We start from the raw sequence: 63,816 nt of genomic DNA, 5'->3' as shown, positions 1-63,816 counted from the left end.
TAGCACACTTCCCAAGTAGAATTGTAAAATAAATTAAGTCAATAAAAATAAAAGACAGTACATTCTCGATGTTTCAAGGAGTTAATGTTTTGGTATTGTACTGAGTTCTGTTTTTGTAGTATTTTTCGAAAGTGTGATCGCGTCCACTCAGGTTCAAACTCGCCATAATTATGTAGGAATTCTGTTCATGCTAGGTATTTATGCAATACAACTTTTTTAGGAGTTAACAGTTGTTGTAAAGTAAATCTAAAGGGCACCTAATATGTGCTGTGACCCTGCAAAATCGTCTGTTGAGTTTGTCTCAGGCATCAGAAGCTCCATAGCCGTGCCCTGAGAATGTGATGCTGGAAAAAGAGTAAAAAACGGGGTTTCATGCCTGTATGTAACCCTCGTCCTGTTGATAGAAGAAACCAAACTAGTCATGAATAGTTGTCTATTTAGATCGTGGGACAGTACACAATGTTGCGAGAGATTACCTGTTCTAACACAAAAAGCTTTTCAACATCCAAAATAAGATAATAGGAAATATAATGATTAGGCAAGATAAGGAAGTAAATGAATTCTTGAGCTCTTTTGTTTTGAGATATACTTATTTGTTTGACGTCAATTCTTAACTAATCAACGTAAGTTGTTACAGAGGCACCGAAGCACTTGGATATAAACCCTAAACTATGCTTAGCAGTTTATTGGTTAGCGGACAAAGGTATTATAAATTGGCAGATGAAACTCATACTAGCTGTGTTGCTAGAGTGGAATGTGGTGAGAATCTTCAGATAATGGATCAAAGTAATAAAGGACAATGAGTTGAGTTGCGCTCATTTTTAGATAAATGTTATATTTCCGACGATGCTCTGTGTTTCACACTTCGTTGGAAAACATTATTTCCATTAATATCATTTTATAAGCCTATAAAATAGCTACAAATTTTAGACTGCTTTAAACAACTGTAGTATAAAGTGTAGGTTGCCAAACAAGGTATAAGCACTGGGAAGAGTGTTATGCAGGAAAAGTGTTAAAAGAAGGAGGCGGTAAAGTGCAGGGATATAATTATTATCGATAAGGTAGTGGGTGATTAAATTATACTGATGGTATTTCAACATAGTATACATAAGAGTTAAAAGCTGATGAAAAATGAACGAGAAGAATTTCACATTACCTGGTACCGATGGTCCTTTGTGCTGTCCTAACCGGTTGATGTGTTATAGGCCCTACAGATGCCAGATGGCTGGCAGTGAGGTCCTCTTTATGATTCTTTAGGGTAGTAGTGAACGTCCCTTAAGACCGACTATAGTTGAGCAGCACTGATAGGTCCGGTGAGTTACCGGCCTACTTCAAGCAAAAACTAAGAAGAGATGTATAGCATGGAAACATATCTAGTGCCTCTGCAAAGAAGAAACTTGAGGGAAACTAAACTAAGAGTCTGACATGGTAGAGAGCCTGCGATATCTGAGTACGGCGTAGATAAGTTCCCTTGTACTAGATCAATGCAAGAGAGGGCTTCATCAAGAAGTCTGACAAACGTATGTAGTTCATCTTTCATGAGTATTTTAGAGGGAAGACTGTTACATATTGACGCATACTTGATCATGAAGTTTCCACGATTCCTCGATCTGTATTTTTCAAATTCGACCGTAGATACTTTACCCCGAAATCGTATACATGTGAATGGGTTTTAGGCATTTTTGCGAGTGAAATCCCATTGCATTCCCTTCAACTTGAGTAAATTAGAGAAGCCGTAACGACCGAACTGACAGTATTCTGTTTGAACGCAGAACTAAAGAACCGAAATTTGTTTGATTAGACCAGACTACGTTTTCCAAGCAGACAGTCAAAGGTTAACTATCACACACTGAACAAGACCTAGTAAAAAGCACGGCCTACTTGTCAATAGTCCGTGAACATGAATTAGAAAAATGAGGCAACAAAGGGTCAGTCTTTAGTGAAAGCCACATAACAGAAGCTCAGACGAGGAAGACTGAAGAATACAGTGTGGTCAAAGGAGATCTGAATAAATGTTAAAACACACAACAGAGAGAAAAGACAAATAGATGACAGCACTGTCCAACAAAATGCTGTGTAGGTATTTCCAGCGTTTTTTCCGTTACATAAGCATTAGTTGGGAAAAAAGATAATGGTCAGACGATATGTGGTTTAGAGGTGATAAAGATAAATAGCTGATCAATAAATATGAAAGAACAGTTTAGTGCTGTCACACTTATGAATAAGAAAACATAATACACGAATACTAATCAGGAGTTTTTAAACCTGTAGAACATGAGCTACAAACAGCTCACAATAATTCAGATTATTATGAGCTTCCACTCGAGAACAACTATATTTTCTCCATGAGTGTCTTCGCCAGCATTTTCTACCAAATAAGTTGTCCCTCGGTATGTGAACATCTTGTTATTATTACTTCTCCGAGATGCAAGAAGAATAACTGTAGGCGTCAAGTTCAAATCTCTTTACGAGTAACTTCAGGATTATGACTATCTGCTTCTAAATGAAAAGCAGAACATATGAAATCCACCTGTTTTATCATTCAAGATTTTCCATCTACACTAATTCAATGAATTACTCAAGTTAACACTTTTCAAGTACATAAACATTAAATTTCGTAGTCTGTCTGAACAAATGTCACCTAGGCACCTACTAAAAGGAGTTGTATCGGTAAATGAGTCACTGAAATAGGTAGTTCCGTACGTCTTCGACACTGATCTCATTAGTCTTAATATTCACACCCTAGTTCAAGGAGCTCCGTCACGTATCCGCGCCAGATCACGAGTGGGTACACCGTACTATGCATCCCTTGCAACCGCTAGTCAGCTTAAACCGAACGCTTCTCAAAATATTGACAGCTTACCAAAAGTATCCTCGAACCCCTTCATTTTTGACCAGACGGTACACTTCGATTATAAAGGTGATAGGTGTAAACGCGGCTTCAAACTACGAACACTTGTGGCAGATTTAATCAGCCTGACGTGATCTGGTACACCAATCAATAAGAAAAATATGTTACTTATTGCAACATCATATATCACTTTAATTTTTGCAAGTGGAGATGTTTTTATATTTCCGCCCATTCGTATATCTTATCTTCACTATGACGGAACAGGCACCTTTCGCTTTTCAACTCATACCATTCTGACTCGATAATATAGAAACCTGGTTTTGCTACGCAGAAGCTGACTTCCACGAGCACGACGTGACAGACACACATGCACAATTACTCGCAGTAGTGAAAGCACTACCTCATAATTTTAACAGGTACATCACACCTAGTGTGCTTACTTGTGATGTTTCGGAATCTTATGAAGAAGGATGTTTTTAAACGTAGAGACCTAACTGATCAACAAAGGTTGGACCACATTTTCCACAACATCGAGGTGTAAAATGACTCAGCAATAGAAGCGTTGCTACATATGCGAGAGGTCATTGGTCAATAGACATTTAACGAAGGTCTGTGTAGACAGCTCTTGTTGTCTAAGCTTCTCTGAGTCTCCTCCACAAAATATCTAACATGACTGTACGAGAAAGACCATCCCTTACTTTATTATTTACCTTCAAATACATTACTTCAAAAAAGTTAAATATTATGATCATTCCCGATTCATAAAAAAGAACCCAGTAGTAGAAGCTATTATTGTGAATGATAATAATCACGAAGTCAAACAAAATTCAAAGAAAACAACATTATATACACCATTACAAATATTGTAAGTGTCGATAACTATCGTACGTAGAATAAGAAAACCATAAAACTGTGACAAAGAGCATCAAATGTAAAATCTTTCACGTGATGAAACAAAAGAAAAGGTTCTTTTAATAGTTGTTACACACAAGTGATCAGAAAGTATAAAAAATAAAAAGACGATAAAAATTTGCTGATATGATAAACAAGTCACAAACAGGCTATATGATGAAGGACATGTTTTGTTTAATTTATTTTATTAGAGCCACTATGTTGACGAGATCTTAATCCTCGAAACAATCGTGGACTAGGTACTGAATTAAACACATTTGCTTTATACATATCGGGAGTTTCGTTATGGTGATGAAGTGTTGCAGAATTGGTTTTCAATGAAGGTTGAGAAATGACAGAAATAGGTTTAGTGTTTAAATTATCAATATGATGCCGCGAAAACATACTTTTAGCACGGGTCACTGATGATGTTCTTGAATGTGCACTTGTTGCACGATATGAAGAAACAGTTTGTTGTCTCTGTCGGACACTAGGTGTTTGTGCAACATCATCAGTGTATTTTAGAGCATTATTATTATTAGTTATATCATTAGGAGCAAGATCAGAAGCTGAGTTTTGCGAATAACTATGGTAAGTTTCTTGTGTAGTGGGAGAAACAGAAGAAAATTTTACGCCGCCTGATTTATTGACTACACCTCGATTGAACGATAAATTTGATTGATTGCGGTGCACTGAAAAAGAGTGGAAACAAAGTGATTGACTTAATTGATAAGTTGGGAAAAAGTTAAACAATTTCAAACCATCAAAATTACACAGCTAAGCAAACAATACAAACAACAATAAAAATAACAAAGATGATGATGGCGACAACGACAGAGTACATGCAAAAAAACACAAACCAAGAAACAACACAAATTTACAGCAAAATGAAAGCAGAAATAATCACAAATATAGTAGCAATTATAACATAACAGTAAGAAAAAAGACTAAATTGCTTCTAAACACAAGTGCAAACTAACCAAACCCATGATAAATAAACAAAACAAGATGCAAGTATATGTGAAAAGTAGTTGGAAAAATAAACAGAATAACACTAAGCTAACAGAGACCACGATTACGGCTACATTACATAATGATGAATAAGTAGACCATTGACGAATACGAAATTGTGCACACTCACTAAATTTACTTAGAATAGAAGTAATTATGGTAGTAGGAGTTTAACGTTTTATTTCCTCATGCAGGCGAGTAATTACTTGTTCCAATGACATAATTGAGCCTACAGATCAATAAGAAGCAATTGAAATATGCAGAGAAATTCAATAGATTTACGCTTGAACAGACAAAAAATTGATAGTTACAACAATATTGATGGAAGGGAATAGATGATGATCATTAATACATGCACGCTATTGGCAAACAATCAACAGATATTTATTTAAATAAATGAAGCGACCTATTCAAGAATTTATGAAAAGTCTAAACATACACTAAAATAAAGGAAAAAAAACCTAGCTTGTACGAGTTGCATACATAAAGAATTTAATTCTTACATAGGATGAAGCTAAATGGTTTCAACTAATGGAGTAAACAGATGAAAAGAGGATGTTGTTGCATTAAAATTTATACCACTAAAAGGAAATGTATGAATTAAACAAAAGGGATTAATGTAAATATTATGATTAGATGAAATTAACAAGAAATACTGATTGTCATTGTAGAATTTTATTTATTTAAACACATAAACATTGATACAAGGAGGCACCAAATAAATATGCGCCACACAAATCATTTGATATATTTCATTTGATCAATTTGACTTAAAAAAATACAATTTTCTACTTCCACGGTAACTAATAGTTAAATACAAGTGGAATCAATATTATTTTTCATGGAGATCCTTACATATATTATATGATTTAATTCGGAATCAGGTTTACATGTACGCATTTATTCACGTGACTTATGATTTGATTTCAGCAAGTTGACACAGTTAAGAACGATGAATATAGCTTTCTTGATACGACCCTTTGAGTAAACGTGAATAAGTGACGACGAGAAGCCTCACTATGACTGTGTTAGAAAATATACTAATAAAAAACTTAATGCTTCATGTTACAAACAACCATGTTTATTGTTTTAATGTTAATACATCCAGCTGACGAGTCCCAAACAGGATGAAACGCGCGTCCTAGATTCCACCACTAGCCACATTCTATTTTAATAGAACGTTACATAAACCCAGTGATAATCACCTATCATAAACTCATCTTATACCGATTTTATCGTTTGGAAATAAGTTTTAGTATAATAGCTTAACTATACCTTCATGTTATTGTTTACAGTTGGAATAAGACCTGTGGAATCTCAATGCAAACTAATTTACAAGCAGTTCTACACAACAGTCCACAAGTATATCAAACTTAAAAAGGAAAATTATCTTTTCATAAGGGCGTTCAATATAAAATTTTAATTGATTTTTGTTAGCATATGTTTAATTTAACCTACCTGCCTCGATAGGGAATTTCATTATAAGTTTTAATGCATTAGCATTGAGATACAAATTTATCAGATGAATTAGTTTGTGATAGGATGAAACATGCATCGTATACTCTACTGCCATCCATTATATATATGGTGGAATACTGGGTTCAGTGGTATATTGTAAATTAGAACATATACAAGCAAGTAATGTCACGTTTAATAAGATCCTCATCACTTTGTACTATATTATACAGTAATGCAATCTATATCATTATTATCACTAACTCTATAAACTGCCTAGACTAGTTTAATATTTTCATATATCCATGTAAATATCATTGTATACTAGAATAAAGCCTGATGAAGATCTCTCTAAGAACAATATTGTTAGCTTATATATGAAGAAATGTTTATATGGATATCTATTAATATAGAAAGAGATAGGCTCATACACATAAAAACGTACATGTTTAGGAAACAATGGAAGTAAACACAATTCAACAATACATATACAGAAATATGGATTCCCATGGAAACATAGGACACGTAGGCAATGAAATAAAAGATAATTACAGTGTTTATTATAAAAGTACAAAAAAAGTTACCACTTTTTGAATTTGGCAAAAGTATCGATTCAGCGTATTCTTCAAAGCATGTTGACAATGTATACTTGGATATTATTTGTCGTAGACTTGAAGCACGATCCTCATATCTTCGTTTTTTTAAGAAATAAATTGAAAAATTACTGAGTTAAGATAGAAGCACTGTATTTATAAACAATCCTGATCAATACACATATGCGACGATTGTAAGTACTATTTGTCATTGAAAACTAAGATGGGCTAGTATAGGACTTCTTAGTAGTGCATAATAACGACATTAAATGACTGCCGCACCATATCGAAAATTATTTGAAATTGGATGATGAATGGTGGGTTGAGATATGAGTTATATGTGCACCTTTGATTGTGATAATTTATAACATCAATTTTTGGCCTAAATAGTTATATCTTAAACAAACGGTTTCGAGAAATCTCTAATAAAGAAGTTTATAGACTACTCGAGACTGGATCATTTGGTGGTATCAGATGCGATGAGGAAAAAAATGAAGGAGTCAATTAAACAGCTGAGATAATGGAACATTAACCAACTGGATCCCAGCAATAAAGTGTTTAAGATCAAAACTATTAAGTTTTTGATAAGTGACTAACAAAGGATAAAGAAAACAACAAAATATATACTTGGAGACAATACCCTTAACGTAATGATAAAAGGGACTTGAAAATTATATAATTAATTACGAAATCATCAAGAAAGGATACGGATGACGATATCCCGGTTTAGTAGCTTGAACAGCACGACTAGCATTAATAGCTGTAGCACGGACTAGACCTGGTAGAACATTTGCAGTTAAAATAGCATTTTCCACAATTGGTCCAAATAAACCAACCTTTATTAATTCGGAAAGGAACACATAGAAGGGTATTTAATAAACATATATATATATATATATATATATATATATATATATATATATATATATATATATATATATATATATATATATATATATATATATATCACAACAAAGAAAAGAAATGCAAACATGAAGAGAGGGCATTAGAGACCATAAATTAAAATCATTTGGAAATTATATTGAAGTCAATTTTACAAATGAACCAAATGAGAAAAAACGATGTAGACTATAAGTTTGATCCATACCTACTTCCTTTTACATAAATAAACTTTTGATAAGGCAACTGTTATGAAATGCACATGTACATGCTTATCCCATAGTTTATTCAATAAAAGATAAGGTTGTACGGGTAACAATGGTATTCAATGAAAGGAATATACTGATTTTTATTTGGAATATTGAAATAAGATATTGACACGAATTTTAAGTACGAACTTCCTATAATACTCAAGCTGAAAGTTTATATTCATCAAGAGTTCAGTCATCATTCAGATGATAAAATTACATATTATATAAAATTTTTAAAAAATGGTGTGTTGTGTTGCAAGATAAATAATTACATTAACAGTTGAATCCGAACTGTAGCAGAACGTCAGTATCGAGAATTTGTAAATCTCCCGTGAAATGTAGTTGATTTATGGAATACTGACATTCGCCCTTCAGCATAGAATAGTAGGCAATAAAACGTGTAAGATATTGAACGACTATTTATCATAACCAATTTATCGCAGTAATTTACACAAGAACTCCGCATGTAGTCCTCCTAGAGTTTCTATCAATCACATGCTCGAATAAAAGAGGTTTGGGAGTGGGGGTTAGCAACTACACCACGTAAAAAACACTGCCAAACAGAAACTATTAGAACTTTGAGTTTAGAGTCGAAGGGTTTTCTTACAGGAGAGTTGTGACGCCTCATAGTAAAACCCGAGATTCTACAGACGTTATGAGGTCGACGACTCCTCTTCTGACAACCAGAGTAAAAACTAATAGAGGTAGATAGAATGTCTGGCCAATGTGGGAGACTGAGAAAACTAATCAAATAGCGGAAGAAATGAAAAACAGAAAATCGAAAATAATCAACGGGAAATGCAAAATAATCTAGCCGATGTGACAAACCTGGGCTTCACGTCGTACTTCAACTTTAAACAATCCATTAAGTAAAGGTGAAATAATGATTAATACATCGCCGAATTGTGTACGTAATATACTTCGTCTAAAAGCACGTGAATTCTCATTCCATATAATCATAATTTCATCGTTTCCCAAATGTTTATACTGGTAGCATTAGAAAAAAAGAATTAATTTGGAAGGAAAAATAATTGTGAGTAAGTCATTCAACAATGAAAGTGATGTATGAATTTGTTTATTTAGTCTAGACTATGTGAAATGGTGTATCAGGAACTAGAAATTTTACAAAAAAAACTTTCTGCTATTTAAAATATTTAGTGTATTTCAGAAAACTAGTTGACAATTTTAATCGTATGATGTAACAAAAACTTAGTTGTATCACCAAATTAATTACGATGACTGTACTGAAGTGTAAAATCACATACAATAATTTGTATTTTACCTCCAAGAGATGTATTCGTAGATGGATGATAATCAACATAAAAAGTTACAAACCTGAAGTGTTTATGCGCTTCACCAAGAAAGGGGTATGAAAAGTTAATGTTCCAAATCGACCATGTACAGTGATACAATGGTAAAAAGGTACATATATCAAATCCACCATTGGATCAAACAATACAATAATAAGTCACTATGCATTCAAAAATAACAATTTTATCGCATTAAATGAGATAAGAAGTAAAAATGTACACTACACAATTATTACTAAATATCGTTGGATGGAGTGTAAATAACTAATCTTAGCAGGGATTATAGACGGAAGTTTTATTGCTGATGTAACTATGTGCAGTAAATTAGTTAAAAGAGTCAAATAGCTCATTTAAAGCAACCTTAGATACAGAACAGATGAGTTTGGGCTAGCCCTATAATTCAAGACGACTGTTTCGCGCTACGAGGGACTCATCAGGAAGGCGTACCTGCAGCTGAAAGTCGATATTTATGTGAAGACTGAAAATCAATACCAAGTACACAAATATAGGGTATAATATATCGGGAGTTTGTATTTTCAAGTATCGTCGAATATATGGTACTATTTTTAAATTGTCGTGGAAAGCACTAAAACGTACGAACAAATCAAATCCAGATGGAATATATGTATTTATTTAGAGCAAACATGGATTGTTTATGAAATGTATACACTTCCATTTGTATCTGTTATGTGTTCCGCAACCCAACTGGTTGTAGACTGTCTCCTATAGTTTCTCATCTGATCTCATAAGCATTGTGAACTCATCGTGCTTTTGGCTTCCTGATTATCCTGTATTTGGTTGTCGACTGCAGAAACTCCCATGCGGCGCTCTGCTACAAACTACTTATAAGCAATCTTTTGAGTAGCACCCACCACAGTACTTATGGTATTATTTTCTATGATTTATATATTTATTTTGCTCGTATGCAATAAACGCAGAAAGTTTGGAAGCTTAGTGCAGACTGGAGTTGGAAATAGTCATAAAAATAGTTGGTAATGAAGCACTTAGTTGTTAGTGGTGTGTCAATTTCATGTATATGTTTAAGTCTATTACTCTTCAGTAAACTGCACCAATTCTACAAGAAACCAGTATTTCGCTTTTCATTAAGCTGATAATTTATTGGCTATATCTACCAAGCTAATGTTTTATAAAAGTCATGAAGCAAACGATAGACAAGTTTGAGTGGATTGACCAGCAAATAAACTAAACAGATCGACAGAGTAAAAATATGAGCAAAAGAAAAAACAAACAAACTAACCTTAAAATCTTCTTGAGTAGATGAAGGCATTCTTGTTGAAACATGAAAAATAACTTCTAAAGTAGATGTTGCATAATATGGTGTGGATAAACCAGCACGTCCACTACATTCTAACCCACCACGAAATCCTTTATGTTTAAGTAAATCAACCTCCCAGCCAAGACCAGCTACAAAATTTTCAAATTCTAAACTAGCCGTTTGATTTGATAAAATAGACTGTTTGTCTTCTTGTCCTGCTCCAACATAGAATATAGCAAGTTTATGAGTTTCGCGCCTGAAATAATATATAAGAACATTAGCAATACAGTTATAGACACATATATGGTTACATACAGCTTTACGTGAATTCATGACCTATTAGCATAGATATTTAATAAGAAAAAAGAGTTTTTAAAATCAACATCTATTCAAATTAAAAATCACTATGAAGAATTCAAAAAGAATTCAGGATGCGTATTTTATTTAGGTGGCTTATTGACTAGAGTGATCTGCATCCAAGTTTTAGTGTTCAGACCGAGATATACTCCTGAGATACTGAGTATCTAGATTTGAATGCTAGCCACTACTAACCAACGATAATCAAAACTTGTGAATAAATAATATCATTGAAGCACTACACTCAGGATATCTATAAGTGAATCAAAGAATGATCAATTATAGCCCTCAGTACATCAACAAAGGGGAAGTACAAGCCCTCATATATTTGAAAACGGTGTTGTTAATATTTTTTGTGCTAAGTGATTATTTCTTTGTACATTATTCTGCGTTTAATTCGAAATTCAAATACAATCAATTCCAATTGTGCTCGACGAGCTCTGTTTGATAGTTCTAGGAATTCCTGGTTAGCATATCAATTTGACTAGTTTCAATTATCACAGCTTATCTATCAGTGATAAAATATTCTCGATTTCATGATTTACAGTGAACATCATACATCATACCATTATCAGTTGATGACAACTATCATATGGTCTGATGACAGCAAACTATAGATTCTGTGCTTATGAAACACCGGGAAATACACAATGATCCATTGTATTTAAAACTGAGATTCTACAAGAACTGAATAGTGACCAATTTCATTTTTGTCTAATGACTTGGCGCTGATCGAAATCGATCGATCAAATTTACACTATAACAATTAATCTAAGTGATTTCTAACATTGGCATTACTATTTTGAGATGTTAGTTTGGTTGGAGACAGCCGACACAAAGCCTTGGATCTAAGTTTCATATCATAGTTAGAACCGGTTAGCAAGCCGTACCTGTCATCTTAAGGGGGAACTGATAATCGGTTACAACCTTTATCATCAGAGTAAAAAAATTTTTTAAAAATTTAAAATGAACTAACGATCCAAGATGATCCAAATGTTTTAATTCACGTATAAGAGCTGGAGATATTTGTAATAATTCAACGGTAGGTCTGTGCTTCCAAGATAAATAACCTAGTTGATTTAATAAATGACGCGAATTATAAAATTGTAAAGTATTTTGTTTCATTGATTCTAATTCTTGAACATTTATTTTCTTATCATTGATCAATGAACGTATTGTATACTTCAAAGAATTTCTATAACCAGTTTTTGGTAAAGATATATGAGAGTTATATAGTGATAATCTAATGGAATAAATGTAAAGAAAAGAATTAAAAAAAAAAATCAAAACATGAAGAAATTAGCATTGTAAATAAAATAGCAAATGTTTATAATAAGCTTGAAGAGTTAGTTTCCAATGAAGATGGGATCGTCTACATAGATTTTTATTGAAAAAACCCCATGTAAACAGCGGTAATAAATGATTAATCTACTTGATTAAATGATCTGGTAATAGATGAATTTTTCGCATGGATATCGAAATAAACTGAAATTTTTTATTACCAATTGAAATAACTTATGATGGTATAATATATGCATATTCATCAAATAACAAGTATATTGTATAAAAGTATATTTTGCATAATTTTATGGAATGTAAACAAACAAAAAATAAGGTAGATTATGCATGTGTTTTAGAATTATTGTTAGGATCACGTGTAAGGTTGTAGACAGATGATGTAGTGAATTAGCTGCAAACTTTTATTGATTGAGGTGATTAAGAGATATTTTATTTGATGTCTGTAGTTATTGCCTACTTTGAGAATTGGCTAATAATGGATTAACTGTAGGTGAAGCAATTACATACATCAATTAGAGTAGTTTGGTGTATTAACCTTCATTTTATAAATAAGTTTTGATCTTTCTATGGTATTTAAATAAGATACATGTTAACTTTATTTGTTCCTTGTGAATCATATTTTTGTAGTGACTAATTTTTATTGTGAGCACTAGTATTTCGAAATATTTATTATTATTTGGTCAATTTATTGTCTGTATATTATAACATGAAGTATGACAAGCTGAATGAATCGACATTTTTTTTCAGTGTTTCTAAATATTTACTCCTACCACAATCCTTGCTTACTCAGTGGTCCCAAAATACACGACTAATACTTCAAAAATACATATAATCAAAAATCAGTAAACTATGAATACACCCTACTTTTAATGGTCATGTTTGACACCCATAAAGTAGAACGGAGCATACTGCTGTGCAGTAATTTCGTCCTTTACTTGATAGACAGATATCTCGCGTACGCCATAAGTGAGGAGAGTTGGCAAAAGTTAATCGAGCCTTTTAAATCCGTGCCGTGAGTTCATTGGACACCAGATCGTCAGGACTGATAAGACTCCCAAGATAAGTAAAGCAATCGATGCGTCCAACTACTTCACTTAATGTCATTTATTCATGAGCTGACGCAAGCCAGTCGTGAAGCAAGATTTTGAACTTGAAAGAAAGATAACTGCATTCCAAAAATGGTTGCATTATTATTTAAAGTGGTCAAAGAGTGAACTTCGTCAGCGTCTTCATCAAGCAAAACTTTTATCTGCAAACTTAGAGTCAACAAGTGAACGTCTTGGTAAAAGAACAACCCCTGAAAAGTCAGAAGATGAAAGTGTTATCATTAAAAGTATGAACTTTTTACTACTGCGGTATCTCTCGAGGATTGAAACCATGACATTGAGACCTTGTGACAGCGATTTAGCTTTGAGAACATCGAGCAGACGGTCTAGTGATTCACATGTCTAACTTCAATCAATTTACAATATTACACAACTAGCTTTCGATGATGTCATTAGTTGTATCGCATCAAAATGATTGAATATATGTGAAAAAAATCATAGCATAAGTTATTTTGCTGATATGATTGATCAAGTGTTAACTGGATGTGAAATAGAAAACTTGACAATCACATTAATTTGATACTAGTTCAGTGAAATTTGTAAAATTGATTAAGAAAAAAAACATTAGATACATAATTTCCATACGTACACATCTATATCTGGTAACTTTCGATGATTCACATTCTCATCTATTTGATATTGAGCAGTAATCTGATCACATGTCACTTTCTCCATATTCAAACAAGCGGTTTTTTCTTTGTCAGAAATATTTTTCGAATTTTCATATTCACATAGCTTTGATGTGCACCAGTTAATTGAACATTCTGGACTAGTTATTGCCAAATCTCTTAGAACCTAGTAAAAATAGCAATAAAAAGGATAGTGATAACAAGAACACTACACACTATATATTTACCATGACACTGCGTTTCTAGTTTTTTTTTTTTAAATCACATGATTATTTATGTAACTTGAACAACACTTAAAACTTTGAAAAAAGAAATAACAGCCGGATCAAACCATGAACTAATACCTTGACTAGAGAATCATTTTGTTTTGTATGATGGTTAGATAAAAACAGAAATTACTATATAATACTGACCAAGGTTTGAACGTATTATTTACGACAGTATAGGGTTGTGGAGATTGTTGGATTTCATTGATATCCCGAACCGATCTAAGTTGGACAACATTTAAAACTGGGAAGGACTGGACATCTATTCTATTTCAGTACGAGATAATTCGACAGTGAACATTTGTAACTTCGCAACCACGAATCGAGCCAAGGATTCTCAGTCTCGGGTGCGAACGTTTGACCTCTAGATCATTGAACTGGGGTCTATTAATGTACAAGTTGAACATCAATAAATCCACGATATTGAGTTTGTTTCCAGGTCGCAGATGAGCACTGATGAGGAGTTCTGTACTTGCACGTCTAATATTTACAGGTTTTCAATGGTTTTGCTTTGTGATTTCGATCTTCACGAGTCAAATATCTTATATAATAAAGTGATACATTAGTAGTAGTACTTGAAGAAAAAACAAGACTAAATTGGAAAGTGGTACTAATGTAAATGATAAAACGCTCCGTAAACACATTTTCTAGTGAAATTGAAAAACAGAGGTATATAGAAGAAACAAGTTACAATGAAATCATGAACCGATCCAAGTTAGACCAATATCGAGAACGTGAAAGCAGTGAACGGGCGTTTTATCCTGGTATGGGAATCCTCAGCACTGCATCCACGATTCCGGAGAAAAGACTGGTTTCGTGAGCGATCGCTTAGCCTCGAGATCAATGAGACAGCGTATAACAGTGTTAATGACTAACTTCAATCAATGCATGATATCGCGAGACCATCTTCTATTGTCTGTGGTGGGTGTAATGCCACACATCCAAATTCAATCAAATCCAACAATCTTCACAACCTCATACTAACAAGAAACAGTTTTGATAAGTATAACAAACTTACGTCACTTAGCCGATCGAGTTGATCAATTGTATTTGGTGTTAACCTGTTAGTTGTCAGTGGGGGCGGATTTACTCTTGGAGGAGGACATGGTGGTGGATCGCGTGTAATCAAGTGTGAATTCGAATTATCAGAATCAACCAGTCGTAAATTAGTATTTGTAAGTTCATTCAATTGTTGAGTTTCCTGTTTTTCTTTCATATCAACTAGACTAGCATATAAATAAGAAACATCCCAACTATATTTACCAGATAGATCACGTGTAATAATTCTTGTATAGAATTTATCTGAATGAAAAATAATATAAGAATATGATATAGTAAAATATTTGAGAACTATGTACATGTTGGCATACATATAAAGACATAAAACAATTCATAATAGTTTTCTATTAAAATTAAAATTTGTAGACTCAGTGAACCAACAAAATCACTAAAAAATGAAGCATCAACTGAAAAATCACTATCTGAAAGTGCAAGAAATGTAAAACGCATTTATGACAAATTGAGGAATGAAAGAGTAATCTTACACCTGAGCAATCGTTCTTCTCTAATAAATAAAAACCTATAATTGGTTGAGTTTAGAAGCGTTCTCAAAAAGTAGTTTACTGGGGATCGTAAAACCCTTATAGTTAAGACGACGAACAAATGTTAGCTAGACAATCTTTAAAAACCAGGAAGCACTACACAGTTGTTTTTTTTCTAGTACACTTATGATCCGACCCACAGTTGGACCTACGACCTTTGATCTTGCGTGCGGTTGAGTTGGCATCCAATGGTGTAAAACAATCGTCTGACGCAGGCAATGAGAAATCGCCGAGCGATTTCACGAACCGACTGAAGTCAGACAAGTACAACACTGGATCCTGGCTTAGTGGTCTAGATGTGAGGAGTTAGCAAGCAATAATGAAGGTCCTGAATTCAATCCCCTGTTGTGGGGTCGTGGATGTGGACCGTCGAGGAGTCACATAATAGGGCGAAACAACTACCAAACCTCCCTAGGTTATCAATAGCTATTACACATGAACTAAGTGAAATAAAACACAGTACTTAGCAAATACAATGAATTTTATGTATGTACTTAGTCGAAAGGGTACAATAACAATGAACTGAATGCATTTCATAATATCAACCGGAAACAAATTAGGTGTTTAAGTGATTGAAATTGGTTGGAAACCTTAGATTTAGATTCAATGCTTGCTGGAACTGATCAGCAAGGGATAATCATTTACATAGGATTCAAACTTGGATGATAGTTTCGCAGTCAAAGACACTGACTATGAGCTACTCAGGCCATAATATCATGTCATTTAGACTAGTTACAACAATCCTTAATCAATAGAAAGGATTTGACCAGCACTATGGATACAAATAATGATGATGATAATAATAAAGAATATACTAGTTTCTACTTTGTGATGAGACATTGTAAATGATTAACTGGTACCAAATAAGTCAACGAATACATCAAAACTCATAAAATTAATAACAAACAGTCGGATAAACACAAAATGCATACCTGTTACCAAACTAGACTTTGATGAATCCACTTCGACATCGTTAGAATTTAAATATGATAATGGTAGATAAGAATAGGTGGAATTGTTGAATTCGAGTACTTGTAGTTCAGTATTGTCCTTATCACTACTAACTGTAGTAGGTAATAAGTTATCATTGATATTTCTCAATTGGTCAGGCAGTTTCACAATGGGTAATGATAGGAATGTCAATATAATTGAACGATCTAACACAAATATTTGTAAATTATTTCGTCCAAAAATCTCCGCTGTTAATTCGGATAAATCATCCATGTTATTATGATTGTTAGTAGTGAATTGTTTTTGAGCAGATGATATACTATGGGATAACTGATCATGACGTTCTTGTATGGATGTATTCAGTTGTACACATTGTTTCGACTAAAAAAGTACACATGTATGTACATTTTTTCAAACATTTACATAATGACAAATGTTAGGGAATGTTAATAACTGATTCTGTAAACAATAAAATGTTTGAAATATGTAAATTCAAACAAGTCTCAATAAATTCCAATGAACTTTAGATGAGAATGAGAGTGACCCAGTGACTAATCTAATTCGTACAACACGTGCATTCATATTAATTTTGAAGATCAAAGTTTGTTGTTATACTAACATAGGACATCGCGTCACCGATTATTAAGATGACATCCGCTACCCATGTAGGTCTCAAATGTCGAAAGTTTCTCATGTATACTGGTAGCTCATTAGTTCATTGATGTTAAATGATCTTCGCCCTGGGTTTATAATCTTGTCCTAGAACTGTTAAGAGACCTGAAGATGATTTTGTTTCGTATGCAGCATTTGTTAATGAGCAATGCGAGAGTTCTAAGTTGCATTCACAATAGTTATTGGGACTGAGGGGCATGACCCCCCAAAGCTTATGCAAGTATTTAGCCATTAATGTTAATGATCGTATTATCACTTTGCTGTTGGAGACTGCATTCGATGTTACTTTGATTTCTCGCAAAACTTAGCACAGACTTGGTCGGCCAAGCATTGGTCCTACTACCGATTGCATAAAGAATGCATCAGGCATTCCAATCAAAATTTCTGGAATTATCGAATGTACAGTCGAATGTATTTATCTAATAATCAAATCTAAATGCTATGTTACTGATGAATCCTTGAACCTAGTAGGTCTTGAGTGGATCACAGAAATAAAAATGTTTGATTATCTATTTAATCTAATTTGTAATCCATATTAGAAAAATACTCGATCAGTCATCCAACTTGATTTGCAATCAATTATGTCCATAACCTCGTACGATTCACAAAGTGTTATGCCCCGATAAGCATAATGAATGGTAACTTTTGGGGCACATTTATGGACCAATACTATGCGTATATTTTTATCGTATAATTGTTAAATAACTAAACTGTTCATATTTATGCCCCTCTTAATATGAGCTCCATTTTAACCTATGAACTATTATTATACGAGTTATGCCCTGCCTATTATTAACTATCTCTCACACTCACAGCCACTTTTGGCTAAATCTTGTACAAATGTTGTTTCCTATTTTATGGTACGATGTGGTCTGTCTGGTATATAAGCCCAGTACGTTTTGAAATAAACGATTCATGTCGCAGAGACTGAGATTGGTGTTCTGGATTTAAGTGGCTGAACTAGACAGGAAGCAAGACCGATAAAACTCTAGACATCTCGCACGGGTTTTATGCGTCATTGGTCCGATCGATAATTCACTGCTTTAATTGGCGGTATCATTACGTTATACACTAACAGGACACACAAGCCAAAAGTTATAACACAAAGGGAGGTAGCAATTTTCTAGTAACTTTGAAGATAATCACGAGGCAAGGGCACGACTGGCGAAATCTTCACCTAAGGGTGTCTCCGCTGCTGAGTCAATGTTCGGAAGGAAAATTCGGACTTCATTTGATAACATGTATCCACAAAGAAGAAGATGAGATTATAAACCCAAGGCGAAGAGAATTGAACATCAGTTTACTAATGGATGACATATAAACCATACCCACCATAGACGATTAAATTAAGATAAAAAAAACCTCCTAGCTTGAACTTGCAGCTAGATTATTTAATTGATACAGTCAATTTTGAGCAACAGAATCAGAGCAGAAGTGATGGCCAGATCCTAAGGAATCATCAAGAAGACGACATTTTATTTAAATCCAAGAAGCATAACTTATTTTTCAGGAGGGAAATGTGATATTGGGAGTCAATCAGAAGTAGACTAATGAGAAGGCCAATCGATGGCAAACAGAAGTGACCTAAAGGACGGGTGCATTTCACTCGGTAAGAAATGGATCAAGTTCCTAAGGATTAGAGTGGTATATATAAGAATGAGTATTTGTGCATTTTATTACGTAGCCCAATACACTTTTTCGCCTAAGTAGTCAGTTGGGGAGGGGGGAGAATAGCACACCGTGTGTCAGTATTAGATTTTGGACACCGCCCATGACAACGGAACTATATGGACATTTCCCTTTACTAATTTATTTTAAAGTTTGAAACGTGTATTCAATCTACTAAGCATAATAGTGTGATCAGTGAAAAGAAGACAGGGTCATACCTGATTAGCACGAGATGAAAGCGACAAAAGAGATTGAAATAATGAAGTGTCAATAATAAACAGCAAGGTCAAACCGCAGGGATAAGGTTTCAAAAAAAACAAAGTAGAACGGTAATTATGAAACGATACTGGAACTCAAGATCGAGGGGAAGATAAAGAGTAAATGAATTTGCACCAATGTGAACAATTCTGGTAGGCAATGATTTCTGAGGTTGATGATAGTTAGGCATACGTTACATACGTCAAAACAACCTTAGTGCATGAAGATTCAGTACTTAATTAGCCGGTTTGCACCTTTGATAAGTACCCTAGGCCTAATTTCAACATTATTAATCCAGTCATTCCACGAAACACCAGTAATGTTTTGAAGACACCCATGATAAGAAATCTTCACCCTACGCATGTCTTATACTTTCATAGACCACGTTTCATAATCGTAAAGTAGATCAAAGCGAACTGTTGAGCAGTATACACGCAGTTAACACAAGAGTAGCAAGTTGACAAACTCCAACAAGGCTCTCTGTGTATGTGCGGAAAGTTCGCTGAACGCTACCCCAGACTTCTTAATGGAGATTAAACAAAAAATGAGAGCATTCGTGTAATACATATGACATTTTCCAAGGATTCTATCTGGAAATATACTAATTCGATCCCGATAAGAGCTATTAACTTGACGTGATGGTCAGACCTGAATATCGTGATGATATAATCGAGACATATTAGGTGGGACAGTTGTTCCTTTAGGCTATATCATGCACGACAGGTTGGTTAGAGAACGTTAAGACTAAAAGCAGTAAGCTCATCATCAGAGCCGAATATACAGGGGGTGAGAAGAGTAAGGTGTTTCTTCTAGACAATCAATATGTTTTTCGATGCAGCTTTCTCACATTCCACATTGTCTTTGTTTTACTAATTTGATCCAGTTCGTTAAATACAAAGAATAAATACGAAATAATTGTCCTCATTATTCATTTTAGTGACATGACTTTATTGCAGATTGACTTTTTCATATCTGTCTGGAAAGCATATGATTAAGCTTAGGTAATAATAAAACAAATAATCACACACAATCAGAGATTTAAATTCATAATTTACTGAGATCCCTCCTGTCACCAAAAAACACATTACAAAGTATCTGATTGATAAAAAACCTACCATTGGAAACTGGTCTATATGATTGAGTAAATGACTCATTGCCATTCGTGCTGCTAGTCGTACTGACTCCATTGCACTATTCATATCATCATTATAATGATATAGAATCATACTATTCTCTGCGTTAGCTACAATCCAAGACTTTGCTGTCATTGTGGATAGATCTAGGTCAGATTTTGGAGCCTATAAAAACCAATAAATATACATATATCAATGTCATTTAAAAGTTAAATATAATGAATAATTGAGGTACAAAATTTGAAAAATAAATGAAAAGTAGGACAATGAAATCTACGCAAAATACTTCGGATCCGTTGGCCCGACACTATCAGCAGCAACGTACTATGGAAGAGAACAAACCAGATCACAGCGGAGGAAGAAGCGCTGGAAGTGGATAGGACACATATTGAGGAAAGCACCCCACTGCGTCACAAGACAAGACCCCACTTGAAATCCTGAAGGCCAAAGGAGAAGAGGAAAACTAAACAACACATTACACCGAGAAATGGAGACAGAAATGAGTAGAATGAACAAAAATTGGATAGAACTAGAAAAGAAAGGCCCAGAACGGAGTGGGTTGGAGAATGCTGGTCGGTGGCCTATGCTTCATTGGGAGTAACAGGCATAAATAAGTACGTAAGGATATTGAAATATTTTAAAGATTAAGTCAACAATCCATTATAAAAACACCGAGGTTTATTATATCTCTCAAATAGAAAATAAAACATTTATTTAATATTACTATTATTATCAAATCAGATGACTTTTATTGAGTAAAAAAGAATGTTTTCAATAAGACAGAAATTTTTCACAATGTACAGATTAAACCATTATGATACACATAAAACTGTTGTATATTGATTTGTCAATAAATATGCCATAGAGAACATTTTAACTAAAAACAGAAAGAGTGAAAATCACATGACAATTAAAATTTAATTTATATAGCTTATAAAATGATTTCCATGGTATTAATCCGGCGAATTGAGTATATACATTTATTCTATATTAATAATAAACTCTACAATTTGTACAAAAATAAAATTAAACGGAAATAATTACAGAATGCATCCCAATATATATATATATATATATATATATATATATATATATATATATATATGATCAAGTTGATACAAAAAGCAACATGACATGTAAAAGACAGAGATATAAAGTTAAAATTGTTGAGAATGATGTATTTTATAAATTAATTCAAGAGGATATTAATGATATAAGGTAGAACTTGGGAATAATTAATACTATGAAGGAGAACTGGTATATTCCGATGATGAATGAATGGTGTATTGAAAATATAATTTTTAAAATCAATTGAACACTAAAGCAAATAGAATTATGGAAATATCAGTAAATTAGTACATATTACGATGTCAGATACTATGTTGCATACGACTGACTGACTAATTATAAAGCTTTCTTTAGGCACAAAATCTGTGGAATATCAGATTTAGAAACAATATCTATGATGTACAAACAACCAGTTACAACATTTTATTTTTAAATGTAACCATTTAAATGATACAAATTTTTGCTGTTTGGTACAAAATGTAACAATCTTCAATCCTATCAACGGTGTAGTGCAGTTCATATTCTTTTGTAGTTTTGATGAAGTTTCATTCATTGAGTTGGGAAGCTTTCATTCTTCTTACGAACAACATCATCAACATATCCTTCAGGTAGAAGTATTCAAATATTTTCATATCTGGCTGGCAGCTTGTCCTGTCGACTTTGACATTGATGAGTTATTGTTGTCCTGATCAAACCGAGAGGTAATCAAAATAAATTTGCAGACACAAACAAGTCAAAGATCAACAACAACCAACCCAGATAGAGGTCGATAAGACAATCTTTCAGTCATGTAGGGGAATTCGAAAACCTCACTTCTACCTTAAGTTTATGCTGATAATGTTTAGAAGAACAATGAGAGCTTGCCAATTAAACTATTCAGCTCAGTGAACCAAACTCTATTAAAATCATCCACTTGGGCAATAAATCTCTATCTTTCGCAATCATTATACGAAGTTGATAATCAACAAATCTATGCTGAATCCATCTTCAACAGTTATAATATGAACTTTTATTTTAAATTAAGCCATTACATACATAACGTGGAAGTATTTTAAAGTTCATTCGATGATGCACTATAGAGTTATCGAACTGTACTGGAAGCATATGACAACCTGTTAAACTTATACATGGATATATTTTACATCATAGAAATAAAAGTAAACATAATGGTTTGATCGGTTGTATAATATGTAAAATATATTTGAAAAAATAACAAAATATTATGATGAATAAACTGTCAAAGTATTATAACTTACATTGAATAAATTAATATCAATTGACTGTTTATATATATTAATGTATTCTCCTAAAGGATCTGTAAAGTTAATACTTGATAAGATTTTAGATTGAGGATAATTGGAATTTTGTACTGAATTCATTAAAGTTTGTGAATTTGTATTATTCGATATAATGAAGCATAACACTTCAATTATTGTATCTAATAAATTCGATGCTGGTAATAATTTTAATTCTGATTTATTTTCAAAATTCTTTATTAATTGATCATACGGTATACGGATAGACCATTCGATAATTGATTGAATAAGACTATGAAAGAACTGTGGAAAAGTCAAATCACGGAAGAAATAAGTGGAGATATGATCAGTATAAAAATCCAACGAGAGTAATGTTTAATGAGAGAAAACAACAGAACAAAACAATTGGGCTAAAAGAACAGTTAAACGTTCCAAGGAAAAAATGACACATTTATCGCACCAATCTTATATATCATGACAAAAACTGATCAAACTTTTAAATCTCCATTAAAAGTAGTAATAGAATGAATTCGAAGAAAATAACAAACAATATGCTATAGATTACTGATAGGTCTAATTCTAAAGGATATTCATTTAAGGCAAAGGTAGACGGCTAATACTGTTGTTCGACAAAATGAAACTATAACATTCTTAAATTAACTGTATTGTTGGTAAATACTGAAATTTGGTAAAAGCCAGGTCGCTATTTATCTAACTGTAAAAATATTTGAATATGAAGAATCTTTTCACTAAATTCTTTTTGTCTAGTCATTAGGCAGTCAGCATTTATAACGACCATTGCTTAACTCAAGTACGCATACTTTTTGTGACCTTGGAACCATCGGTTATAATATCCTATATTATTTTATTTAGCATTTCAATCTGATTAATCGATTTCCACCTCGTATACATTACAGGCTAGCATTATAAAGTCTTATGTTTGGAAGTGAATAATTTACAAGAAAATCCTTATTAATTACCAAGATTGATAAAGCCGCGTTAACTAAAAAAAATAATAATTTATAGTTTCACGTCACAAAATGATCTTAGTCAGACAACCATTGAAAACCATAAAGTACTGAACGGTTGTGACTAGCAAAGTTGAACAATGTCGGATGTAAGACAGATATGCACCAATGGAATCGACAAATGGTTACAAAATTCCACGAATTGAGTAAGGTTAGAAGACTAAATGGTTGCTTAGTGGTTTAATAGTTGATTGATCACCTCAAGACCTAAAAAAATATAGGTTTGACCCATAGTGGGATTAAAGATGAGTACTGCTGAAGAGTCGCATACTAGAACAAAACTGATTTCCAGTTCTTCCTGGTTTTTAAAAGTAATTTAACTAAGATCACTTCGTGATGTACACAACAGAATTAAATAATCTCTATAAACCATTATATGAGAAAGAAATATTGTTCAGTGGATTTATATATATATTTATATACTTGACTTACCTGTTTATCAGTTAATGACATACTGTCAAGATTTGTATTGTCCCATGTAGAATATAAAGTCCATGCAAGTGACTATGTGAAACAGAAAAAAAAGAAACAGGTGAGCATGTATAGTACTAACATTAGTAAATAAATACCACATTATTAAGGCTTAAAAACAATCTACATATTATAACACAAAAAAGTATAAAAAAACCATGTCACTTAATAATCATTAATTTGAATAATTGATGAAAAGTGATATAATGCAAACAAATAAACTATTTTATTAATATCAGAATGGGTTTTGTGGAGAGTTTTAGAAATTTCACAGGTTGAAATCATGAGTCAGTTGAAGCTAGACCACCATTGAAAACCTGGAAGCACTGGACGGCCGTTTCGTCCTGGTATGGGACTCCTCAGCAGTGCACATCCACGATCCCGCACCACGCGGGATATAAAGTGGTAACAATAATTAACCTATGAAATTCAATCACCTGATCAGTGTAGTACACTGTATGTGAACAATTTCGAGATTGATCACGATCAATATATATATATAGACACATTTACTCGTATGGAAATCAAGTCTCTTCATTTCCTACTTTAACACTTAAGAGACAAAAGAACTGAAAGCAAAAAATAACGTTATTTACTTGTTGAAATCATATAAAGCGTAGGAAAGTTAAGAGAATGAACTACTGTGTCAGATTTCAAGTTGTTACTACCAATGTATTCATCAAATATTAATCCAGATATATTATTAATACTTGTGAACAATGAAATTGTTTTATATTAAAATAAACAATAACAAAAGTGACATAAACTGTCTGAACAATAATAAATTGTGCAAAACTTACCAACAACATTAGGGAGGGTAATTTCGCATCACGATATAGCAGAAGATGACAATATTCAGCGAGCGTATTGATCATCTCAACTGCAACGATAGATACGGCCCTATTTTGAAACCGCATCATTCCCAATAAAATTATGATAGATTCGAAAAACAAATTGTCCATTGATGTAAAACTGACAGATGATACAGTTCCTGATTCCTTTGAAAATGAATTCACTAGTTCAATGACACAATAAATTGATAGACCAGTAATAGCCAGGCATCGAACCTCTCCAGATGGATCTGACAAGACAGCTTGTATTAAACTGCGAACCAATTTTGACTGGATTTAAAAAAGAGTCAATATGTAAAAGATTAATAGGAAGGTTCATTAGTTGTGGAGAACATGTTTGGCTCATCACAAAATGGGCAGTGCTGAGAACATTCATCCATAAGATTAGTTATACAGTCGGTAGAAATATAGTAGTTTTGTAACGGACACATAGAAACTCTTGGAGCAATTGTCTTAGTCAAAACCATAAACTAATAAGCACAAACATTTCCAGATCCTCCGATTACGGCAATAAATAAATGAAAATCAGAAGCACAATAAATGTATTATGTATGTGCAGATTACACATCCTAAATTCAGACAGTGAACTATTATTTTAAGCCCAAAAGATGAAAGGAGAAATGATAATGTTGAGTAAACCTTGGCTGGTTTACAGTTATTTTCCTCGGCAATCAACACATTCCAGCAAAATTTTATACTTTCATAAATTACTAGAAATACTTCCTGTCCATGAAACCATAAATAAAACATGAATTGTTACGAACAAGAGTAATTTGATCGTGTATCTCGGAACAATGCATACTACGTAAACTCTAAACAATCAGTTTATGAAATCAAGTTCAAAAATTAACAGAACTGAACATTCTACATAAGAAATTCGCAAGACACGCCGACTATATAAACCATGAATCGCATGAATCTTAGAAAACAAGTCATTTTGAACGATGCATGCAGGAATATTGTGTACCAGTTAAGCATCACAATCTATGGTCGATGCTCATGTGTAGTAGTGTAAAGCTCAGTTTTTAGCTGAACAAACTATCAGAAAAACGAGATTAGATAAGAATTTAAAAGCATTTATTTAGGCATAACACATATACTAGTACAGCTATAGAAGAACAGAAAGTGGTAACAATACATAACCTATGAAAATTTATCATTTGATCAGTGGTAACAGATGTAAAACATATGTATGTGTATCTCAATGATATGATAGTCTTCAACAGAATAATGATAATTGAAAATCTGACCGAAAACATCGACAAAATCGTTCGAAAACACAACTGAATATCAGATCTAGTTGGTAATAAGCAATGTAGAATCTAGCATATATGTACGTCGGTCAAAGTTATCACCCCAGATCACCACATCAATGACGATTTACAATCTTATCAACTAATTTATTATCTTTCTCAACTAGCCTTTCCAACTCTCAGACTACAGTTAATAAATCAATCAACCTAACCGATAAAATAGGATTGCAATCTTTAATAATCTCAAAAATTATTCTGTCAGGCTTCTCATTCTCTCTCCCCTTCTCGCTTAAGGTTAGCTATAAGCTCATAAATTTCGTTACGAGTCAGCAGGAGGTTTATGTCAACCTATTACGTAGATTATCATTTATAGAAATTTGTTCTAGTGACATTAAAAAACAGATCTAATGAGATCATTTAGTATTACTCATTTATAAGTAAGTAAGTGTTTATAAAAAGCGCTTTACGTATAAAAGTAAATGAAGAATTAAGAATAAATGGTAATTATTACGAGAAGAACGTATAGAAAGAACAATAACAGAAAGAAAGAAAAGTTGAATCACATGCATCAACCTCATTATCATCACCCCTAACTCATTTGCACCAATTTAAAATAGTGTTATCACAACTAACGCTACTACAACTATGTACATAAAATAATCTTTCTTGAAGTTGCGTACTGCTAAAGACTCTTATACTAGGACGAAACGGCTGTCCAGTGCTTCTAGGTTTTCAATGGTCATGAATTCAATTGTTAAAATTATAAGATATATATATATATATATATATATATATATATATATATATATATATATATATATATATAATAGTTTTTCTCTTGTCTGAATATGATAACAATATAAGTATAAGCAGTTAAAAAGTCGGAAACACATACTGTTAAATCTATACACAAAATAGTTTTAGCTTTCATTGACATCGGATCGATTGATTCAAGATGATTAAAATGATAAGGATAACATAGTAGGGATAATATAATGGATATCGCTTCAGAACGTGGAATCTAGGTTAAGAAAATAACAGAGAAACAAATCAAAATTATTGATATTATTAAACAAAAATAAACAATTGTAAAAAAAAACAACACAATTTACGTAATCATCATCAAAAACATAGTGAGTATCACATGGTTTTGTAAATTTATGGTGGTTCACTATTTATCAAGAAGTGAAATTTTCTTAAGAACTATATTCAATACCTGAAAATGAATTTACTCTCTATCCATATTATTGCCAGTATGCCATATATATATATATATATATATATATATATATAAATGTTTCATACTGAGTAGCAAGCAGATAAACAGGCATTCGCCATAAGCATTCATTCGTCCAAGATTGTAATGTAGTAAATAAGAACATGAGCCTGCTGTTAATAAGTGAGATATTATTGTGGCCTAGGTTACCACAGACATGTGCTGAAGTTAAAACCATTCCAGAATCTTATGTACGCACGATTTCTTAACAAATGAATCCAGACTCCAGATTCCCATCAGTTTTGATTTTCCTTTTTCATCTATCTTTATCTTTCTCTAATGATCGATTGCTGAATTATTTAAGAGTCGTGAGTAGAGCTGGGAAATAGCGATAGTTGATGAAATTACGAAGGTGATGAGATAGTAATGAGGGTATCTGGACGGAACAGCTCCTCAGCAGCAAACTTAAAGTTGAGAAAAACCATACTGAACCTTTTCCTAATATATATATATATATCCATCTCACTATGGATACCAGATGGTTTTAATTTTTTGCTAAAATTTGGAGAGCTTAATACCACACGGTATTGAGATCAATTTATGATAACAAAAAAACCATTGCACAAAGGTGAAATCAACATTCATAATTTGATAAAACGAATGAGAATTCGTGCATTCATAAAATTAGGTACTCACTTCCGTGCCACAGTTAGGATTTGATAAAACAATATTGACATCGCTTAAGAAATCTAGTATGAGTAAGTGTGTAGATGGAAGTGAAGACCCAAACAAACGCATATTACATGACCGGATAACTTCGAAGACATAGTTCTAAAAACAGGAAAGATAAAATATTTGTAGAACTTAAAGATGCCTTTAGATTCACAAACGGAGATAGTTTATAAACATACTAAGATACGACAATTTCGCCATTATCACCAGTAACGTATAGCTATAGTCTATATACTTGCTGATTTAATACCCGTACACTTTCATTGGTTCGATCCCCTGCTAGAAGAAAAGTGTCTACAGATATTAAGAAGCTCAAACGAATTTGTGAAGAACATGAACAAGCAAAATGATTCATTTAACAGATGGCAGTGTGGAAGATAGCTATTTATAGAGCTTAAAACTGAGATGTACAGGAAACAAGTGGTTGTACGAGTGATAAATTTCCTTCCAATTTCTGACAAATGTAAGAAAAACGGTAATCTTTTAACTCATTTTTTAAGTACCCATTCGCGTACATGGTAACAAACACATTATAAATATGAGATCTACCATCTCACGGAGGGTTCAGACTTTTATAACTGTAATTCAAAGACGAACTAAGCTACCGCTATGTGTTGCTAAGAACTAATTTTACAGTTTATCATTCATATGTCGTTCTGAATATAGTGAAAGAAGTCAAAAAAATGCCTAGTCATGAATTCATATACAGTTTAAGAGAGGTGAAACGTTTTATAGAACAATATCAGGTTTAGATCAAAATGAATAATAATACTGTCAAACTGAATTACCTCTCGTTTTGCGACGCTTATTTGATGAATAAGATGGTAAAAATGAGCAATTAATTCTGGGTCAGGACATCCATCATGAGAACGTATAACTATATCACATAGTGTACGTATAGCAATTCTTTTAGCTTCTATAAATTCTTCAGAAAGACTCATTGTCTAGGGAGAAAAAAGATCCGAAGATAAATCATACATAACGAATCACAGGAAAAAAACACTAATAATATATGAATTGAGAGTGAAATATATTCGTCTCTAATTATTAATGACAATTATTATTATTATTGTCATTGATTAAGTCAAAAATAATTTTTTACGAACGAATACTATTAGTAAGCGACTGTATAAAACACAACTACATATTAAAACGTTTTTGCCAATGAGTAATAAAAAGTACCTAATGGTCTAAATCTTCCTATGTTTTCCTACAACTTACATTTAACATCCAAAACTATTGCATTACCTTTAAAGTAACACTATATCATAATTCAACTAAGTTACACGGTTTAGCGATGTCTCAAATGCATTCACTTCTAGTCTTAGATGATGGGTTGGGAAATCGTCGCATACTTTTGTTCCCACAGATTTGTTCTTTCTTCTTAGTTCATACTGTTTATGCCTGGTTTTCTTTTGCTACCAATGACATTATTGCGACTTCTACTACCCTAGAATGAATTTTGATCATTTCATCTAGTCGTGCTGATATGAAGTAGGAACTTAGACCAATATACATATTAGCCAAGTTCTACGTTGTCTATAACAGATTAACTGAGAAGGAAACTGTAAGATATAACAGATAGGTTTTTTGACGTATCCAGTATAGGTAAATAGCTTAATATAAACTTTGACTGTTTAACATATCATGATAAGTCTTTTGTATTTAATGACTAAACCAACTGTGAAAAGAGAATATGTTAAATCAATAATATAAATATACCAAATGGAAACACAAACAATTCAACAGTTGACACTGGGAAATATTTCCTAATGCACTTACATTAAATAATATTGGTGCAATAAAATTCACAGGTGGTACAAATTGTGGAATTGGTTGTACACACGTCTCGGTTACAGAAGGAACAATTTGATATGCCCTAATTTTTAAAAGACATGAAGTCATTTCATTTAAATAGTTGAATGTATCATTCATTGTTGTTGGGTTAATAATTTTATGAAGACTGCCTAGAATACCTAAAAATCGACGCCAACAAATAACAACTGATTCATGAGTCCATCCAAGAGCTGAGCCACCAGCAAGAATACAGCGAGGTAGGTCTGCTGCGTCGAGTTGATCGTTTGATGCAGTTGAAGGTAATTTTGAAGTCTCATTAGTAGCTAATCAAAAGACACAACGTAAGAAGTGTGTAATTATGTTGGAATTCAAGACATTATTAAGAAAATCTTTTGTATAAATGTTGACAAAATTCTTAACTACGATTATATATATATATATTCTGAAAATAATAATTACAGAATATTATTAGTATAGGGTTGTGGAGATTGTTCAGTTTCATTTAAGTCATGAACCGATTAACGTTAGAATATCATCAAAGACCTGGAAGCACTGGAGGGTTGTTTCGTCCTGGTATTGGGCTCCTCAGCAGCGAGCATCTACAACCCTGAACGAGGAACTCAAACCCAGGACCTTAGGTGTTGCGCGCGAACGCTTAACATCTAAACCATTGAGCTGGCACCCAACGGTGTTAGTATGTAACTGCAACCAATGAACGATATTGCGCGACGAAACGCCCATCCAGATTTTCATTAGTAGTCAAAGATTGATTGGTTCATAATTTCAGTAAAACAGTATTATTCGACAGGATATAAGGAAGCACAATAAAGAATCATAACTTACTGGAAACTAATCGTGAAGGGGCAGTAGTCAATGTATCTTTGCGACTTGGTTCTAACGTGGAATGTTCATCACTTAGTATATCACATGATCTAGGAATATCTACAAAGTATTAAAACATGTATCAAAATATGCGATTCAAGATGTACCTGAATGATATTTTTTAAAGCTATGATCGATAACATAGAAAATCTTGGGAAACACTGGAATACAAACTTTTGTATCTTTTAATTGAAAATGCGATGACACTTAATGGAGAGGATATATCAGATGTTGATTTTACACATTTGGACTAATTCGTACATAAACACAGATTTACAATGTTTGTCTAACATTATCCTGTACACAAAATAACCAATGGACCACAACAGAACCTATGTATACTTGCAGACTTTCAAAAAGACCCATATAGGCTGATCGATAAAACACAATGCTTATCAGAATGCAAGAAAACAAAAGTTATTAAGCAGCTGAATGAAAAGTAATGGGTTGCATGGTGTATCTAAAAATCCATAGAACTAAAAAACTTCATATTCTAACACAGAAATGAACAAATAATTCAAAAGATCAGAAACTCATTTGATGGCTTGTTCAAATAATTGAGTCTATAAGGAAAACAGCTAGCTGAAGATAAATTTAAGGGTCACTGTTATAGTGATGAAGAACTTATGAGCAAAATATGTAGCCTCTTTGAAAACAAGGTCATTCTTTACAAATATTTTGTTATAAAAGACTATTACAGTCAAAATTAGTTATGTTCCCACTAAGATTGGTTATCTGTAGACCATTATTGAGCGACAACGAAACTCCAAGTTGGAAGTCAGCAATTCTCAAGTAATAAAAAAACGGCGATTTTAACAAAAAATCGATTCGGAAAAATTACTTAATGGTTTGTAAAAAACAAATGCTCATTTATGTAAATGATAGTTAACCAAACTATAAGTGGTAAATATTGAGGGCCCCTACAACACTGAGCAAGGATAGTTTAAAAAGGGTATTTATTATCATTAGATTCAAGAACACTGTAGTTTATTTTAAGCTAAGGAAAATCAATATAGTTACTACTGAAAATTGAAAATATTTAAGAGAAACTTCATTGTTTTGTTAACGCAAGTAAAAATTTACAATATTGAACTGAATTTAGATTTATCTAACTGTGGGTGCTGCCTAGTTGTGGTGTTCTAGCTTGCATATGGTGATGACCAGGTTGAGCAGCAAACTTATGATCTGCGGGTGAAGTCTTATTCCTAACTGTAAAAGGGTATGAAGGAATTACGGCATTTCCTTTGGACGACCAGTATCTTCACCAATGACGCTCCCACAACGAAAACAGGGAGAGGTGGGAAATGTTCGGTATAAAAACAGTACACTTCACCTAGCCACGCGTATCGCCATCGTTAAGGCGGTATAAATATGAACACAGTACAACTAAAAGTAATCACAAAAAGGATGTATGTGACCAGCCATAAGCAGTTGTTTCTGTGGGGTTTTAGTCATTGTTACTAAGTTGTCAAGACCACCTCGTAACTTGGTTTCCTCGAGAAGAATCCTCCTTCCATGAAGTGAGAAATGACAACCACACTCGACAATTTAGATGTAGGTGGATGATTAACATCTGCTAGATCATGCATGACAGACTAGAAAATTCATAACTAAGTAAATTTAATTGCAGGGACTTGATTGTAGCTATATTTTCGATGACAATATAATTTAAGTTGATGATGCTCATCATGAATGACAATTTTTGTAATTATTTCTAGTCAACTCAAGTAAACAGTTGAAATATGATGTATTCAAACGTGAAACTAGAATTTATAACACTTCGAAAATCTCAATTCTGAGCAAACGGTACAGTATATAAATAACTAACATAGCATCAATCTAACTCACCTCAATACCGTAATAATACTTAACGAACACACCTTAAATAATATTAAACATACAAATAAAAACAAACAACTATCTTTACTTACTTGAAGTACCTACATCAATACTTTCATCGAAATAAGTTGTCACTGGACTCTGAGGTGAATCGAGATCAAACTATGCAAGACATAAATGGAAAACAAAAATTTATGCAACAATGATGAATGAGTAGAATATTCTTTACGAATGACAATGTATTGATCACAAAAAGAAATGACAGAAGTAAGATTTATTTAAGCTGTTCATCAATCACAACACTACTTTACACATTTAACCATCACATTACACTATTTCTCATGAATATAAATTACACAAATATTAGTTGGCACATTGAAAAGTATATCAGTTGACTGAAAATGAAACAATAAACAATGCAAATCATTATACTAAGTTTTATATTACAACAATACATGTGTATTAAGCATAAGATGTTTAGTAAAAGAAAAAGAAAGAGAACACTTTAATCAAAATACCGACTACACAGTGAAGACTAATATTTGTTTTTGTTATAGATTTAAAAAATCATTGGATGAACAAGGCTCGTAATCATTTAAAATGCACAGAATATTAATCAATAGATTAAATATGAAACAATGCAACCGAGCAATTAGTGTGCAGGAGATCAAATTATAGACATAAACCCCAATAAAACGATACGAAGACTACCGTGTTTATACATAAAATTCTAACGAAAAAAGTAACACGACTCAATGTTAAAAACGACTGAAAAAATTGAGTTTTGGGGTGGCTTATTCTCCAATAAATAATGTCCTGATTTTTAAGCTTGAAGCATGAATAAATCAGTAGATACAGAACACGGACTATATATATAGTGGGGAATACTCTGACAAGATGTCAAATTTTAAAAAAAACTTTACTTTGCTATCTGTATTAATATTATTGTTATCATACGTACTGCTGGCCCCCAAATGCCCTGGTACGGTCGAGAGTGAGGAGAGTCAATTCTCCCTCTCGAAATGTTCTCACATGGCTACGTGCATACAACCACTGCCAGTGAAGTCTTACCGCCTTCTTGCGTCACGGGTGTTTATGAAATTTAGAGGACGAAAAGCGAATATTCGGCGCTTTAACCGGGTTGGTGGTGGGTACGGAGGGTCCATCTAAGGGAGTTGGAAAACCCTGATTCCAAACCAATGATGCACGTCGGCTCCAACATCCTGGAGAAACAAAAGGCATACGAACCTATTGTTGGTCACCGGCTACCATGGGACTGCATTTCCTGACGTTGCTCCACTGCCTTGTATATCAGACCTTTAGGTCAAAGGCTCCGAGTGTGGCCCCCTTAGAAAACCCTCTTCTTCGGTTTGGGCACTACCCGGGCTTTCACACAAATCGAATGATTTATGTGACGCATATCTATTTGGTGCCTTCTTGTACCAATGTTTAAATAAGTACTACTTAAGACATAAGCTAGTTATAATATGAGTGAGAATAAATCAAGATAATCTTAGGCTATGATCTGATTGTACTCCTTAAATATCGGCGAATTCCAATTTTTGTTGGTGATAATCAATGAAAAGCTTTCTAAATGAACTTAGATCATCAAATAAGTTAATGAGAAATGAAGAGTAGCCGAATTCAAAACTAAAAGTCTTTCTAAAGTTTCAGTTACGACCAAGTGACAACAAGTACTATTAAGAATAAAACTAAAGTATAAGCAATTCTGATGTAAAACTTTACTGTTTTAATTTAAAGCTAATCTCAAAGTGTAAATTTTGAAACCCATTAATTTCATGAAATATGACTGAAAATGTGTTAAACTTTTGAAATCTGGCAATTATATCTTAGTTTTGTAAACTTGTAAGGAACAATAATTTGGAAAATACTTAAGCAAGCGTATGCAAGCACTAACAGATCATCATTTTTACCTTTAAAGATTCATTAGGAATTTCTTCCCCTGAAGCACAACTGCCTGTATTGAGACCATTTTGACTCAATGAAAGGGAATCTTCTAAACAACTAATTGCAAATATCGTGGAACCCGAATGATGGACGACTGATGCTTTTTCGGAGTATGTTGGTTGTTTATCATCAGTAAAAGACATACTTACAGGATGAGAAAATCTGCCTAAAAGAGCTGCAGTAGATACGGTTGTGAGCAAATTAAGTGAGTCAGACAAACGGTGATGGCTAGACAACTCAGGATGTAACTGACAATCATGATCATCCCTAGTAAGACGGCTGAATCTCGGATTACATGAAGACTCCATAGCTTGTGGAGCAGAATGGTGATTCTGGGAGTAAAAAGTAGATGTATTAAAGTAAGCTTAAAAAATATATACAATATATCTATTCTACAATATATATATATATATATATATATATATATATATATATATATATATATATATATAATAACTGCTTTTCGACAACTGAAATAGAAAAAATAACTGAATTGTAGTGAGTATTAACTTGTACCAAGAAACATATATAATCTGCAAGCAAAGATGTAGTGAAATTTAAAAAAAATTTGTTATAGAGTTGCAAATGAATTAATTATCGTCTACGAAAGTATTAAAAGAGTATAATTAATTAACCTCAATTATAATTCTTTTTGGGGTATCTTTAATCAGTTAATAAACTTAAAGCATGAAAGTGGGCTGATTATTTAGCCTGTTAGTTAAATAAGGAATTAGATATGGGATTGTTTTCCATATTGATATTTTAGAAACAAAACAGACTTGTGTATAATGAAAGTATATAGACAAAACTGTAGCATTAAGATCAAGATCTCATTTACAGTGACTCTACGTATCAGCAGTTCCCAGAACAAACAATCTGTTCTTTTCATGATTGGCTAATTTCAATAAACAAACAAACAGATAGATAAATGGAGACGAAATGTAGAAAAAAGTGCTTCGGTTCAAATTTCGAAAATCCTCAAAAACACAGTAAAAGAAAATGAACTAAAATGAAGAAAATACAGAAATAGTGATGTAGGTCAAGAACTAAAGATAAATAAACGGTTATTTATTGCTCTAGGTTGTGAAACGTCAGAAATTCAATCTTCTAATCACTGGTGTTTTATATGTATATTACCATACATCGTTGTCTTTATTATAATCAAGAATGATTGAGATTTGTAAGATAAATTGTGACTACGAAAGAACCACTGTGATAGACTTTTGATTACCATCACATACTTAATTATATGGATGAATTCCATTCAAACCAATAACTGGAGAGTTTTAGAGTAGTTTCTTCTGATGAATAATGACTATTGCCCTAGAGAAATATAGGATATGAAAACTACTTATTCAGTTTCTATATCGAATGTACAAAATCCCGTAGAGAGCTGAGTAAAAATAAGTCATCAACACACAAGTATGATTCAAGTTATCATTTACAGAGATATAAATGTCTCTACAGAACCCAACGTGAACCGGTTTGGGATACTGAAATGATTAAGATTTGCAGCTTAGTTGGCTCCTTTCGGTAGTACTAAGTTCTTTGAGCTGGACAGTTCAAATGCGGAGCTTTTATTGTCATTCGGAGTCAAGTATTGACTTCGTACGGAATAACAGTCGGACATATCGCTCTAGGCTTTTGTCATAATCAGATTTCACCTGTCACACTACTACTCAGATACAAAAACTACTCGAATATATCGAACAGACTAGAACCAAGAAAACAGTTTCCTATCAAAATTATTATGTGAACTTATCGTAGAACACATTGGAACATACTTTTTGAAGTTAACAGTAAAAAATGGAAGAACTAGGCCATTATTTCAAAAAATGTTTGTATATGAATTATTATTATTACCAATAAAAGTGTACTTTCGAAAGTGAAATAGGAGAATGGTATTAATGGTGGGAAATCTAAATCTATTTTTAAAACAAAGTGAAATAAGAAAAAAATGGAGGTAATCATTACCTTAACAACTTCCAGCGTGATTTCACTTGTTGCACGTCTTACAGATGACATACGTCTACTTCCTGATATCGATATTTCACTTTTAACGGTTACATTAAATCGATTTGATTCATTTTGATTTGATAATTCATGAGAAATAGACCGTGAACTATGCAGAGCATGATTACCATATACCTCTGTTAAATCATTACTTAACACCTGTGAATTCGACTCATCATGAGTGCCATTAATTGAAGATACATTAGAAGAGATATAGCTATGCACTACATTACCATTACTATTATTATCCAATGCATAGTTTTCAGAGGATCCAGGGTCGAAAGTCCATTTTTCAATGCATGGCCTAGTATTATTATCATTTCTTGATGCTTTCAGTTCATTATACGTAGCAAATTGTTTTTGTGAATTCTCCTGTGATGATAAATGTAGTTCAATGGAGTCAGTATTTAACGCCAAATTATCATCGTCGAGTGAATTTTGATGAATACTTAAAACCGATAACGCACTAGCATAAGGCGCAGGAGGTGATGATAAAACGGTTGCTAAACTATTGCTATTATAAGCAGTAGTAGCAGTAGTAGTAGTAGCAGTAATATTAGTAGTAGTAGTAATAATAGTATTGTCATTATGATAATTCAACGCTGCTTCAGTCAATGATTTCGGTCGAGTTCTAGTAGCTGGATTAGTAGAACCTGTAAACAAATACAAAAAGAAAACAAACAGGTGAGTAAATACACTTCGCACATATGTAACATCAGACCAATCAATTACGTAACTAACACGTCATAGATTTGGTGAAAAAAAGGTGGAAAGTTTGTAAAAATTACACAAAACAAGAAGAATCTATATTGCAGAATACAATGAATTAATGTTGTATTGAGGTGGTTTCTCTTCAGCTACATGTATATGCTTAGTTACTTTTCATTTAATAAAAAAATGTGAAATTCAAAAAACGAATTGTCCATCAATAGGGAATAAGTTGTTTGAAAACTATACAAAATTAAAAATTAAAGATTTTAGGTGGTATTCAAGATTGCTTGAGGTAATAGTTCACCTGTTTATTTCTGAATCTTTCAGACTAGTTTGTTACATTGCACAAAATTATCTTAAAAATATTCTAGAAATATAGCCCAAAGCAAATATAAGAACCCTGATAAAACTAATCCTTAACTTCATTTCCATTCAAATAAAAACAGTATGTTAGATTGCTTATCCTTTCGTGATCTTAAACTTTCTTTTTGTCACTCGTAATCCATTGTTTTTTTCCAATTCCCAGTGATCTTGAGTGCTGTTAGAGGTATGAGGGCGGTTTATACTTCCCGGTTGCTCACACCGTAGAAGGGTTCTCCTAGAGGTACCTGAAAAGGAAATCGGGTTACAGGTGGTCTTAGTGACCTGAGAGCGTGACTACAGTGCCCAAGGCACAACTGCTTGAGGCCGGTCACACACTGTCTTGTTGTGAATAATTTTCGTATTAGTTCCGTACTTGTTGGAAGCTTACTGCCAGAAACGGATATCCGTGGGACAGGGCGAAATGTGCATTTTTAGGGTCGACCTTTTCCAACCCCACCCTTTCCTTGTGGGGAAAGCAGCATCGTTCTTATGCTGGTTGTCTGAAGGAAACACCTTACTGTTGTTACACTTTTGTACAGTCAGCAGTACGACTTCGCCCTCGGACCTTGGGTTTGCTGCTTTTAGTCCTACAGCTCTTCAACCGATTTGTCTGGCGTGGTAGGAACTTGAGGAACGATTGTTAAGGCCAGTATAGTTCGATTGGTTCATTACGATAGGCAAGCCAGATCACTACGTCAATACTAATCAGCCACTATTACAGAACTGTTCTCAACAGCTATCAAGTGGACAATTTATTTATTTATTTGAACACATAGATACAAGGGGGACACCAAATACATATGCGCCACACAAACCTCATTTGATTTGCGTGAGGGCTGGGATACTGCCCGGGTGCCCAAACCGAAGCAGGAAATGGACAATTATGTTCATCTTACCGCTTTCATTAGGCCACCATCATATAACTTCCTTTTAATATCTGATTTTCATAAACAATTCATGACAACAGACCACTTCAGGTTTTTTTTAACTTATCCAACACTATCCTTTTACTACATTACTATCATTAGCAAATAAAATTAACTATGAATATAAATGTACAGATTGAGTAGGTGAGATCATAGAAGAGAAAATTTTCTTCATTGAACGGTCTTTATTCTTTAACTTACACTCTGTTGATATACAAATTCCGCAATATTTTACTAACTGGAAATAACTAAAATTATTACGCTGAATGTATAACTTAAACAGGAGGAAACAAAATACAACTTGAATTCATCATATTTTGCAAATAATATTGTTGTTTTTTTCTACCTTTTGTTTTAAATTTTTGAAGAGAACCACTGACAGGAAATAACTATGCCATTGAATTTATGCATAATAAAAGCGGTAAGAGAATCGATATCATTACATTTTTCTTAGAAAAAACAAATAATTAAATAAAATTCAGCTCAACTACAACTGTAGTGGACGAATACTTAGGTGGAGATAATCAATTTGTTGTTTAATGAAAAATTACGGAGTGTCTTCGAGATTTATAAAAACCGTACATTATATGCATAATTTGCACATCTTCCATCAGTTGTCTTTTACATCCTTCATGATTTTTGCAATTCTCAGAACCTTTTTGTTTCTCTTTCTGTTTGTTTCAGTTCAATTTCCTTAACCTTCTTTTGATAGACACTCCACATCTGATCGGCGTCACATACTACTTATAACTATAAAAATCAGTAGCATACACCACACTACTACTAATAATAATAAATTCAATAGGCGACATGAATGCATTATTTATTCAGAATTAAAAAGGAACAACATAATTCATACAGGTAATATTTCGTGATGTTTCCACTTCAGATTCATTTGCTATTGTTTATTTTATTTGTTTTCTTTTTTTTGGGTAAATTTAGATTATTTTTTGCTCACCATCATTGAATTCTTTATCATGGTCATGAACATTAGCTTGTGTCCCATAAAAGTTGTGTAAATAATAATAATTATTATTATTATTCGGGCGAAATAGTAAATTAAATGGATAGAAAATTATGAGATGATGGTTGATTTGCCCATTTCCTATACCTACAACGTCTATGCATAATCAATTTATATAGACATATGTGTACATATAGAATAAAATTAAATTTGAAAAATAATTTATTCTTTGAGTTTAGCTAGAGAGGTAATGAGAAATTTAATAATAAAAATGTAAAACACTTTACTAAACCATACATATTTGTAATATGCATATGTGGAGTTAATTTACATGAACTCTCTACTTGGCTTGTACAATATCTATCTATTTGTCTATCTATTCATATTTTATTTCTAATGTGATAGTGCACTTGAACGATAACTAATAATAGCACAATGTAACACGAAATGTACGAACAATTTAATTTGTTAATGTTTTGTATAACTAGTTGTTATTTTGAAAGACAAATAAAATAGAGATGTATGGATTGCACAAATTGAAAATACCTGCTAAACGCTTAATTCGAGGTCCTTTCTTTTCTTGAGGTAAATCTGACAAATCTACACCATATACCAATTTAGACATTGTACATGTTAACATTCGCATAACTTTCTGTTGGATAATAATAACAAAGAGAGAAGAATAGAAAGGGAAAAAAGATATCGAAACCAAAATAACGAAGGTTTTAAACATAATATGACAATCTGTCAGCTTCGCTAATAATCTTTTTCTTTATATATTTCAGGAGGTCGATGATCAAGTATATTGTAATTCATATACGTGAACCTGATGTGGTTAACCTAAATGAATAATATTGTGATTTGTTGAAGTTGTTGCAGCTACTATTATTATTGTGAACTTTTCTGTCCTAGTGTTATGGTGCTACTTGCAATGTGACATTATTATCATTGTCAACCAAAGACACTATTATTGATTGTACTTTCATTTCTGTAGTGCTCAACTACATACACATGACTCTGTAAACTAACATACCGTAGATCACTAGTGTTCATGTCGTATTCCGTAATAGACATACATCTATTAGCAAAAACCTTTTTCCACAAAATATCATTACACATTTATTTTTGCCTTTCCTTTGTGTTTATTTTTGTAGGCATGTAATCTTATTTTCCCCGATTTGTTTGACATACCAGTGTTACCTCCGGACACTGTGGAGAGCTATGTGGAAATAGTTAAAATAGACATATTTTGTAATTAGTTTTTGCCACTATTTGCATTTCTTTCATTAATTCCCGGAATTTGTACAATTACATTTATTGACTGTAAAATTGTTCTTTGTACAAACATAACCTTTGATCTTCCGTTCCATTTTTGAGCACCTCATAGCATGATACATGGATTCATGTTCACAGATATACTGCTGCACACATACGCTCCTTGTTCTCAATTATCTGCTGTTACGATAGTAGAACTCTAATACATATGCTGTTCATGTTTACAGATCACAGTAATATCCTCATTACATGGTTTATGCGGATACACATCTCGAATTATACCTATTATAGTTGGAATTACTAACTAATAACTGTAGATTAAAAGACCAAACGAAACTCGAACACGCCTATCCTTGACAATTTATATGATAGTGTAAATCCGCTTCGATATGAGGTTTCTCCAAAAACAAATTCACTTAAGAGATCGACGACACTTCAGTTATAACAAAAGGAAAATAAAAATGTTTTGAAATATCTTAATCCAACATGAATATTTTATATTAGGAAAAAAGCTACTAAACGTCGCATTCCTTCTCTTTAATAAAATACTCAGGTTTTATATGAATACATTGAGTGAGCTAGTGCATAAACTTAGACACGTGGTGTTTTGTATGACGAATACTCAGCCTTCAACTTAGATATCAAATTCATAGGACAGTATACTAACATGAAAAGACGCAATGCCATGGTAACTGACTACTAAATCAGGTTTATGTGGTTTTCTTTCATTTAGGATCCTACAGCGCATGTTCATCATTAGTTCGTCTGAAACTAGTTTTCGAAATCAACCAGATAGATCCCTTCCTACCAACAAATTATACTCTCTCATGTCGATGGACACATCCCAGTCACGTGGAAGGACTGCGTAGGACAATTCTGTAAGAGGTAGGATCTCCTCCATTCTTGTTTGTCTTAGGACACCAAAGAATAATACGATAATTACAGATAACTGAGATCCTTTGCTTTAGACTGTTACCCCTCGTGGAGGAGCATAACCCTCCTACTAGGATTCTTCATCGAACTCTGTCCTAGGTACTCCTTCCCAGTTTTTTCCAATTGCTATTGAGGTACTTAATTGAATATGATAGAAACAGTAAATATAAATAGGGATTTCTACTACTATGTAACATACTTTCCATTCGATTATCAGTGATGGCCAGTGACTTAACTGAGAGTAAACATTTAAACACTGGTCCCATGACTCTGAAGATATTGTAGAAAATAGAGATGCACGTAATAAAGCACCATTTAAAGTCTACAAAGAAGGAAATAGATTTATGGGCTTTAATTCTACGATATATACCAAAATAAAAGATACAACCAAATATAAGTTGATGAAAGCTTATTAGAACTACTTCTACCAGAATGAAGACAATGGTAAAATATTTACGGAATCAATAAACGTAAAGATGATAGCAATTTTACAAAAACCCTGTTTTACATGTGGCTATCGATTTTACATAGTCCCTATATATCTATGAATAGTCACCTTCGAAAATGATACAGTTTGGTTAATAAACATGTAACAATCCATCGAATATTCTCCATAGATGAATGTATGAAAGAATAGTGTGGTAGATCTATAAAGAGGTATTCTGTGCATACTCTGCAAACCATACTTGCAAGAAATGGCAACGTAACGCGTGGTTCCAGTTAATTCTAATGTATCGGTACCCTTGATATAATAAGTAGCAGGGGAAGATTACGATACACTCTAATACCGAGATTTAATCCATTTGACGCTTTTCATTAAAAATCAATATCACGAAGAGAACCAGTATAGGGTTGTGGAGATTGCTCGGTTTCTGGGTTCGATTACCGCGAGCACTGCTGAGGAGTTCCATACCGACGAAACGGCCGTCCAGTCCTTACAGATTCTTAATCGTGGTCTAACATTGATCGATTCATGATTTCACAAACAGAATGTTAAATACTGAGATGTAAGTAGGCAGCTTGAGAGGCTAGATCTCAGGTCGCATACTAGTTGAAAGTGAATATGGAGCAAATAAAATTAACGGACCCTGTTATTTACTAATGACACATTGCAAATTCGATGTAGTAACAATCAAAACTAGTAATCTAGATAAAATAAAATGTTTGCGACAACCCAGTATTTATGCTCTAATAGAACTACAGTAAACAATTATTTGCTATATTTTCTTTTGAAAACTGAAAACAACGTTGCTGTACCTGTGTTTAGTGCTTCATAACTCATTTTGCTGCCCTTTTGTTAAGCAAAAATGTATTTCAACTTGAAGCACAGTTGAGAATGTGTTTATTAAATTACTTTCAATCGACCGACGTAGAGAAAAACTAACCGAGTAATAATATAAGTATCTCTGAGAATTATGCCAATAACTGTCATATAGAAATCAGTGAATATGAACAATTGGCACAATTTCCGATTAGTTGGATTACGAGTTTTATTTCCGTCTCATAAATTAATTAGTTTGGACTAATAGTTAAGATTGAACTGATATGCTTACATGCACTACATAGATTTCTAAGTGTTAACAGAGACATATGGGAAAAATGAGGTCAACAAATTAATCGTAAATTTAACATGTTGCAATAATATGAGACTTTAAGCTTCCCTAAAAAAGGAGCACAAATTTTATAGTACAATGTAAACAGCTATCAAGATATCCTACCTGAAAAAGATTCTGTGTAAGTTTATTGTTTGATAACCATTTGTAATTCTGAACATTATTTGGCGAAGTATTAATCATTGTTTTGCGCATTATATCCATTAGGATGGACAATAATTTAGACCTAAAATATGAAAAGGATGATTAGACTCATGAAGTATAATCGACTTTTAATACGTGGGCTATATAGATCATTGGAAAAACCAAGAATCTTAATTAAAGAAACTTAACTGGAAATCAAACACCAGGCTAATAAGATTTAAACTACTTGTTCCAAATACAGAAGTTTTGAAAATACCAATGATTTATAAACAGATTAATCCAATCGAAGAGATGTTTGGAGAATTCACAGTTAAGGATGTGAATGACACAAACAGATAAAACCTAACTATAAAATCCCATCGAAATTTCCTTAGGAAACGTAATGTACGATTTCACAGAATTTACTAACGGTACAGAAAATTCCTGTCTGTAGGCTTTAAGCTTCATATCAAAAGATAAGATGATTACTTGAAAATCACTTATATCAAATGGTAGTAGGGTCATCGTTGGATTGAAACAGTCTGTTTACATAACTGATACAATACACTTCAAGAAAGTGAAATGATCGTCTAGTGTTCAAACCATTACAGTTTGGTCAAGTACCAGCGTTGATTAGCACGAGTAGTTTACAACTAATCATATTGTTTAATGGTGTATGACATGAAACAAAAATTTTAATACGTTTGAGATGTTGGACACAAGGCAAAATATTCATATTTTTTCAGTATGTTACCGCTTTAATAGTTATCTGAACTGACCAACTACACAATTAGGCGTTTAAGTATACTTCTAAAGTTGTTAACTGAAGGACATATTTCTGTTTTGTTGCATAGTGTTTTCTAACATAACCAACATGTGATTAAACAACTGAGCCTGTTTACGACAAACGTACGAGAATAAGAAAAAAAGTAATAATTTGTTCCTTTTTTCACACGTAAAATGCAACCATAACAACTTTTTTAAAAGTTTATACTGTATACTTACCAGGTCTCTGAAGTTAACTCATTACTGTTACTAGCAAATTGAAAAATCTGTAACACTAAACGGCATAAATCAATTTGATATTTTGTATAATCTGTTCCAGTTGTACTGATTTTGTTTGTATTTTGTGATTCCGATAAGTTAAGATTTAAACTACTGGCATAAAATATATTGGCCATATTTTCCAGCATAATCTATAGGGTGTATGGGTGTGTTATACAACGACAAACAACAACAAAAAATAATTTAAACAAATAAATAAAATCAATAAAGATAAACAAAAATTCACTAATTGATGATTGAAGAAAAAGACTCAAAAAGGTTAGTAAAACACGTGTGTTTGTGTTTCCCAAATATTTTTCGAGATTACATAACGTAACAGACAAATGACATAACTTAGTTGAACATACAGTGTGAATACGTTCTAAGAATATATATCATTAAGAAGTTTAGTAAGTGGTTAATAACTGGACAAACGAATTTGGATAACGATGGCATTAGGGTAAAAAGGATAGTAAATGTGCTGATTAACTATTTCAATCCGATTTATTGGATGCATCGAAGAACAGTATATGGTGATTAGACAAGAAATGAAGTTCTTGCATATTATAAGATTTCAACTTATATATATATATATATATATATATATATATATATATATATATATATATATATGCCCCCAAATGCTCTTGTATGGCCGGGGGTGGGTTGAGTCAGCTCTCCCTCTCAAAATGCACTCACATGACCAGGCGTATACAACCACTACCAGCGAAGTCTTACACACTACCTTCTCGTAGTGGAGGTGTTGTTTACGAAATTGAGAGGACGAAAAGCGAATGTCCGGTGCCTTAACCGAGTTGGTGGATATGGAGGACCCACCTGGGGGAGTCGGAAAACCCTGATTACAAACCAATAGAGTACAGGATCCTGAGGGAACAAAAGGCATGTAAACGTATTGTTGGTCACTGGTTACCATGGGACTGCAACTTCTGACATTGCTCCACTTCATTGTGGATCAGATCTTTAGGTCGAGGGCTCGAGGTGTTGCCTCCTAAGAAAACCACCTGCTTCAATCTGGGCACCCGGGCAGTATAACAGACGTCACACAAACCAATGGTAACTGTTACTAGCCTCATTGTTATCGTGTGTCGCGTATGTATATCGTGCCCCCTTGTACCAGTGTTTATGTGTTCAAATTATATATAGAAGGAATACTTATGAAAATCTCGAGCTTTAGAAGTCGGCAGTGACTGTAGTGGCCACATTGAAATAAACTATGAATCAGTTCACTCTGTAATCTATCACCCTTAGATTACAACGACCTCAAATATAGATTATGATTATTAAGTAGTAATTCGTTATTAGTCACTACAGACATTGACTGGCGTACAAATATTAATGGTATATGTATGTAAGCATTCATCACAGAATACAGCACAAAACCTAATGAGAATGGACGAACGTTGCGTAGATCATTCAAAAAAACAGTTCACAGGACTAATAAACGATAGGAAAAACATCATACTCAGCTTCCGTGGTTTTGTATAAAAGCGTTCAAGGGCGTATACTTATGTTTATCGGGGTCCCGGAGATACAAAAATTCAAACCCCTTTCATGTGCTCAAGAACAATCTGTTCTCACGCTGAACCATCTCTGGTAAAACTGTTTATTATCCAGCGTGATGAATTTCATATTGCTATCCACATTATTTTCTTTATTATCTTTCTTTCTTTCTTTCTTTTTACCTTTCATTCGTCTAGTGGACCTTTTAACTTTTCATATATAAATAATCATAACAAGCATATGTGTGATCAGATTGTTAGAAAAGTATTGCGCTAATATATGATATAGTTTTGATAATCTCATTATACTATTCAAACTACACTTATCGTTTGAGACTGGTAATGAAGTGTCACAACACTACCTTGATTTCAAATTACCGACCATCATTTTGTGTAGTCCGATCTTACAGGGTAATCATATACAAAATAAGCCAGTAGTTAGAGTTTGTGTTTTCAGTGCTGAGCAAAATCAGCTAAGGATCTCCAGGAAAACAGAAGTTTTCACATTTTTGTGAAGCAAGTCTTCCCGAAGGCTACAATAAATACCAGATTTTGTACTAGATAAAAACTTATAAACTATTACTCGACAGATGAAATCTTGGAATATCCATTTAAAACTAATTTATATACAATAATGTCACTGGACTTAAAGAAGAAATATAATAATTTTACCATTTAAAGCAATCAATAATTTACAGAGAGGTCAACACATTCTATAAATTTAAGAAACTAATTATATATATATGTATGGTAAAATAACTTAAAAGGTTTTCCAAGCAAATAGAATTTAAGCATCATTACTTGAAAATGGATATGAATAAATTAACTGTGTGCAAAACTTGGTTGCATCCTTAGTACAGGTCGCAACAATAAGTAAATCAGTCGAACAAACATAGGAAATCAATAATCATTATTGATCACTGAGATCTGCATGTAGATGTAACTAGAAGTGGTAAGCAAGTAAGTAAGCAAAACAAAATAAACAATAAATAATATTATTCTAAGGTAACTAGTGAACAACCAAGTTTGTTAATTAATTATTCAAATGTTAATGATGCTACAGCTAACCTGAATTGTATTCTGTAAACAACCTTTTAATTCTTCTGGATCATTGACGCCAACATCATCCTTAGATATAGTCACATCAATAGGACAATCTTCAATTTGCGACTGTTGAATTTGTTTAGGATCATTCATACGGCCATTCGTTTTAAGCATTTGACTGTGTTCTGTTGAAGATGCGTTTACTTGTGGTTTCACTGGCTGAGGGTTTACGTAATAAGAAGAAAAATATTTTTTTACATTTACATGACTGGAAAAGTTTACTTTTTTTATGAACGGCACTTGACAACCATATAATTATTGTAATATTTGTATTCTTAGCGAAAGTAAAATTTAAAACAAGTATTTCTTACGTACAGTATTGCATAATATAAACTGTACAATAATAATGTAATATAAAGCCATATACAACTGAAAATTACGTAAAATACCAGTGTATATAAAGTTATCCTGGGGAGCAAACAATAAGAAAATAATTTAAAATATCAATTATCAATTATTCTGATGCAGTAAAAGATACCTTTTCCTTAGTTATTCAACTTGTTAGGGGACTAGAAACTGTGTCAGGAGGAAGCTAACACTGAGAAATGACTTCCAGTTTACGACGTTGTAATAATTGCAAGGTATTAGCTTAATAAAAAGCGAATTAAACAAACAAGACCAAAGCTTAGCACTTATTTAACCTAGTATTCTTAGGAATGAAAACTACAGTCAGTTTTTATAACAGAACATTTTTGAGTACTTTTTCAGTAGGTTAGTGTTCTTAAAAGCCAAAGCTAACAGTGTTTTTTTAATTCTCTTATGATGATTCTTTTAATGTCATGCTTAGAATGGACGAACAGTTGAACACTAATTGATATGTAAATATGTTTACGATAAAATCAACTGGTCTATTATACTTTTAAAAATGATAGAAAACAGATATCAAAATGTTTAGAAAGAGGGAGATCAACAAATTTGAAACTAACCGGATTAATACATTTCATTGGACTATCTAAAGCTTGCATAAAAATTGGGCGATTGTGTTTGTTCTAAATTTGAACGACAAAAAGCAATAACAGTAGTTAGATATTACAGGCAAAGATTATTATATTTGTTACTAGCTAAAATGGTACTACATACAACCAGCTTTAACAGTTTAAGACAAAATATCAATGAAATCAACAATTCACTGAACTACATATATGGAGAGAGGTGGAAATTCCTACACAGAATAAAAGTGATTGTCAAATTATCACTGGTATTATACATTATTAGGTCTCGGTAAATATCCAAGTTGTATTGACAACTTTCGAGATATTCAGTAGAATCGACGGAAGTGTATTTAAGAAATTGTAAACAGTAGTAAGAATTCATTTTTTATTTTTTGAAACAAACCAGGATAGCCAGTCCCATTCTCAAAGTAATGAAGAAGAAGGTGTAAATACTTGGTATGATTGATTAAATTTGGTACTCTGTACTACGACTATTCAGTAAACTTAGGACACTATGAAGTCCATATAGAGACCTGGATTATTCCAATATGGCACACTGTTTTGCATCTAAGTACACTGAAACAATTTATGGAATGGTGAATTTTATAATTCCAATACATGGCTTTTTGTCAGACAAGTTATAAGAACAGCATTTCTTTAATGGAAGTCTGGTATTATAAAAAGCACTGAGCTGAAGGATATCGCATAAAAATATGACTGAAGTTAAAATGAGAGCAAGAAATGAAAACTTAAAAATGAATAGTTAATACAAGTAATTGCAAGATAAATAATTACAAGTTCAAGATAAAAAATTGTACATAATTAAAATCCAGTTGCAGTGTTTTGCTATGGTTTCATCATATCATACTCTGTAACTTGCTTTAAATCGCTACAAGCCTTGTGAATCTTAGCATAGGGACGTTATTCTATCTGAATGACACAAATAGTTCAAAACTATTGACGTCAGTCTTGATTTACGATTCTTTGGTCAACATTCGTTTGGGTTCTTAGTTATATAAGTTAATCGGTAGTACATAATGAACAGATCACATAAAAGCCGATGTTAACTAGAAATGCATCATTTGTTACCACATATAAACTAAGTTTTAAAGTACTTGAAAATGCTCCCAGGAGTTCGAAAATGTGACAACAAAATATATAATCTTGGAAACTGAATAAACACTTACTTCCAACCACGAACCATAAACTGTAACGATAAAGAAAAGAGCTTTGTGACATTCCAAAGGAAGTAGCAATGCCTGATGTAAAATATCCTGTACCAAATCAATATTTTGTCTACATCCATATAACACTTCATGAACCATAGAAACCTGAAGAATAAAATTATTTGTAAATACGTTTAAATTGATGATCAAACAATCAGAAAAAATGTATATGACTTCCAATCATAATATTATGAATGATTTATTTCCTGGAGCTAAATAATTGCAAGAGCAGATTAATCTACAAGTTATATAAATCAAGCAATGGATCCAGTATTTAATTATGATTCAAAAACGTTGATACCTGTCCGTCCTCAAGGCAATCTTATAGAAAACCATTTGTAGAATATAAAATTATTTTCAGCTAGATAGCATCTATCGAAAATTGATTCAGGCTTTCTCGTAGTTTTAATAAAAAATGAATAATTTTATTCGGGACTTTTTCACAAAAACGGCCATTTAATACGACTGGAATTCCAAACACAAATCTTCACCAGCATTAAAGCATTACTATTACTCCAAGGACTGTTTAAAATTCATGGTGAAATATTACAAGAATCTAAATGATGTCAAAGTTTGGTTCATGAATAATTAAGAGTGATGATAACTGGGAGAAAGGTAGTGGTTACGAGGACGGTTGCATATACACAACAAAGTAATACTATGAAATAAAGCAATGCTAATAAGTGTAGCTGCTTGCTTTAATCAACGACTGATAGCATTGGTTGTGTACAACTACCATTACTTCAAATGATTAACCTATGAATTCTTCAGCTCCCCTACCCTAGTAAAAAGATTATATTCCCGATAAACAGTTGAGTTTCTACGACACATAAAACCTTAAGTAAGAAGCGTCTGAGACTGCCTATAATGAATCAGTAAACGAAATAGATATACGCGAGTAAGTGGTAACAGTCAAAGATAGTTCAATCACATCCTAAGTAAAAAACAAGATACCACTGAACTATTAGTCATCGGTAGGATAAAACCAGTGAGAGATTTACTAATTATGTAGCTTAGGACACCAAAACATTTGCAGTTGGACAGCAAAAAGACTCTGAATAAGGTAAATTCATCCAATCAAACTACTCACTCACCAACAAATGTTAAAACTTTCTAATTTAAATGTTTACTTACGACTTTTTCATCGTAATTGAAAAATAGTTCAGTGAAAATAAATTTTTGTGGAAGTGGAGATGTTTGAACAGTGGAAGGAATTACAACAGTATCTTTGAGTAGATAACTGTTTGGTTTAGGAGAGAGGTTTGGCGCAGCCTGGTTAGTTGGTTCCTGGACAAAGTTCTCGTTGCCATTTCGTAGATAAACTGATGCTTGAACGGGTGGGGAACTCGAAAGTTTGGAGTAACTGTTAACCTTTGAATATGATCCAGATTCGAATTCACCATGACCAGGACAACCTATGAATGAGCGGAAATGTCGAGAAAGAAGAAAGTCGTTTGGATCACCATGTGTATCCCATGGGAAACTGCCAGCCAGGTTAAAAGATGGGCCAGTAGTACCAACTACAGAACCATGGGTAGTAAAATTTGAATCGAAGCCACAGTCTGAAGAGCTGAAAGGAAAAACATCCTGTTTAATAAATCTTACAAACTACATAACGTATGCTTTGCATAATTGATGAGTGAAAGTGAGAATGTCCATAATCCGTTAACACGGCTTATTATTTAAATACCACTCGGCTTTATCCACCCGTTTTCAACTTAAAAAGGCGAACTATACATATGGCCCCAAAAAAGCAAAAACTCACATAGCATGACTTGATTCCCGTGGACCAGTATATACAAAAGTTGCCAACCAGCAGGCGAATTCTAACTGATAGTAGGAAAGACGTGATGGATGGATTGGGTAATCCTGTAAAATATTTGAAGTTAATGGGACTGTGTTGTTCGCTTGGGATGAGATCGAGGGCGAATATATTGAGTATGAAGGAGATAAACTGTATATTGAATGGGAATAAAGAAATTAACAAAAAGACATAACTCTAAAACTAAACAAAAATAATGAGTTTATAATATGCATACTTTGTAAAAAACATTCAATAGCCACACCGCTCATAATAAAAAATAGTTCCTGGATTGAAGCATCCATGCAATTAACCTGAAAACAAAGAACAAAGTATTTGGCTACACCAATCTACTTCAGCATTTACACTGGTATCTGTGGAGTCAGTTGAGACCCCAAGAATGAAATTTAGGGTTTTGAGTTTATCAAAAGTTTATATTTTCTTAGAGTCATGATTTACCAATTGGTTCTTCAAATTACAGTGGATAAAGTGGAGGTCGAAACAAAAAAATAAGTTAGACTTGCAATTCAATCAATCAGTTAGCTACAACGTAGGACCAGGCACATGTATACATCAACCCAAGTTGCCATACCTCATTAGCACAACAAGACGAACACAGGATTCATAGAAGTAGTTAATTCAGAGGTGGTAATATATAGAAGAAAGATTACATATAAGGATATAGTAAAGGAAGAAAGGTATGGAGCGATGTTAATCTCATAGTTTAAGGGAAGACAGTGTATACACCGATGCCATTGTGATCGATTCTGAGCCATGTCACCAAGAGTCTCCAACCACTGGCTACGATAGTCACGCGGACCCCAACCAAGTAGTCTGCATCTACCAACATGGCTCAGACTAGAAGTTAGTGACCTCAAGCACTGATGCCACGTTTTGGTTTGGCCGTCCCTAACTTTTTTCCAACCATCCTCTACACTAGTCATCACTGCGCGTCGTGGTAATTGGTGTTCAGGCATACGCAACACGTGGCCCAACCACCTCAGTCGATGAAGATTTACAACCCAATCAACTGATTTACCATCATTCCCTAATACCCTACATCCAACCTCACTATTACTTACCCGGTGATCCCAGCAGATGCGAGCAATCTTTATAAGACATATGTGGTCAAATATTAGTAGCTTACGAATATCTTCTACTCTTAACGGCCACGTTTCGCAACCGTAAAGTAAAACAGAACGAACTGCTGAGCAGTATACTTGTCGCTTAATTGATAGACGGATATCTCGCCTTCGCCATAGGTGACGTAAGTTGGCAAAAGGCAAAAGAGCTTTTCGAATTCGTGCTGAGATAGCTTGTAACTTGTCATCGATTACACTCTATCCAGATTTTTCAACTTGCGTAGACCTTATTCTACCAACAAAAAACATGCATTAAGTGAAATATTGCTCTCCTCCTACACAAAAAACAGTAACAGACAGAAAACAAAAGTCAAATTAAGCAACAGAACTTTTAAAGAATCTTTTCAGTAGTTTAGCCTATGAGGGACAGTGTATATACAGAACTATTGATTAGAGGGCAAGTCATGTAGTTTTATACATAAAGAAACTACGGAAATTACGATAAATTATAAACTTTCAAACACTGCTTTGAGTACACTATTGGTTTAAAAATCATGTTGAGATGGTGAAGATTTTTAGCTCAGTTGGGTGATCTTGATAGAATTCTATAGGTTGAATGGATTGATCGTTGAACTATAATTGTTCTTCTGAATAACATTATTAGCACGAGATTCGAGTGACTTCTGTCTAAAGTCAGAAGAAAAATGAAAGCTCTTCGACTAAACCATCCAGTTCAGAGAACGAAGCTTCATCGGGTTGGATTGAGATACAAATTAGTCGAAGTTAATTGATGGGAGAAGAAATACTAGACTGTAACTTTAGAGGTCAGATCAACCGAGGTTTCTGAGGCTAAATTGAGACATTAGAAAACAAGAGATGGTTTTTTTCATTAAGCCAAAAAGAACTCATTGATTACCACTCACTATATTTCCTTTTGTCACTGACAGAATTGGAAGAAATATGATAAATATACAAGTCTAATGTTTCGTGTAAGTCTACTGTAATGAAAATATAATCAAACAAACTACGATATCTCGTTTTTTTATAGTTTATTTTAGGATATCTGTCTTAGAAGATTGTTTCATGGCTATACAACGTGGTTCCTGATTAATAGGTATCATCTCTGAACCCTTTTACATTTACTTTAGCTCGTGCAGTCGGGAATTACTAATTTACAAACGAGACGTGACTCAAAGCCGAAAAATAACAGTAATGTATGTCACCTAGCGCATGAATAATAGATTAAGTGACAATTATAAGTAACCAAGCTGTAAAAATCGACAAGATTATTCAAACTCAAGAACAATGGAAAACCACATGAGAACAAAACCCGAAAAAACGTATAACTACAGCACTATAACATGCTTGAATTCTTCAGCATAATAAAGCGAATTGTCAGCAGGTAATTTCAGATGTAAAAGACTTATGGCTACTGGCTATATAATTTGCGAATAGTACTTCAAATACAGTGATCGACCAAGAACTAGGAGACTTCATTAAACGTATCCTTGATGTGAAGTCATTCGGATTCGTCGCTAGTTTAGATATCGTGTTTGCTCCACAAATAAGATATTAACCACCAACTTAGCAGCATTTCAAACACCGAATTATACTTAGTGAACCGATGCATGTATGTGAAAGGTTCTACTTCGCAACTGACTGGCTGATTGTAATGTCAGGCGGTTCTGCCTTGTCATTCAACCACAACGTAGGACCTAGTACGTTTGTACATCGATTCAAGTCGCCATAATCAATTAGTACGAAGATAAAAACGTCACGCCAAAATAGTAGAGGTAGTAACAGTATCAGTGGTAATAGGAAAGATTAGGCATTGAAGATACGATTCGAGAAAATTTAAATTAGTGAAATGAAAACGACAAAAAGTTGGAATCTCGGAATTTGGAGGAAGAAAAATAGCAGATGCACCTGGGCCATCCCAAACAATTTTCAGCTAATTTATTCAATTCTTTAACCATTGGTTATGATAATCACGCGGACCCTAACAAGGTAGTCTATACCTAGTAACACGGCTCAGTTCGATTGTCAGCAATTTTATGGACTGATGCCACGTCTTGGTTTGGTCATCACCAGCTTTCTCCTACAGTACAAAGCATCGACCACCAAAGTGGGAATTGGTCGAGCATATGCAACATGTTTCAACCAACTCAGTTGGTGAAGACTTGCAACCTCTTCAATCGATCCGCCATCCTTACCTACTACTCTACTCCTAGCACGATCATTGCTTACTCAGTAGTCCCAAAATACACGGCTAATACTTCAAAGATACCTATGATCGAAAACCCATAAACTAAGAATGTCATTTATTCGTAACGGCCTTGTAGGATAAAAATACTTCTCAGAGCATAGCACGATCTATTAAGTAGGAAGTTTTTAGATCAATAATCATAAACTGTTAGACGTGAGATTAGATTACTCACATTCTAAAACACTTACCATGGAAAAATAACGGGGAGGTACGAATGTTTTAACTTTTCGAACAGAAACCATAGCTGCATTAAATGCTGCTCATACCGAAGTTGCGACCACTCGACCTTGAAGGATTCTGAGACAAGGAAACGCAGAAGTGCCCGAAGCAGGACTAGGGATTTATCGTCAGACTACAAAATTATCAAATTTAGGAGAGATCAAAACATTTACCGATTCATCCTCTCCTAGAGCAGCGGCAGTTAGGAGTGCGACGCGTTCGCGCGGGGCAACAACATTCGAGGATCTTGACTCTTGCATCACTTGCCCACGTGTATCCGTCGAGAATTTTCTAGCCTGAAGATGATTGTGCTTGAGCTGATCACATTTTTCACGCTTTTGATATTCTGCAATAAGTGAGCCAAATTCAGGGACCAGATTGTAGAAAAGTCTGTGGCAGACAGATGTCGCATTTAAGCCAAGTATTTGATACCATATTAAAAATAGCCTGATTCCCCTTTTACGGATATTGAGCGCATTCTTTTCGTATAGGAGATCTTCAATTACTTCAACTAGATGAAGTGAGTTACTAAAAACACAGAAAACCTACTGATACAGTTATGCTGCCATCTTTGGTGGATATGTTCCGGCAACAATAACAGTACTTTCTGAAAATAAGATCACTCAGAAAAAGATACCACCTCAAATACTGTAAGCACTACCTCCAAATCTTTAATGCAATTACTGCTTCCTATGAATTTGAAATGCCAAAAAACAACAATATACCCTTTAATTTGACATCCCACTCTAAACTGAAGAAACAATCACTAAACACTAGGAATATTAGGGACGAATTTTCAACGAAAAATGGTTGAAGTTCATCATCTGGTAGGGTATCTGAAAGATACATAGGTTAAATAAAACAAGCTTATTCACTACCTATTAGAATCTTCAAGTGCTTTATTTTATGAGTACTTTCTTTTTCGCTTAGAAACTTTTTCCTAGACTTAACTGCGCTAGTATCACTAGGCCTGTGCCTTCGAAACATAACTCAAGCCAAACATTCATTGCCTTTGAAAAATGCTCATTCAATAGGCAAGTACATTTGATGCATATAAAAAGCACGCAGACGATAAGATTGTCTGACACATATGAGAGGTAAGAATGTAGGAGTTTGACATATTCAAATGGTTCAAATGGTTTTGGACGGAATAGAAGAAGCTTTCGCTTAACGGGCTTCCGTGTCTAGTAGCCGTGAATCACCAATACCTCCAGGCAGGAACCTAGATGTATTACCGATGAAAGAAGAAAAAGAAATTGGTAGATCATAGTAAGGTACTATCCTTAGTCCTTAAGAACAACTCCAGTTTCCTCTTAAAGGACTTTCAGGAAGTCTCTTGGACTAGCTCAGCCGACAGCTAATTCCAGCATTTGACTACTCTCAAGTAGTACAGGTTGTGTCTATAGTCCGTTATGCTGAGTTATGTCACCAGTTTCTGGTTGTTATCCTTAGATTTTTGTTGGAGCAAAGCTTAAATAAGTATTTAGGAGGATGTCAATAAGTGTTAAGGATACTGTACTCCAATGAGTAGAGTTTCGGTGATTAGATGCGCTGTTCATAAAGCTTGAATTTGAGTCCCCGAACTGATTTCGTGGCTTGCTTTTAGAGTGTCCTTATCCTTTTGGAATGAGAGAGGGAATACTATGTTTCCGTACTCTAAATGGGGACGAATAAAACTGTTGAAGATTATGTGAAAGTTCTTCCGTTAAACTGGTCAGTGCAAGGTTTGCTCGAAAGGCATTTTTGTCACACTTTGCGTATGGCTACAAATCGCGAGGCACCAGTACTCATAAGTCGTTCTCAACTTGGGATAATTCTAGAGAGGAGTTGCCTATATGGTAGCTGTAGTCTGCAACATGTCTCAAATGAACTGCTTTACACTTTGAAATGTTAAAGGTAAATCCGTTGTCGTTTTACCAACTTTGAAGCCGAGTGAGATCCTCCCGAAGTGCCAGTATATCCTCTTGGTTGATTATCTCTCTCCAAAATTTCACGTCTTCAGCGAAAAGTAATAAGTCAGACGATACCTATTATGGAAGATCGTCTATATAAATCAAGAAAATAAGAGGTTCCAGTACTGAATTATGAGGGACCCCACTAGGACATTCCATAGCGTGAGAGGAAGTGAAGTTAACCCTGACCTTAGAACGTCGATTTTTTAGATATGAAGTGAGTCAGTCAATTGGAGGTGATTTGAAACCTAATCGTTTTAGCTTACTGATAAGACATATATGGTTGACCCTATCAAAAGCTTTCGAGAAGTGGAGGTAAATTACATCAACCTTCCCCTTGCTATCAAGGATGGTTGTTCATATGTTCACAGCAGTCAGCAGGTTGGTTTTACAAGAATGACCAATCCTGAAAACGTGCTGTTGGGGTGAAAAGTTTAAGGATAATAAATAGTTGTGTATACCGTCGCATATCAGGGACTCCACAATTCTTGAGTGTATAGAGCTACCGGTCGGAAACTTGAAGGCTCGCTGTGTCAACCGTCTTCAAAAATTGATGTGATATGAGCCAGATTCCAAATTTCAGGCAATTTGTCTCGGCTTAGCGAGTGCAAGAATAGCACGCTAAGAGGTGTTGCCAAGATTGAAGCTTTCCTCAGTATAGCAGAATGAACCATATCCAGACCAAGAGAAGTGTCTTATTTAGGTGTTGCAGATTCCGGTGCACCGAGCAAGGGATCAGGTTCACTTTGGAAAGTCCTGTGCAGTTACAGATGAAGCATTCATCATATAGTTACTGTGGTTCGGTTGAAACGTCTGACAGTCCTGTTCGATCAGAAAGTTAGCGGCATCGCCGTCGTTGTTGGTCGGGCTAATAGGACCTAGCAGTTAGGAAGCTCCAGTTTTGATTTGTCGAAGAGAGGTTGCATGACAGAATAAGCTCTTCGGATTGGAGGCAAATTTATCGATAAGCTTCATCTAGTACTGAAGCCCGTCTTCTCTTATTGCATTTGTGCATAAGTTTCTTATATGGTGTATGCCGTATGTTGTATTGTCCTTGCCCTTGTTTCCAATTCGTCTGTACTCTGCCCAATAGTGCTTTTTGCGGTCTAGCAAAAGAAGATTAGGGTTCTTGATGACTACAGGTTGCTAGTAGATTTTGTGGACCATTTGAGGAGCAGACTACTTTGTAGCACATAAGATCATGTGCAGTAAGAAGTTTCAATAAGCATCCACATCAAGTTGAGGGTGAACATCGCAATCCACCTCCTGTAGATTGTCTTGTAAAGCTGACACATTCGACCATTTGAAATTCCAGCTCATGTTGGCGTGAAAGCTTTTCCTCAAGAGAGCCAGGACTGAGAGGTTGTAATTTAGGAATTCTCCGTTTGTAAATAACCATGACAATGTCCGACTGTTTCTCCAACGAGTTGCCGATTTCACGTTTTCAAATAATCTCAGATCTTCAGTGAGGTTGAGGAACAGAGCTTCAGTTAAGTTTTCACCGTCAATGTACGTATGTTCCACCAAAACGACTTTGAGAAGATTGAAGTCCCCTAGAGTCAGAATATTGGTGAATCCGAGACGATTAGAGCAGGATAATCCTTCCAGCACACAATTCTCGTACTCGATGTCGTCTATATGCTTCCAGTAGATGACTCCAGCTAGACATCTCGAGTTTGTAGATAATCTTACTGAGGACCATATGGAGCCATCGAGACTGATGAACTCTTGGTTGTGTACTAGATGTACCTCTAGGTAAGTTCGTAAGAATAAGACCACTCCACTCACAATTCCCGTTTTTCTTTTATTGCGAAACAAAGGCATCCCGGGTACTGCTAGCTCCTGGTCCGTAAATCGAGAAGATATCCATGTTTCAGATGAGCATTCTTAGCATTACTGAGTTCACATAGCTCATCCACTTTATTAGGTAAACTCGCGGCGCTGTTTGTGCCTTCAATTTGAAACGCGTGAGCTTCCCGGTCCTGTTCATCTGTATGAGCGTTATGTGAGTGGACGGGTAACCTACCAACACAAGACTTTCGCAGTTGGTAGATCCTATCCCTTCCACGCTTCTTCTGTGTTCTTGACAGTCCAAAAGTGGAATAGTCAGCTACAACTTGCCTTTGTGCTTGATCCTAGCATCCTGTGTCCTAGCTGGATGCATATGTATTCCACTTGGCAGCCGGCTTCTGTTGGCAAAAAATGCTTCGTGGGTTGCAGCCGCCATGTGGTGGGATCAAAAGATAATCTTCATCGGCCGGGGTCTAAAATCCCCTTCGTTCTTGGCTAGTCTCGTTGCTTGTTGAGCCAATATATTTTTTTAGCTTCAAAGACTGCTTGATGAACTTCCACTCCCAAATATTACAGTTTGCGTGGTCGGATTAAGTGTTTTCCGATACACCTTGCACAATGATATTTCTTCCGTGGAAATACCTCTCGTGCGATTCCTTAGGAATCTTCCGGATGAGATTGAGCTCAGAATACGGTATATCAGATAGCATTCTTATATTTTCATCTCATTTCAGTAAATAACTAGCCGGTGAGATGTCCTCTACGTCGGTAGCGTCACATGAAGTAGTCTTGGGTGAATTTGACGCTTGGATTTCTTTTCCTAAGTGGGTCGTGAGGCTATCAGAGGCTCTATTTTGGGAAGTTCAAGCATCTTGTTTAATTCTTCCAAGAGCGTCCTATCATTTTTGTCCTGCAAGCTGAGGGGAAGGTTAGGGCTGTCTTTAAGGTTCATGATAATGAGAGAATCACCACGAACCGTGATTGTTTTCCCAGGTTTTCGAGTACGTTCAGCTTGAGGACCTTGTTGTTTAAAAGGCCTTTTTGTTGCGAAATACAAATCACTTTATGGCTGAACTTCCTTTTCGGATATTTATTTTCTTTAGTAGGTGATTTTGCGCTGTATTGTGATAACATTTGGGAACACTACTCCCAACTAAACCACTAACCCACATTTTGTACTTTGGAGACAGAAGTCCCTCAAGATAAGTAATTTATGCTCATTTATCCTTATGTTATGTATCTGATGAATTTTAAAAGCAACATCTAAAAGTGTAGGCACTTTTCTGATGGTAGATTCAGTGAGATATTGGATTCAGAATTTTGTATTGGAAGCAGAAGACCTACATTCTGCCTTGGCCTTTTTCCGGTACGTTTCTGTGAGTGTCTAATTTCCTTTTCAATGTGTCAATTGAATGGATGGACACCAATTCTTCGGGCAACAGGTTCCAGGAACGGATAACTCGGTGTATTTTGTCCTTTCTTGTTGGTTTCCGAAATTTCGCTCTGTTTTATGGTTATCGTCTCAAGTATTTCGACCACGACACTGGTGGGGCTGACAAGTTCGTAGTTTAATGGAAGTTGTCTTGATGCTGTTTTATTTACTAAAGAGACAATTTCATCCTTCTAGTCCGTAGGTAACACACCTTGATCAAGTGACATACTGAATATTTCCGAGGTTATTCAAGTTTTGGGCCTTTTGAACTTGCCTGACGTGTTCTGAGTTGATCTGCCAATATGGCTCAGTCCACTTTGAATGTGACCAACTTAGTCTCGTGTGCTGTTACGGGTATGAGGGCTGATATCACTTGCCGGCTGCTCACACCGTGGAAGGGTATTTCTTGAGGAACCTGAAAAAGAAATCGGATTAGTGTTGTTTTTAACGACCTGGGAGCGTGACCGCAGGGCCCAAGGGACAACTGCTTGCAAATACTAACTTTAAACATAAGGAAAAACATCTTTTGACATGGAAACCCCCTAATTCGTCCCAACGTTGGACCCAAATAGGTCACATCGCTATCAGCCACCGATGGAGGGCTCGATAGAAGACTGTCACTCAATCTGGAGCACATGCTTAGACTCAGATCATGCTCTAGTGCGAGCGCGTATTTGACTGCGTTTTACTGGATGTAAGGGAGACTCTGCGAGGTAACCTCTTAGAGTCATGTTTAATGATAATCAAGCTAAGAGTATATTTCAGGAACAACTAAGAAAACAGTTAGGCAGCCATGTAGGTGATGCCCACCCCGAGGCAGCATGGAATGGTATCCGAAAATCTGTGGAAACAGCAGTGATATCTGCTAGTAAGGTTAACCATAAGGTTAGGGAGCAACACTGGATCTCAGCAGCATCTATCGCACTGATAGATACTCGGAAACTCATTCCATCTGGCTCTGAACATGATGAAGAGCGGAGTCAGCTTAAGCGCAAGCTGACAAGAAGCCTACGCAATGATCGTGAACAGTGGTGGGTAGCGAAAGCAAGAGAGATGGAAAAGGCAGCGGCAATAGGTAATAGCAGACAACTGTTCAGACTCGTTAAGGAAACCGGTATTAGGAATCCGACTGTTAGCGAAACAATCTCAGAGAAAGATGGATGCATTTTCAAGTCAGGAGATCGGATAGATGGGCAGAACACTTTAGGGATCAGTTCAACTGGCCTTCAGCCACACTTCGATGTCCCACGATCTCCAGTCAACCTGAATGGCAAGTTAATTTAGGCCCTCCGACTTTTTATGAAGTTGAAAAAACTATAGGAAATCTGAAGCGAGGGAGAGCAGCAGGCCTTGACAGGTTTACTCTTGAGATATTTTAAGGATGGTGGTTCAGTATTAGCAGTGAGATTAACTGATGTGTTAGGTGGAATTCGGGAACTGGACGCAATTCCATCTGACTGATCTCAATCACTGATTGTGCCAGTCTATAAGAAAGGACAAAAAGCCTCTTGTGGCAATCACAGAGGAATCAGTTTGACTAATATAGTGTCTAAAATATTAGCTTCAATAATACTTCGACGCCCAACTAAAGCTCGTGAAGATCAGACTGGAGAAAAACAGGCTGGTTTTCGACCTGGGCGTGGTTGTATAGACCAGACATTCACACTACATCAGGTTCTAGAGCACAGACACACGTCCTCCACGCAACACGTGTTACGTATGCCCAACTACCGACTGCCTCGACGTGCGATGTTCAGTGGTATAGGAGTAGGTTGGAAGAAAGCTAGGGGCGGCCAGACCAAAACATGGCACAAGTCCATGAAGTCACTGACAAGTGGACTGAGCCATATTGGTAGGTATAGATTACCTGGTTGAGGACCGCGAGATGATAGCAACCGATGGTTAGAGACCTTGAATGACATGGCTCAAAATCGTTTGCAATGGTGCAAGTGCATACACTCTTTATGTTCTCTCAAATTTTGATCTCCTTATTCCTCTTTGTCTCTTTTCCTTTTCTCTTCGCAAGTTTGTTTCACTGGATTATACTCTTTGAATAACATCTCCAAACCCTAATCTTTCCGATTACTGCTAATACCCCTACTACCTCTAACACTATGGGATTTGAATCGACAACGGCATCTCTGTGCTAATGTGGTATGGCAACTCGAACTGATGTACGTACGTATGAAGTTCTACGTTGTTACTGACTGGCTGACTGAGGACCTGACAATGTACCAGCCGAAGCACTAGAGTCATGTGAAGAAGTTACTGCAAGCATGGTCCACGTTCTATCCAGCGAAATTTGGGAGGAGGAAAAAATTTCGACAGAGTGGAAAGGACACCTCATAAAGATATCATAGAAAGATGATCTGAGTAAATATGAGAACTACAACGGTGTCACAATACTATAAGTACCAGGATAGTTATTAAATATTTTTAACTGAACAAAAGATTCAGTGCACTCTCAGCCTTGAGATCAACAGGTCAGATTCTGTCAAAATCACTACAGAAATGCGTTTGACATTATAAATTGATGAACGTTGTGGAAACCTCTTCGAAAATATAGAGCACCTGAGAAGATCGTCAACATCATCCGGATTTCATACGAAGGACTAAACGGCAAAGTGTTTCACAGAGGACAGCTGACAGACTCATTCGAAGTGAGGGCTGGAGTAAGACAAGACTACTTACTCTCGCTCTTTTGTCTTTCTTGTGGTGGTTAACTGGATTATGGATATTTCGAAATCTGAGGGAAAGCACGGAATACAATGGACAGCACAGAATCAGTTGGGAGATTTAGACTTCGCAGATGATCTGGTCCTTCTATCCCATACACACGAACGAATGCAGATGATGACAACCACTTAAGCAGTAGCTTTTGCATCAGTAAGCCTCAACAAACACAAAGGGAAAAGTAAGGTCCTCAACACGAAGAACACCAACCCAATCACACTTAATGGAAAAACTCTAGAAGAGGTGGACAGTTTCACGTACCTGGACAGCATCATCGATGAACGCGGAGGATCGGATGCAGACATAAAGGCGAGGATTGGCAAAATCAAGGGCCGCACTCCTACAGTTGAAGGAAATATGAAACGCAAAACAACGTTCAATCAATATCGAAGTCAGAATCTTCAATACGAACATCAAGGCAGTCCTACTGTATGGAGCTGAAACTTGGAGAACTAACACAACCGTCATCAAAGAAGTACAAGTGTTTGTAAAAAGTTGCCTACGCAACATACTCAGTATCCGATGACAGGACACCATCAACAAAAGTCTACTGTGGGAGAGAACAAATCAGCTTTCATATGAAGAGAAAAGTAGGAAAAGACGTTGGAAGTTGATAGCACATACATTGTGGAAATCATCAAACTGCATCTCGAGGCAAGTGCTAACTTGAAGTCCTGAAGGAAAACGGTGAAAATGAAGGCCGAAGAACGTACTATGTCAAGAATTTGAAGCAGATATGAATAGGATGAGTAGCAACTGGGAAGAACTGGAAAGAACTGGAAAGGATTGTCCAGGACAGGATTGGGTGGAGAGTGCAAGTGATTGACCTATGCTCCTCCATGAGAGGTAGCAGACCTAAGTAAGTCAGCTATGAGGTACAAATTGGCCACTTATACAAGCCGCAAAGTCTATTAAGTTACACAATCTGCTGAAGAACCTGAGAAGATAGATGCA

At 34.4% G+C, this 63,816-nt stretch overlaps 1 protein-coding gene across 3 annotated transcripts; it reads right to left on the bottom strand.

The window, feature by feature from the left end:
* Positions 1-3,150: 3,150 nt before the first annotated feature.
* Positions 3,151-55,984, bottom strand: RALGAPA1_1 (Ral GTPase-activating protein subunit alpha-1). 3 transcript variants are annotated; one of them, XM_051214328.1, is made up of 36 exons: positions 55,833-55,984; positions 55,680-55,790; positions 55,595-55,644; positions 55,504-55,561; positions 55,128-55,465; positions 54,924-55,087; positions 51,352-51,540; positions 50,721-51,156; positions 49,548-49,691; positions 48,355-48,417; positions 47,393-47,587; positions 44,766-44,956; positions 43,743-43,863; positions 42,224-42,346; positions 40,363-40,468; positions 36,814-37,505; positions 32,964-33,033; positions 30,994-31,092; positions 30,136-30,473; positions 29,142-29,297; positions 28,318-28,452; positions 27,301-27,426; positions 25,102-25,422; positions 24,263-24,334; positions 22,803-23,105; positions 20,461-20,643; positions 16,729-17,128; positions 15,214-15,497; positions 13,890-14,095; positions 11,872-12,138; positions 10,521-10,794; positions 8,781-8,939; positions 7,510-7,637; positions 6,793-6,899; positions 5,257-5,334; positions 3,151-4,434 (listed from the first exon to the last, which is right to left on the bottom strand). In XM_051214328.1, the coding sequence occupies exons 1-35, from the start codon at positions 55,939-55,941 to the stop codon at positions 5,327-5,329; spliced, it is 6,726 nt and encodes a 2,241-aa protein (XP_051067484.1). In that variant the 5' UTR covers positions 55,942-55,984; the 3' UTR covers positions 3,151-4,434; positions 5,257-5,326. The 3 variants fall into 3 exon arrangements, with proteins under 3 accessions (XP_051067484.1, XP_051067485.1, XP_051067483.1); XM_051214329.1 differs by lacking the exon at positions 5,257-5,334; XM_051214327.1 differs by having other exon boundaries at positions 3,151-6,899.
* Between the last annotated feature and the right edge of the window lie 7,832 nt (positions 55,985-63,816).

This window comes from Schistosoma haematobium, chromosome 2, assembly GCF_000699445.3.
Source record: "Schistosoma haematobium chromosome 2, whole genome shotgun sequence".
NCBI classification, from domain to species: domain Eukaryota; kingdom Metazoa; phylum Platyhelminthes; class Trematoda; order Strigeidida; family Schistosomatidae; genus Schistosoma; species Schistosoma haematobium.
This window is presented reverse-complemented; position numbering and strand designations above follow the sequence as displayed.

Coding starts and splice junctions, on each gene's coding strand:
- RALGAPA1_1 (XM_051214329.1), bottom strand. CDS start 55,941: ATGTTTCGAAGGCACAGGCCTAGTGATACTAGCGCAGTTAAGTCTAGG. Junction 55,088..55,127: donor CTCTAGGAGAGGATGAATCG/GTAAATGTTTTG, acceptor ATAATTTTGTAG/TCTGACGATAAATCCCTAGT. Junction 33,034..36,813: donor TCACGCTGGAAGTTGTTAAG/GTAATGATTACC, acceptor TGTCTTGCATAG/TTTGATCTCGATTCACCTCA.